Below are 52959 nucleotides of genomic sequence, written 5' to 3'. Positions count from 1 at the left end.
GATGTCATAGAAGCCAAGGTAGGAGAGAATTTAAAGGAGAAACAAGTAGTCACTGTGGCAAATGCCACAGAGAGATCAGATACATGGAGGGTTAACAAGATCCTATTGGATCTTGCAATTAGAAAGTTTGAGATGAACTTTGCCTGGGCAGTTTCATTAGCAAATTTGTAGTAGAAGTACTCATTGAAGTAGTCCAAAAAGCAAATGAGAAGTGGGGAAGTGTGGCATTAAAGAGGTGAGAGAAAGAAGGTGGAAATTAGAGCTTAGTCAAATAAATGAGCCTTGCCTGAGGAAAGAGGCTCCTGGATTTATGTCAGCAGCAGTATTGCAAGATCAGTGTTGTGAAGCCCAGCTACAAGGGTCAACAAAGAGGATGGAAATGAGGTCTGAGATGTGTTGAGATGTGTATGGTGTGGTAGGGGCAGGCGGGGGGGGGGGGGGGGGGGGGAGGGAGTAAGTAGAAAGGTGGGAAGAAAGGTCTACTAGAGGGTTTGGTTCTGTCCAGGGTACTGGGAGTGAGGAGCCTGCCAACAGGTCAGTGGTAAATAGGAATGGTTGGCGATGTGAGTGGTGCAGTAGGATCCCGACTCAGCCGTGGGCAGTTGCCCGGAGAGGGGCATGGTCCCCAGGCAAGCGGGCTGCAATCCTCGGTAGTCCATCTGGGTCTGGGAGGAACATAGGGGCAAGGGAGTCTTCTCTGAGGACTTAGGTAGAATTTCAAGGAGGCTGGGTTCCACTTCTTCATAGACATCTGAGACTGCAGCCTTGGGCTGGGAGAGATGAGAGGAAAAGTGGGCTGGATTAGCAGGTCCTCTGCGAGAAGACCCAGATTGTGTAGGAAGGAGGGTCTGGCTTGGGGTAGGCCCAGGACGATGGAATACTGGTAGGCAATGGTCTTAGAAAGGTTGTTGTGTGTTCAAGGACCCAGCTCCTTGTAGGACTAGTGGTGGGTGGTAGGGAGAGGAGTGCACTCACCGGACTCAGGGTTGCAGCATCCCTAAGGTACTGGCCTAGGACCCGGTGTAGGTCTGGCAGTGAGGGCCACAGGGCATGCCTCAGGCTCCTGGGGGAGAAGGAAAAAAGGAGACAGAGTCATGGGAGTGAGTTGGGAGGGAGGAGAACATTGAGGTGGGGCAGTGGGGGAGGCTCTGAGGTGGGCAAGTAAAGCTTGGAGAGGTAAGAGTGTAGTCAAGGCAATAAAGTGAGAGTATAGGTGCAAAGGAAACCTCTGGTGGGGGAGGGGCGCTAGCGGTGAGGAGATTAAACAAAGGAGTGGTGCAGGGCGTCCTGTCCTCACACATTCTGCTTCAGGGCCTTTGTGCTTCCTCTTTGCTCTGGAACGCTCAGTTTATTCCCTCGCTTCATTTGGGTCTCTGTTCGAATGCCATCCTGACAAAGGGGTCTTCCCTGACTACCCTGTCTAAAACAGTACTGCCTCCCTTCCCCATTACTTTATCTTCTGCTCTGCTTTATTTTTCTTTATGACACTTGACTTCTTATGTATTTATTATTATTGTATCTACTTGTTTTTGTCTCACCCCATTAGAAGAATGTAAGCTCCACGAGAGCCAAGAGTTTGTGTATTTGCTCACTTCTGTATTTCCAGTGTACAGAACAGTGTGAGGCCCATAACAGGTGCTCAAGTAATTAGCTGAATGAACGAATGAAGAGAGCCAGTGGGGGCTTATTATTAAGTTACTGGGGAAGGTGATCTATCTGGGAAGAGTATGGATTAAGGTATGTTGGGGAACTTCCAATCCTTTAGGCTCATATTTCCACATGGAGGGACTTTAGCGGAACAACATTTCAGGTCTCTTCTGTGAACCTCACTCATATCTCTCCAGGGGAGAAGGAGTGAGTTATCTGGTAAACTGGGGAAAAGGAGCTGAGTATGTCTGGTTCAGCAGCACCACCTCCTCCTTTTCCCCTTTTTACTTGGACCTGGCTACCTGCATAGAGGCTACATTCCCACCTGCATATTAAAAGTTCAAAGACATGCATGTTCAAAGAGAGATGATAGCCTAGGACCATCAAAAGAAGCTGCCTGGAGGAGTTGCTTTCTGAGCTGAGTCTTCAAGAATCAAAAGATGTTGCCAATTGAAAGACTGAGGTGGTATGCATTCTATCTTTTTTGTTTATAACTTCCAATGACATTTCTCCTTAACCTTAGTCTTCCCACATAAATAGGTCATTTATTAATAACATCTATTTAAGGGTGTGCTATCTGGCATACGCTGTACTGAGGATTTAAAGATTACCAAATAAGAAATAGGGAAGACATAATAAAATAAATGTAGTAAAATGCTACTGGTACTATTATAGAAGTCTGTATATGGGTACAAAGAGAGTAGCAAATAGGGGAGGGCTAGGAAAGGTTTCCCAGGAGTTGGTGAAGAAAGTTATTTAAAGACTAGAGGCCCGGTGCACAAAAATTTGTGCACTGGTGGGGGTGGGGGTATCCCTCAGCCCCACTTGTGCCCTCTCACAGTCTGGGACCCCTCGGGAGATAACGACCTGCTGGCTTAGGCCCACTCCCGGGTGGCAGAGGGCAGGCCCAATCCCTAGGTGCCTGCCCCGCAGCCCCTGGTTGGGCTCAGAGCAAGGCCGATTGGGGAGTTGGGGTGCCGCCCCGTCATGCACAGAGCAGGGCGGATCAGGAGGTTGCAATGCCACCCTCAGTCACGCTCAGGGTAGGGCCAATTGGGGGGTTGGGGCGCCGCCCCCTGTCACACTCAAGGCAGGGTCGATGGGGAGGTTGCGGCGCCACCCCCTGTCACACACAGAGCAGGGTGGATCAGGGGGTTGTGGCGCCACGCCTGTCACATACAGAGCCAGCCGATCAGGGGGTTGGGGCGCTGTCCCCTGTCACACACAGAGCAGGCCCATCAGTGGGGTTGGGGCTCCATACCCTGTCACACACAGAGCAGGGCTGATGGGGAGGTTGGGGAGCTCCCCCCTATCAGGCACAGAGCAGGACCGATCAGGGGGTTGGGGCACCTTCCCCTTTCATGAACAGAGCAGGGCGAATAGGGAGGTTGTGGCCCCTCCCCCTGTCACACACAGAGCCGCAGGGCGATCAGGGGGTTGGGCGCTGCCCCCTGTCACGCTGCTCCAGGGGCCAGGAGGCCTCGTGGCTCCGCTGATCCTAGTGCTAGGAGGCCTCGCTGCTCCTGGTGCTGGGAGGCCTCGTGGCTCCGCTTGACACAGGGGCAGTGAGGCCTCGCTGCTCCGCTGATCCTGATGCCGGGAGGCCTCCTGGCTCCGCTGATCCCAGGCCAGGAGGCCTCGCTGCTCCGCTGATCCTGGTGCCAGGAGGCCTCCTGGCTCTGCTGATCCCAAGCCAGGAGGCCTCGCTGCTCTGCTGATCCCAGGCCGGGAGGCCTCTCGGCTCTGCTGATCCCGGTGGTGGGAGGCCTCGATGCTCCGCTGATCCCGGTGCTGGGAGGCATATTACCCTTTTACTTATAGGATAGAGGTCTGGTGCACGGGTGGGGGCTGGCTGGTTTGCCCTGAAGGGTGTCCTGGATCAGGGTGGGGGTCCCGCTTGGGTACCTGGCCAGCCTGGGTGAGGGGATGATGGCTGTTTGCAGCTGGTCACACCCCCTTCAGGGTGGGGGTCCCCACTGGGGTGCCTGGCCAGCCTGGGTGAGGGGATGATGGCTGTTTGCAGCTGGTCACACCCCCTTCAGGGTGGGGGTCCCCACTGGGGTGCCTGGCCAGTCTGGGTGAGGGGCTGAGGGCCGTTTTCAGGCTGGCAGGTGACTGAAGCCCCTCCCAACCTCTCCTTTTTTCCTTTTTTTTTTTAATTCTGGAATTTATTTACCTTCTATGGCTGTCACTGGAGCTGAGAGCCGGCTTTAGCTCAGACCTCGGCTGCTGAAAGCAGGTTTCTGTGCTTTGTTTACCTTCTGTATTTGAAACTTTGTTGCGACTCCGGCTCTGAGATCCCAGCTGACTGAAAGCAGGTTTCTGGGGTTTTGTTTAGCTTCTATATTTGTAACAATGTTTCTTAGAGAGCAGCTCAGAGCCCAGCAGCGGCAGGCAGGGAATGTTGGCTTCCTCTGTGACTGGAGCAAGCAAGCCTCCTGTTCGGGTCAGTTGCTTGGCTGCCGGCCGCCATCTTGGCTGGCAGTTAATTTGCATATCACCCTGATTAGCCAATGGGAAGGGTAGCGAAGTTACGGCTAATTACCATGTTTCTCTTTTATTAGATAGAATAAATGGGTATTAGTCATCCATGGAGGATATTCCAGATAGAGGGTACATAATGTGCAAAGGCACTGAGAAATAAGACCACTTGACTTGTGGAGGAAATCATCAACAGTTTGGCAAGACTGATGAGCAGGGTGGAAGAAGATGGAAATGCTGGCAGGGGCCAGATCTGGCGGAGCTGTGTTTGTCGTTCTAGAATCTGAACTCTATCCTGGGGAGCGATACAGAGATTTAAAGAGGTACATGATAAATTCATGTGTGCATTTTAGAAAGAATGGTTGGGTCAGACAAATTGGAGGGAGAAGAGGCTCTGTTTCAGTGAGTCGGGTAGTGTGTGTAGGGCTAGAGAAAAGGAGCCTTTGTTTGAGCGAGGCTTAGGAGGCGGAATGACCAGACCAGATCAGACTGGATAAGGAGGAGGCGGAGGCACCTAAGTGTTTTGGCTCGGGTGGCAGGTGGACAGTAGTTTGCTCCTGAGATGAGGAGTCAGGAGGTGGGGCAGTGTGAGCGTCCAGTACAGTGCGCATGCTAAGAGTGACAGGAAGCAGTGCGACTCCCAGGGAAGGCGGGCAGGAAGCCTTTGGCTGAAGCCACAGGTGTGGACATGCAGTTGTCCAGAAAGTGGGTGTCCAAGAGCTTGGCATGCTTATTCCGAGGCCTCCGGCCCCGCCCTGACCACGGCCCGGTCTCCGGCCGGACCGGGGCGGTACCTGTAGTGCGCAGGAAACTGCCACCGCAGCAGCAGCAGGCCCAGGAGAGTGGTGAGGCCCAGCACCAGGAGCAGAGCGGTCACCAGAGAAATCCAGGCTACGGGGATGAAAAGAGTCAGACCTCCGCCACCCGGGCCGGAGCCCCGCCCCCAGGCCCGCCCCACGCCGCCCTGGCCCCGCCCCTCGTCGACCTAGGCGCGCGCGCCCCGCCAACTGCGCAGCCGCAGACCGCCTTTGCCCAGGCGGGGCCCTCACCCGTCTCCGAGGCGGTCTCTACCCGCACTGGGGCGGACCAGGCGCTCCAGGGGCCTTGGTAGGTGGGGCCGTGGAGCCTGGCGCGCAGCTGTAACCGGTAGCGGGAGCGCGGACGCAGCTCCAAGGTCTCTCCCTGGGCCCCCAGAGGCGGCTCCAGCACCTGCGCAGAGGAGAAGCGAGAAGGTGGTTATGCTTCAGGTGCGGATCCGGTCCTTAAGAGATCGGCATTTGTTGGACCAAAACCCTGCCACTTTGATACCCAGGGGATCCCCTCAGAATGCCTCACGGACAGGAAACACACATCCCTGCGGAAACCCGGAGACAGAACGTCTCCCCCTTCCTGCGGCCGCACTATGCCTGAGGCAAGCCCACCTCTAAAGAAGCGCCCTGACACCCTGACACACAGACCTCATCTGCACGGAGAACTACTCATCCCGACACAAATACACACGATACACCCTGACAGAGATCCTGGTGCAGCACAGTGACGGGGACACATGACCTCCTGTCAGAAGCAATGAAATCCCAGGCACTCAGATACTAAGGACCCTTTCCAAGTCACATGCATTCAGCAGAGGATGCCAGAATTATGCTAGTGTTATTATGCTAGTGTTGGGGTTGCAAGGACAGATTCCAAGCAGAGGGCACAAGTATCCTGTGTATAAGCAGGGAAGCTTCATTAACTTAATCATCTAGCAAGTTTTTATGAACTGCTTGTGAAATACCAAGTATTGGGCTAGCACTGGGGAAGAAGGTAAATGAAACATGGTCTCTTGCATGTCTACTAAGGAAGATATGCAAACAAGTAAATAATTATAAGTAATTAGTGCTATAATCCTATATAATAAAAGGCTAATATGCAAATTGTCCCCTGAACCGGAGTTTGACAGGTAGTTCAACCAGTGGGTGGAGCTGGCCCCTCCCCCCAGCCAGCCCCAACCCTGACCTGCCCCTCCCCCCCCCATGCCAATCAGGGCAGGCCAGCTGGACCTCACCTGTGCATGAATTCGTGCACCCGGCCTCTAGTCTATAATAATAAAAGTGTAATGTGCTAATTAGACTGGACAGCTGAACAACCTTCCAGACGTCTTTCCGGATGAAGCTGGGGCTGTGAGGGCCGACGCAGCTGCTGTGGCCGCTGCGGCTGTGAGGGCCAAGCCCCTTTCACAAATTTCATGCACTGGGCCTCTAGTAACGATATAAGTAAGGCACCAGGAGCACAAAGGAGCATTTAGTACAGTCTGAGTTGCTTGACTGGGGACTACAGAGTAGTTCAGTATGCAGGCTGGATAGGCAGGCTGGACAGTCAAAGAGGAGGCTAAGGCAGTGGGAGGAGGGATTGGAGAACTGTTAGTACAATAAATTCAACTTGTTAATAATTAGGGGGAAGAGACAAGGCAAAAGGAAGAAGAACTGAGGAGGATTCCAAGCTTGGGTAACTGGGTAAGTGGTGGTGCCATTGTCAGAGACAAAGTACAGAGGAGAAATAAGTTTGAGGAAGAAATACTGTATGGTTTCATTTTATCAAGTTCAACAACAGTCAAACTTAACAATAGTAATGCTGGAATAGTGGTTACCTTGGAAGGGAGGTCCTATGACTATAGGGGTATGAGGAGTTTCCAGGGTGCTAGAAATAACATATTGTGGTCTGGATAATGGTTACATGGGTGTATACCAGTGGTCGGCAAACTCATTAGTCAACAGAGCCAAATATCAACAGTACAATAATTGAAATTTCTTTTGAGAGCCAAATTTTTTAAACTTAAACTATATAGGTAGGTACATTGTTATTAACTTAATTAGGGTACTCCTAAAGCTGGCCTTTGCTAAAAACGTCCTCAATCTGGTTGAGGTACGTTCACTGAGGTCAATCCCTTCCAACTCTCCCATTCACACTCGTCTTGTATACTTGTTTTGTCTATCTCCTTTCGTTCATCCTCTCTATATGTCCAAACCATCTCAACATACCTTTCTCAATCCTCGATACTACATCTTCTTTCACTCCACAACGTTCCCTAAAATTAACTTAATAAACTTTACTTAAAGTTTTAAGTCAACTTTGCACTGTACGTGCGCGCCCGCATGTGGTATTTTGTGGAAGAGCCACACTCAAGGGGCCAAAGAGCTGCATGTGGCTTGCAAGCCACGATTTGCTGACCATTGGTGTATACACATGTATAAGTTAATCAACTGCTTAGTTAAATAACATTTGCGTGCTTTACTGTAGATGAGTTAAGTTTTGGATATATAGTAGTCCCTCCTTATTCATGATCTCACTCGGCATGGTTTCAGTTACCTAGTCAATCATGTTCTAAAAATATTAAATGAAAAAATTACAGAAATAAATAATTTGTAAGTTTTTATTTTATTTTTTAAAATGTACGTAACTGTAGTGGCTTCCCTACTACAGTTAATCCTCACCCGAGGATATTTTCCATTGATTTTTTAGGGAGAGTGGGAGAGAGAGGGAAAGACAGAGAAACATTGATGTGAGAGAAACACATTGATTGGTTGCCTCCTGCACGAACCCTGACCAGGGCCCGGGCCGGGGAGGAGCCTGCAACTAAGGTACGTGCCCTTGACTGTAATCGAACCTGGGACCCTTTGGTCCGAAGGTCGAAGCTCTATCTGCTGAGCCAAACTGGCTGGGGCTAATTTGTAAGTTTTTAAATGCCTGCCATTCTGAATAGCATGATGAGAGCTCACACCATCCTGCTCCATCTCACCCAAGATGCGAATCATCCCTGTGTCCTGCCTGATAGTCCCTATGTAGCTGTCAAGGTATTGCAATGCTTGAGTTCAAGTAACCCTTATTTTACTTAATAGCCCCAAAGTTCAAGAGTAGTGATGCTGGTAATTTGGATATGCCAAAGAGAAACCATAAAGTGTATGTATGTATTTATAGGAAAAAACATAGTATATATATATGCTTCAGTACTGTCCATGGTTTCAGTCCTCTACTAGGGGTCTTTGAATGTATCTCCCACAGATAAGGGGGAACTACTGTATGAGTCTGAACTGCCTCTGGGGGCTTTAGGTAGATCTATCTGGTAAGAAGTTGTATATACTGTGTAGGTGGTAAATAAGAATAAAAGTAGAGAAAGAAACTAAGATTTAACTAATGTATATGAGTATCTTCTATCTGTCAGACAGTGTGCTAGACATTTATATAATTAATCTTTACTGTAACTCTGGAAGGTAGATATATTTATTCTCATTTCACCAATAAGAAAAGTGGGACTTCAAATGTTTAAGTAATTTGCCTATGGTAGAAGTTTGTTCCCATATGGTAAGTCTGGGATGGTTAATATAAGGTTGTTAAAACCATGGAGTTGAAGCACTCTCCTAAGGAAAGCGTATACTATGTTTATCTAGAAAAGAATCTAGGATGGGCCTGTAGGAAGCACAACATATCAAGGAAGGGTGGAAAAGGAAGAGCCAGGAAAGGAAAATAAGGTTTGGTCCGAGAGAGCATGAGAATCAGGAGAGACAGGTATCGCAGCAGCAAAGGGAAGAGAACATATAAAATGGGAGTAGTCAGCAGTATCAGATGCCAAAGAGAAGTTAAGATACCAGTTGAATCATATAAACACAGATATGCAAGCCTAGACATGGACACACGGACGCCCTCACCCCTGATAACAGGCATGATGAAACTCAGGAGTACCCTGTGTGGTGAGGTCTTTGGGCATTTGTTCCTTGGTCTCACCTTCCAGTCCTGATGGCCTTCTCCTGTGTATCGGAGCTGATAGCAGGTCTCTTGGGCTGCCCAGGATGATGGGTGCTGCCATTTCAATTCCAGCTGCCCGCTGGAGACCTCCCTCCAGTGCAAGTTTGGAGTGGAGATGCGCACTACAGGGATGTCATCAGGGACTGGCCTAAGCCCTTCTGTGCATGAGACATCATGCCACCAGGGCCATGGGTCAGAAGTGTCAAGAGTTGGTGCTTCTGGGCACAGGGTCAGATGCAGTTGGGGGAGGGGCTGTGTGGGAGCAGAAAGGAAGAAAGTTCTTACCAGCATGATGGATCCAGAAAGGGGAGCCCAGGTAGCTGTGGAAAGCACCCTGGGCTGTGGTCACCTCCACAAGGACGTGAATAACACTGTCATTTCGTGACTTGAAGTGGCAGCGGGAGACCTGGGAGGGCTGTAATCCTGGATTTTTCTCTTCCTCTTCACACTTCTCCCAGATGGGGTCTCTAAGAATCAGCACACAGAATCATTGAATTAGGCCTGTCTCAGAGACTAATCCTGATATTCTCCCTCCCACAGGAGCTATGCCCTGCATGGATTACCATCTGACTCCTCTCTTAGATGGGCCTCCAGGGCGTGCTCTGTCTGCATGCCGTATGTTTTGTTTTCTGACATTTGCTTTGGTGCCCCCCCCCCCCCCCAGCCTCTTCCTCTTAAGAAAGGAGCTAGATGACACATGAAAATAGCATGGGCTATATAGAGCTCAGGTCTTGGCTTGTTGGTGTATAACTGGGAAAATTATTTGGTTTATCTTTGTCCCAATTTCCTCATTTGTAAAATGGGTTAATAATACCTATTTCACAGGACTGTTTCAAAGGTTAAAAAGCCATCATCATTCTGCAGAAAAACATCCTATGTTTTAAACCTGTTTTCAGCCCTGGATGGTGTGCTAAGTGGTTAGAGTGTCAGCCCGAGAACCGAAGGGTCGCAGGTTCAATTCCAGTTAAGGGCACATACCTGGGATGCAGGTTTCCCATCCCATTTGGGGTACCAGTGGGAGGCAACCAATTGATGTGGCTCTCTCAAATCAGTGTTTCTCTCTCTCTCTCTCTCTCTCTCTCTCTCTCTCTCTCTCTCTCTCTCTCTCTCTCTCCCCCTCCCTACCACTCTTTAAAATAATGGGAAAAATATCTTCCAGTGAGGATTAACAACAACAACAACAAAAATCTGTTCTCATACAGCAGTTCTCTTAGTCACCTCTATATGTTATTGTACTATTAGATTATTACAACAACCTCTTAACTGGCTTTTCCACCTCCATTTTTGCCACTCCCTTCAATTTGTCCCCCACACAGCTACCAGAATTTGCTTCCAAAATGTTGATCTGATAATGTCCAGAATATATCACAAATCTGCCCATTTGTTTTTTATCTTGACCACTGCCACATTAGATGCAACCACCATTATCTTTTGCCTGGATTAATGCATATGTCTAACTGGTGATCCTGCTTCTACTCTCACCTCTTTATAATTTCACAAAAAAGCAGATCTGCCCTAGCCAGTTTGGCTCAGTGGATAGAGTGTCGGTCTGTGGACTGAAGGGTCCCGGGTTCGATTCCAGTCAAGGGCACACGCCTAGGTTGCGGGCTCCATCCCCAATAGGGGGCATGCAGGAGGCAGCCGATCAATGATTCTCGCTCATCACTGATGTTTCTATCTCTCTCTCTCCCTCTCCCTTCCTCTCTAAAATCAATAAAAGCATATATTTTTTTAAAAAGCAGATCTTTTTGAAAAAATATATTTTTTTCAAAATTATAAAGAGGTGAGAGTAGTGTCTGCAGGCTGACACTCTATCCACTGAGTCAAAACCAGCTAGAGCAAGAAGCATATCTTTTTAAAATGTAAATCATATTATGTCACTCATTCGCTTAAAATCCTTTAATGGCTTCCCATCCCACTTGGAATAAAATCCAAACTCCATACATACCAGGGAGTACTCTATATGATTTAGCTCCTCCCAACCTCACCATTTTCTTGTTCTATAATTCTCATACCAGTTTACCACCCTTCATTCACAGGGGCCTTCTTTCTCTGCTACAGTTATGCCAAACGCACTGTCTTTGCATTTCACTTTGCCTTAGATTGCTCTGGCTCTAGATTTTCAGTGACTTATTCCTTCTTGCGTTTCGGTTTTAGCTCATTGGTCACCTTGGTGAGACTTGCTCTGACCACTCAGTCTAAATCAGCAGCCCCGCCCCACCCTCCCACGTAGTCTCTATCCTATAGCCGTGTTTGTCACTCCCTCCCCTCCTCCCACTAAAATATAAGTCCCCCCGATGTTGGAACCTTTTCTGTTTTATTTGTCATTCTATCCTCAGGGCTTGGCACAGTGCTTGATAATTGTTCATTAAACAAATGAATCATGTCATGTCGACTTCCTGTAGGTGGCTAACCTATAAGTGGCTAGTTATTACAAAAATTATTTATCATTTTATGTATTTTATGTTTACTCATGCATTCACCAAATTATTGAAACTGTGTGCCTGGCACTGTGCTAGGCCCTATGAATACATAGAGAAGTAATCTTCAAGGAGCTCTCATTTCAGTGGGAGAGGCAGACAAACAAACAGATGGTATTTTTCTGTGCTGTGCACAGGCTGGTTGGGAAGTATCAAGGCAGATGATCTTCCCCAAAATGGGAGGGTCAGAGAATACTTCCTGGACAAGGCAGTGCTTAAACTGAGTCTTGGACTATAAATAGGAGGCAAAGGGGACAAACAGGCATTTGAGGCACATGCTTGGGCACAGATAAGAGATACGATGCTTTGGGGGAAATTCGAAGTGGTGTAGAATGCTTTTAGCACCCTGGTGGTGAGTGGTAAATGTGAGAAGGCAGACCACAGTCATAAATGGCTTTGTAGCCTTTCTAAGGAGCTTGAACTCAATCATGTAGTAATTACAGAGACATTAAAAGATTTTAAATAGGGCCCAACTGGTTTGGCTCAGTGGATAGAGCGTCAGCCTGCGGACTGAAAGGTCCCAGGTTCAATTCCGGTCAAGGCCATGTACCTTGGTTGTGGGCACATCCCCAGTAGGAGGTGTGCAGGAGGCAGCTGATCGATGTTTCTAACTCTTTATCCCTCTCCCTTACTCTCTGTAAAAAAAAAAAAAGCAATAAAATGAATTTTTTTAAAAAAAGATTTTATTTTATTTTTTATTAAACATATTTTATTGATTTTTTACAGAGAGGAAGGGAGAGAGATAGTTAGAAACATCGATGAGAGAGAAACATTGATCAGCCGCCTCCTGCACATCTCCCACTGGGGATGTGCCCGCAACCCAGGTACATGCCCCTGACCGGAATCGAACCTGGGACCCTTGAGTCCGCAGGCCGACGCTCTATCCACTGAGCCAAACCGGTTTTGGCTTAAAAAAGATTTTAAACAGGGAATTGTCACAATTGGCTTTATACTTTAGGAAGATCATTCTAACTGCAGTTTGTAGGAGAGGATTTGTGAGGGTAGAATAGGAGAGAAATCCATTAGGACCTTGTACATGGTTTCCATGTGCAAAGTGATGAGGATATGAAAATAGGGTTGTGGGCAATGGGGGTTGAGGGAAATAGATGGATTCAAGAGATACTGAAGAGGTAGAAATAAGTATTTCTGATTGGATTTTAAGGGTATAGAAACAGCAGAAGTCCAGGGTACTTTTCATGTTTCAGGCCTGAAAAATTGAACTGATGGTAGGAGGGAGGACAATAAGAGGAGCAGCAGGTTTTGGTGGAGGAAAGGATAACTTCAGTTTTATCATCCTTGAATCCATTCTAGGCACCTGTATACATGGAAATCTATGCAGTTATTAAAAACAGTGAGTTGCATTTTTTAATGATCTCCAAGGCATATTTTTAAGTAAAAAAGTAAATATAATATATACATACAGATATGTGCAATTTATGCTGAAAATTATTATGTATAGACATATATAAATGTATAGAAAAACTGGAAAAATACATTAAAACTGTGAATAGTGTTGTTTCATTATTCATTCATTCAACAATTTTTTACTGAACACCTACTATATTCCAGGCACTGTGATAAGTGAAAATACATTGGTGAGTGTAAACAGACACTGACTTTGCCTTCATGGATCCTGTATAGTCAAGATCGGCCTTTTCCAACTGGAATTCTGTCAGAAAAAAAATGTTTTATCCTCACCTGAAGATATGTTTATTGATTTGAGAGAGAGAGGGAGAGAGAGAGAGAGAGAGAGAGAGAGAGAGAGAGAGAGAGAGAGAAACACTGCTGTGAGAGAGAAACATTGATCAGTTGCCTCCTACATGTGCCCCAATGGGGGAATCAAACCTGCAGCCTAGGTATGTGTCCTGACTGGGAATCAAACCCGCTACCTTTTTGGTGTGTGGGATGATGCTCCAACCAACTGAACTACCTAGCCAGGGCTGAGAGAACATTTTGTTATCAACCAAGTAACCAGATAAATTATAAATGTAAAATTGTAACTATGATAAGTACTTAAGAAGGAGAGCTACCTGGTACAACAAGGATGTAGAGTAGTGCTATTGGAAGATCAGGGGAAGGTTCCCTGAGGAGGTGACATTTGAGTTGAGGTCTATCTGAAGGATAAGTGGAAGTCAAGTAAAGGCAGGAGAGCTGGGTAAACAGCATGGGCAAAGACCCAGAGGCAGGAGGGAATATGGCAAATAAGAGGGAACCCAAGAAGACCAGTACTAGAGCATGGAGAGCAAAGGGCAGCACAGTATAACCAGAGGCTTAAGGCTGAGGTAAGGGCTGAGTCTTTAGAACTTTCTAAGGCCATGATAGAATTCTTTTCTTTTTAAAAAATATATTTTATTGATTTTTTTTATGGAGAGGAAGGAAGAGGGATAGAGAGTTAGAAACATCGGTGAGAGAGAAACATTGATCAGCTGCCTCCTGCACACCCGCCACTGGGGATGTGCCCGCAACCAAGGTACATGCCCTTGATCGGAATCGAACCTGGGACCCTTCAGTCCGCAGGCTGACTCTCTATCCACTGAGCCAAACCAGTTACAGCAATGATAGAATCCTTTATCCTAAGATCAATTGAAGGTTTTTAAGTAGGAAGTGTTATGTTCATGTTTTCACTTTTAAAAGATCACTGCAGCTCCTGTGTGGAGAATGATTTGAGGATTCAAGAGGTGATCAGTTAATGAATATTCTCAGGCACCCAAGTGAGAGTTGATGGTGGCCTGTATTAGGATATTTAATACACAAGATCAACAAGCCTTGCTTATAGGTTAGGTATGGTGGGGGTGACAATCAATGAGATGTTTGGTGGAATTTCTTGAAGACCAGGCAAAGTTTTGATTGGATTTGATAGTGAAGAGTTGCAGTACATAAGGGAAGGCCAGGCAAAATCTGAGATTAACAAAGGTCACTCTGTCAGCAGCATGGGGGATGAGTTGGAGGTGAATGAGAATATAGGCAGTTGCAGTGGTCCAGGTGACAGTGGGGATGGGGAGAGGTTGAGAAGATAAAAAACCCATTGGAGGATGAGAGCATGGAGGCCATTTGGTTTTGGGACAGGGAGGGGAGTGAAGAGGACCAAGAACAACCTCTCCCTTCTTTTGGCAAGATTGTGCCTCTCTCCCATGACATCAAGCTCAACCAGCAATTCAACTCTCACCTGTCTCTGGGACAGCACCACGGCCTGCTGTGGTAGAAGAAGCCTTGGGAGCCAGCATGGTCCTGTTGCTGCCACTGACAGGTGACATTCTTCAAGTCCAGGGTAAAGCATTGTAGTCCAATTTCCACTGAATCAGAGAAGGAAGTCACATTAGGGCCCACAGGCTTCTACTCTATATGGTATCCAGATCATCTTAACGTACATAACTTGGAACATTTACGCCGATTCTTTGTTTTCTCCCTGAACATGGTTCTCTCTGTTGCAAGTTTGAGGTCATCAGGAAGGACCAGGGTTATCAGAGCTTCCATGTCCAGCCCATGCCTCCCTAAAGACCTTTTTATTTCCTCTTCATCTCCCCATTCCTTTATGACTCACCTGCATCTCCAGGCAGGTCCACAGTCTCAGGGTGGGACCAGGGTCCCCAAGAGCCATGGAGGGAGACCCCATCAGGTTGGCTGCGCAGCTGGAGCCAGTAGGAATTCCCAGGCTGGAGCCCCGAGATGAGGCAGCTTCCACTCATCACTGTCAGAGACGGAGCCTTGAGAGAAGAATCCCAGTCTCAGAATCTAGGTCTGCCTCTCAGCCAAGACAGCCTCCATCTCTTATATTTGAAGCCCCACAGCATGCCTGTGGAGAGATGCTCAGTTCCTTACCGCATAGATATGCACACAGACTGGAGGCCAGGCCAGTGGGTTTCAGGTGGTGGTCAGGGGTTTTTAGGGAAGTCCCCATTAATTGGGAGGCCTCAAGCTCTCAATTTTATTGGTGTGAATGACCCAAAGTGGAAGATCCCTAAATAGACACAGTTCCTGAGGACCAATCAGAGTTTGTACTAACTCCCCAAGGACTAACCCAATCTAGTATCCCCAAAGTATGGCCTGTCCTTTCTTGGGGCAAAATAATTCGGGGTAGGAGATAGGAAGTGGAGTGAAAGAAGGCCAGAATACTTCTCTAGTTGGGGAGGTCTGCCCTAGTCCATCCTGTTGGGGCTGTGCACATGGAGTCTGGTCCAGAGCTGGGGCTGGGTTTGACCTCCACTGAGCTGGGCAGCAGGTTTCTGTGGACAGCAACTGCATGACTGTGGGACCAGTGGAGTTCCTGGGATCCTTGGGGCCATAGCGGAGTTCATGCCTTAGGAAATCACTGATTTCAGGAGCTGGGGCCTTCCAGCTGATCTGAAGTTCCCCTGGTTGGCTCCCGCCCATGGCCTTGATGATATTGGGGGGAGCTGGTAGGCCTGAGGGCAAGATAGAGCACATCAGAACTGTCTACAGTTTAACCCATGGATTTTAGAGAGGGGTGCTGGAGGCTGGTTTGGCTCTCTTGGAGGGCAGGCAGGGAGACTCCTTATCCTGTTTTCCTTTCCTCATGAGAACAGTGACCTCATTCCAAGTTAGTTAGACTCAGTGCTCCTCAAGAGTGGGGATCTCTTTTCATCAAGGGCAGGGATCTCTGTATACTTGTCACCTAGCACAGTGCCTGGCACTGTTGAATGAGTGTGTAAATGAATAGGTTAATGATGGGAAGGCCAGGGTATCTATGATGTGAAATGAAGTCTAGGTCTCGATGCCAAGGCTGGGAGGAATGATAGGGTGTCTTGAGGTGTCTCTGGGGGTCTAGTAATGAAGGCCATGCATGTTGTCCTGAAAGAGCACCAACTGGTCTGACTCTATGACCTAGCCTGGGGGCAGCAAATAGAGGGGCCAGGGTGACGGAGGATGGCCCTTACCCACATTGTCCACAAAGAGCACCCGCTGGGTCAGATTCTGGTTCAAGAACACATTTTTCACCCAGAGGTGCAGTGGGGAGAAGAGACGAACTTCATCCTGGGCTGGAAACTGGCACATATATCGAATTCCAAAGGGAGACACAGGGAACAGGCACGGGGGACTCAGGGGGCAGGCACGGGGCTCCTCCCTGTGGGCAGAGAAAAAGTCCATCCTACCTACCCAGCCACCCTCAGGACCCAGGCTGGCCCCAAGCCCTACTTCTATTTCCATTACTGTCTCTTTTTTCTCAGTACCTGGGATAGGTTGGATGAGGGGTTATGTAGAGGCTTGAGCTGGATCTATCCAAAGCACATGAATTCATTAAGTGGCTACTGAAGGCAGGTACTTGAAGTAATTCTCTTATGGGGCCAAAGGCAGGGAAGCTACTGGAGCAGGGCTCAGCTGAGGTAAGAACAGGACAGGTGCAGGGGAGTGGGGCACAGCCCAGCACATACCCTGGGTAGGCATACAGCAGCTGGTATGTTCCACTGGGTGCTGCCTCTTCCTCATCCCAGAAGCAAGTGAGGTCCTCAAATGTTTGAGAAAAACATTTCAGAGGCTCTGAGTCCAAGGCGAGCAAGGAGGCATCTGAGGGACAGCTGGTGAGTTGGGCTCTGGGTCCTTCCAGGCATGTTTGAGAAAGATAGGGGACCAGTGGGAGCCTCCTAATTTGCATCCCTCCCAGGGCTCCCTCTTCCTGCCTATAGGTGAGATCCACCCTCCATACACCTCACCTTGGCTGGTGACTTGTGCCAGGTTTGGGGGAGCCAGGAGGAGGCAGGAGGTGACCACCAAGAGGGCCCAGGAGGGCATCTTCTCCGGCACTGTGTGGCTGCCTTAGCCCATCCTCCCTTCAGGAAGCCGGGCCCCAATCCCCCCCCCCGGGCCAGCCCCTCAGGTTCCTGTCAGATACAGCCCCACGTCCTGTCCCTGTCCCTGCCCCTGCCCCTGTGGGGCCTATCCAGACCACACTGGGGCCAGGGGCCAGGGGAGGGGGAAGGGGACAAGCGGGTAGGAGGGATTTGAAAGAGGATACGGGCTTTTTGGTGGGAGTGAGATGGGGGTTATAATTTGACCATGTATGAAAAGGAGATTCAGCGTCCAAGTGTGTCTAAGTTGACTATTGCAGAAGGGCGTGTTATCGACAAAAACAGTAACATTTACTAACAGTGAGCACTTACTGTGCTGCCATGTTTTAAGTGCTTCATATCTATTGGCTTAGCTAATCCTCACAATAGTCTTATTATTCCCATTAGAGAAGTGAGCAAATTAAGATGAAGAGAAGTTGAAGGTTTGCCTCAGATCATATGCCTACTCAGAGGTAAAGCTCAGGAACCACGTGCTTAACAGCCACGTGATGCTCTTGGAAAGTGTAGTGCCAAGAAATGACCACCTGCCACACAACCACAACAAAATGGTGGCTATTTCCATTTCAATAGGTTCTGTGACTTTGTGCACAAGTGAACACATTCTCCCTGGAACTGGACATGCCCCTTTCATTGTGGGTAGCTCCACAGCTGCCTCCCATTCTTTGCTGTTCAAAGTGTGGTCAGTAGACCAGGAGCAAAAGCATTACCTGGGAACTTGTTAGAAATGCAGAATCTTGGGCCCTACCCGAAATGTACCAAAATAGAATCTGCATTTTACCAAAATTGCCAGATGATTCGAATACACATTAAAGTTAGAGAAGCACTAGTCTTCAGTATTTTTATCTAGTTGGCTTGAAATCAAAGGATGGTTGGTCTCAGCTCTTCAGCTCATGCTCATCTTCCTCACATTAGCAGCAGAATAGTGGGCATGACCCCTTGTCTGAAGCCCAGGCCTCCTCCTGGAGGGCTGTAACTATGGGTGGCTTTTATGTCAACTCTCAGGAGCTTTGACTCTTGCAGGTTGGGACATGGGGCTGGGGGCGGGGGGGGGGGGGCGTGTAATATGCCACATAAACTCCCACAGGGAGTTGGAGCTCCCATTGCTGGCTCTACAGATTTGAGTGTCCTTAATATCACCTTTCTCTCTTCCTCCCAAATTAATGCTTTTAAACATAGAACATTTGTAAAGTCCACAGGGAATGGAATGGCCCCTTAAGGGGAGGGGAGAAAGAGTAGGGAAATGGAAATCCTTCAGCCTTCCTGTGAGGTCTTAGTTTCTCTGGCATCATTTCTTTGCACAAAGTCTCTGAGCCAGGTTAGTCCTGATTCCTGTCCAGCTCTCAGGTTCAAAGACCAGCTGCCTTTGCCCAATGGGGATGATTTTGGATGCCTCTCCCAGCCCCCAACCAATGGCCATCCAACCTCTATCAGGTCAAGTGAGAGAGGAAAGACAGCTTTAATGTTCATATAGGCCCGTGGCTTTGATGCTATGTATATACTGATGATTTCAAAATTAATATGTCTAACTTTCTTTCAGATTTGGATTACGTCTCCACTTGTATGTCCAATGGGCATATTATTCTTAAGATGGCCAAAATAAAACTCTTGATTCTGGTTCCCATGCCTAAACCTGTTTTATTTTTTCCTAGTCTTATCCACGTCTATAAATGGCAATACTACTCAGTTGATCAAACCCAAAATCTCAGTACTCTTTGGTTTCTGTCTTTCTCTTATCTTGAGTTCACAGATATCTTTTATTTTTTCATTAGTACCCAGATATCTTTTAAAGATGTATCCTGAATCTGAACACTTTTTACCACCTCTTCTCCTACCATCTGAGTCCAAGTCTGAATGACTGCAATAGCTTCCTAACTGTCTCCACTCCACCCCTTTCATCTGTCTTCCACGTAATGTAGGGCTATGTTTAGACTGCAAATCGTATTTCTTTGCTCCCCTGCTAAATTCCTCTAATGATCCTACTGCACTTCGAATAAAATCCAGACACCTCCTACTGGCACACAAAATCCTGCCTGACCTGGTCCCTGCCTACTTAAATCTCATCTCCTACCACTGTCTTTACTCTGGCCCAGCCACAATAACCTCATTGTGTCTCTCATCTTAATCCTTATCATACTCAACCTTTCGGCAACATTTGATATTCTTCTCCTTCTTTGGGTTCTGCGATGTATCACATTCTCCTAGTTCCTCCTACTCCCCACCCCGTTTCTTTCTTTCTTTGCTCTTTCTCTTAAATGTTGCTGTTCCCCAGATAGCCTTGCTTTGCCCTTTATATTGCCCAAGTGATCTCATAGCTTCACGTGCATCTATATAGCAGTAATTCCCAAGTCTTTATCACTCTCTTGATCTTAAAATTCTCAAGTTACTTTTTAGACATCTCTGTTTGTTGTTCCACAGGCACTTCAACTCACTGAGTCCCGCCCCCCCCCCCCCCCCAAAAAAAAAAAACCAAACAAACAAACGATTACACCCTGTCAGATCTTTTCTTCTTCCTGTGCTCACATCTCACCATAGCCTACCTGGGCGTTTACGCCTGAAACCTGACAATGATCTTCAATTCTTCATTCTCCCTCCACTCTAGCATCCAGCTTTTACCAAGTCCGGTGACTTCTACAGGAAGCTGGTATAGTAGTGGTTAAGGGTGCAGAGCCCACAAGACAAGAGGCTTGTCTATGACTGTCAGAGTTGAGATGAGGGCTTCTGCTCCTGCATGGAAGGAGGTCCAGCTACCTGTCCTGTCATTTCCCCGTTTTTCTCTGCTCCCACACAGCTGGAAAGAGGTGCCTTCCCCAGTCCTCTACTTATTTAGAATATCAAGCAGGAACTGGACTAGGCCTAGGGAGACCACTTAGAGTCCAGTAGGCTTCTTAAGGTCCAGCCCAGAGCAGCAGGCCTGGGCTTTCTGTCGGCATGTAAGGTCAAAGTGCAGCCATTGCTGAAAGAACTCAAGGGGTTGCTGGATGAGGATGGGCTCGGGCAGTAAGTGGAATGCTGTTAAACTGCTCTCTGGGGGCAGGAAGAGATGAAGTCTTGTTTTGTAGCATTTGCTGCTTTTTGCAGTGTAAATACCCAACCATGGCTAATTTCAAGCTACTAACATAATGTCACTGAACAGTGACTGAGAAGAGAATTGGCTCTCTCGAGCCTGTACCTGTGCCATTGCCCTTGTCTCACCATTTCCCCAGATTTCCAACACCTGTGTTTTCATCCAGTCGGAAAGTCCGAGATAGGTTGCTCCAGGCACTTGGATTCTCCATCTCCTCATCGCTTTCCTAAAATTGCCCAACTTCTCTCCAAAATGCTTGTTCCATTTACTCCTCTAGCAGTGTGTTAAAGCATGCTACTTTCCCCACATCTTTTTCAGTGCTGTTTTAAGTCTGCCATTCTGATAGTTAACAAATGGCATCTCCTTACTCTATCCTTTTTCTGAAGCTCAAATTTGCTTTTATTCTTTCTCTGCTTAAATTCCTTCCATGAATCCACACGAGACTCATCTCGAGATGCTAGAACACAGCCCTTTGACCTTTCATCTCCCAGTTCTTGGAGTCTCTCCCTCATTCTGCCACAGAGGCTTGTTTCCTTGCTTCCCCAGGCACAACCCTCCAATCTCAGCCTGCTAGAACTTTCTTTCTGATTCAAGATCAGCCCCCAAGTCACTACTTCTTAGAAAGTCTTTTGGAGGAAAAGGCTAATTTAAAAAGACAACTGCAATTTCACATTCCTTTCAGAGGCATCAGTAGCTCTCTTGTGATCAGAAACAACCTGGTGAGCCTTTGGGCATGACCTCGATAGGAAGGTGTTATAGAACTACATTTGCTCGCCCTAACCAGTTTGGCTCGGTGGATAGAGCATCAGCCTGTGGACTCAGAGGTCCTGGGGTCGATTCCCATCAAGGGCATGTACCTTGGTTGTGGGCGGGCACATCCCCAGTGGGGAGTGTGCGGGAGGCAGCTGATCAATGTTTCTCTCTCATTGATGTTTCTAACTCTCTATCCCTCTCCCTCCCTCTCTGTAAAAAAATCAATAAAATGTATTAAAAAGTAAAAAGAACTACATTTGCTGAATATGAAGTTGGTGGGACTTTTGGCGTGTTCTGTGCTGACTCCTGAGAAAGAGGAGGGCTAGTAAATGACAGCAACCTGAGGAGGAGGAGAAGCTTCACCAGAGAGAAATTCCAGAAGGAGGACTGTCGGGGGGAAATTTTATACTAGTGATGCCTAATATTCAGTTTTAACTTTACACCCTCTTCTGTGAATGCTTAGCTTCCCCATGAACACCCCAGACATTCAGTAAAAGTGTCCTATACACAATACCTGATATTCATGGTGATTTGGGAACAGGGAGAAATACTTTTTCTGATACCTGTGGAGTTGAAAGAGGATGCAGCTATGGAAAGTGAGCAACCTAGTAATCAAGAATTTAGCAAGAGGCATGGATGCATGGAACAGACTGACAGATCTTAGAGGGGAACATATATGTACATACTAGAGGCCTAATGCCCAAAATTCGTGCAAGGGGCTCAGCAGCTTGCCTCGACCCTCGCAGCCCCGGCTTCATCCGGAAGGTCGTCTGGAAGGACGTCCGGAAGGTTGGTCGGCTATCCGGTCTAATTAGCATATTATGCTTTCATTATTATAGATGCATAGCACATGGACAGAAATAATAGTGTGGGGAAAGCCTGGGGTGAGGCTAGGACTGGGTGGAGGGGGGAAATAGGGGACATCTGTAGTACTGGCAACAATAATAAAATAAAATAAAAGAATTTAGCAAAAGCAGGGATTCAGGTTGAGAGATGATCATGAGGATGTAAACCCTTACAGAGTCCTAGTAAAAACAGGGCAGGGTGTGGACTTCCCTGAGAATGTGGAATAGGGACTGAGCTGTTCTAACTGAATATACGGCTGCCTTAAGGACATTTGGGTTGCATACTTACAGCCTGTCCTTCCTCTGTGTCCCCTCAACATTTTTGTGCCTCTGTTGAAGTGCTTTCGTACATAAACAGCCATGCTGTCTCTACCTTAGCTAAACAGGTGGGGATTGTCATTTTAATTCTCTCCTCCAAGTTAGGCTCTTCTTCCCTGATTTCCCATCCTACCATTATCCTGCCAGCTACCATTAATAAACATTTGCATGTCTCATTTCATCACACAATGACTCTATCAGGTGCCCCTTTCCTTACTTTATAGAAGAGAAAATAGAGGCTGTGATGAATTAAATGGGTTGTCTAGAGTCATTACTAAGGAGCAGAGCTGAGATTTGAATTAAGGTCTGTTTGACTCCAAAGTCTGTTCTTTAATTACTACATAGACACCCTGACTAGGACCTCTGATTCCTCATTTTATGCATTGTTTTAACATTATGTGCTTAGCACAGGGCCTGGCGTGAGTCTCTCCCACAGTATGAAGCTACGTTCAAAATAGGCCTCCAGAGAGACTTAATTTAAGTAAATGGAAAAAGGACCAGTAGATGCCTAGCAGTGACCCCAAGCGAGAGAGCTGCAGGGGACTCAATTTGGTCAGCCCTCCATCTTTCATTCTCCATGAGACTTCCTGGTTTCTGAGCTGCTTTTACTGAGCTGCCAGGCTCTCTCTGAACCCTGAGTCCATGTTTCCTGTTGAGGAAACATGAGGACCAGCCTACTCCAGCCAAACTCTGGTTGGTCTGCCCCACTAGGGAGGGGGCTGGGAGTGAGATAAGAGGATGCACAGCGCATAGGAGGAGCCTGAGCTGCCCAGAGGGCCATGCAGGAAATCACTTCTTCCTTGGGGGCTGAGAGAGAATGACTCAGGGCTGACTGGTGGGAGTTCCCTTTTTTGGGCCAGGACTGGATGCAGTGAGGCGCCTTGGACAGCATGCTCAGGTTCGCCTCCCCCAGCTGCCTGCCTAATGACCCTTTGAGAGATGTGTCTTGGCCCTTTCTCCTCTTTTCCATCATTTCTCTGGAAACAAGTTTGTGCTGCTGGACTGGTCTATTGCTCCAACCCCCCTGCCCAACCCAGAGCATTGCCTGTGAAAATATAGCTGTAGAGAGAAGCAGTGAGAACTGAAGCTAGGCAGGTGTGGGCGGGTGAGGCTGAGTATGTAGCTCATACTCAGTTTGCTGCCTTGTTTGTAGTGAGGCTGTGAGTGCGATGGGGCTACAGTGGAAATGTGGGGATCTTCTATTGGGAGAGGGTGCCCCTTGGGCCCTGCCCTTAGCCCAGGACCTGGCGTGCAGTATGAGATCAGTGTATTTGTGTTGAATTTGGGAGTTGTATTATACCCCAATCTGAACCCTTTTCACTGTACCAGAGAAGTAGCATAGCACTATGGCTAAGAGAGGGACTCTGAAGTCAGAATATCCAGGTTTGAATCCCAGCTCTGCCATTTACTAGTTGTCAGACTTTGGCTAAGTCACTTAGCCTCTCTCAGCTTATTTTCTCTTCTGTAAAATGGGAATGATAATAATAGTACCTGCCTAATAATAGTACCTACCTAATGCTGTTGAAGATTGAAGGAATTAATGCAGGCTAAGTGCTTGGAACAGTGCCTGGCAATTAAGTGCCATATAAGTATTAGTTGTTTTTGCTCTTTTAGTGACTGGCATCTCCATCAACCCAGTTTTCTAAACAGAAGCTTGGCAGTAAACCTAAATAGACTCTACCCTTTCCTTCCCTTCCCATATTCAACCCCCGTCCATTTTTTTACCCATGTATTTCTTCCAGTTTACCACCACCCCATCATTTCTCACCTGCACTGTTGAGAATTGGCTCAGACAGTAAGTGGGATTCAAACTCCTTGCCTTCACTCTGTCTTTCTTTAATAGCTTTATTGAGATACTAGAGGCCCAATGCATGAAATTTGTGCAAGGGTAGGCCTTCCTTCCCCTGGCTCCTGGCTTTGCGGCCCCACCCCCCACCTGCACCAGCCTTGGCCTGGCGCTGCCCATGTCCACTGCCACACACCCCTGGATCCCTGGTTCTGCAGAGACCCCAATTGTGGAGCCCCCCTCACCCCCCCCCGATTCATTGCCCTGCCGGCCAGTGGCCTGGGCCTCCCTCTGTGGGGAGGTGGTGGGGCGATGGTGGCCTGCCCCCCTCCACCAATCGCATCACACCCACCTTGGCTGGCCTGGTGCCAGTGCATGTCATAGCATGATTGTCCAGATGGTCGTTCTGCTGTTCGGCTGTTTGGTCAATTTGCATATTATGGTTTTTTATTATAGATAGTTCACTCATTTAAAGTGTACAATTCAGTAGTTTTTAATATATTCACATATATATGCAACCACAATTTTAGACTTTTTTATCACCTCAAAAAGAAATCCATAGTTTTTAGATCTTGCCCTCCTAGCGCCCATCTTTGTCCCAGCCCTAAAGTAGCAGATTCACCTATTCTGGACACTTCATATAAGTTATATACAAATATAATATGTGGTCTTTTGTTACTAGCTTCTTTCACTTAGCATGGTAATATATATATTAAAAAAAAGACAACCATTCAAATTGACCGTACTTTTGCTACACCTTAAGCCACGTCCATCAGCCAATCAGAGCAACTATATGCAAATTAACCCAACCAAGATGGTGGCCGGCAGCCACGAAGCTGGAGCAAGCAGGAGGCTTGGTTGCCTCAATGATGGAGGAAGCCAAGCTTCCCACTTGCTGCGGCGGGCTCTGAGCTCCACTTAAAGCAACAAAGTTTCAATTATGAAGATAAATAAACCCCAGATACCTGCTTTCAGCTGGCCGTGGCTATGGAGCTGGAGTGAGCAGGAGGCTTGGGTTGCCCCTGGCGATGGAGGAAGCCAAGCTTCCCTCTTGCCCACCCTGGCCGGCTCTGAGCTCTTCTCAAGGCTACAAAGTTTCAATTATAGAAGGTAAATAAATCCCAGAATAAAAAAGAAAAAAAGGAGAGGATGGGAGCTTCCGTCACTGGTGGGGCTTGACCAACCTGAAAACGGCCCTCAGCCCCTCACTCAGACTGGCCAGACAACCCAGTGGGGACCCCTCACCCTAAAGGGGGTATGGCCAGCCTGAAAACAGCCATCAGCTCCTCACCCAGGCTGGCCAAACCTCCATGGGGTGAGGGTCCCCACTGGGAGGGGGGCTTGACCAGCCTGCAAACAGCCATCAGACCTTCACCCAGGCTGGCCAGGCACCCCAGTGAGGACCCCCCACCCTGAAGGGGGTGTGACCAGCTGCAAACAGCCATCAGCCCCTTACTCAGGCTGGCCAGGAACCCCAGTGGGTACCCCCACCCTGAAGGGAGTGTGACCAGCCTGCAAACACTCATCAGCCCCTCACCCAGGCTGGCCAGGAACCCCAGTGGGACCCCCACCCTGATCCAGGACACCCTTCCGGGCAAACCAGCCGGCCCCCACCCATGCACCAGGCCTCTATCCTATTTAATAAAAGGGTAATATGCAAATTGACCCTAACAGCAGAACGACTGGGAATGACTGGTCACTATGACACACACTGACCACCAGGGGCCAGACACTCAATGCAGGAGGTGCCCCCTGGTGGTCAGTGTGCTCCCACAGGGGGAGCTCTGCTCAGCCACAAGCCAGGCTGATGGCTGCCAGTACAGTGGTGGTGGTGGGAGCCTCTCCCGCCTCCTCAGCAGTGCTAAGGATGTCCAACTGCAGCTTAGGCTTGCTCCCTGCTGGCAAGTGGCCATCCCCCGAGAGCTCCCGGGCTGACAGAGGGATGTCTGACTGCCAGCTTAGGCCCAATCCCCCGGGGAGTGGGCCTAAGCCAGCAGGTGGTCATCCCCCGAGGGGTCCCAGACTGCGAGAGGGCACAGGCCGGGCTGAGGGACCCCCCCCCCCCCTCCACGAGTGCACAAATTTTTGTGCACTGGGCCTCTAGTGTGTGTGTGTGTGTGTGTGTGTGTGTGTGTGTGTGTAATATATATGTATATATATTATTGATTTCAGAGATGAAGGAAGAGGGAGAGAAAGAAACATCAATGATGAGAGAGAATACTTGATTGGCTGCCTTCTGCATGCCCCCTACTGCATACCCTCTACTGGGGATCGAGCCAGCAACCTGGGCATGTGCCCTTGACTGGAAATGAACCTGGGACATTTCAGTCTGCAGGCTGATATTCTTTCCACTGAGCCAAACCGGCTAGGGCTTTTTTTTTTTTCTTTTTAAGATTTAACTGTTTTCATTTATTTTTAGAGAGAGAGGAAGGGAGAGGGAGAGGAGAGAGGGAAACATCGATGTGAGAGAAACATCAATCGGCTGCCTCCCGCACACCCTCTACCCAGTATCAGGCCTATAGAGTCCAGCACAGGCTGGCCCCTGACACCTTTCTGGATTCATTACCCTCACAGAGCTATGTTCTCCCCTTATTATAGCCACATGGAACTCTTTGCAGCTCCCGAACATGCACATGGCACAGGTGTTGTTTCCCCTGCCAGGATTTTTCCTCGGGTGAGCCCCTGCTGCTGCTTCATGGCCCATATTAAAATGTCACTTTCTCTGGAAAAGCTTTCCTGACTCCATCTCCATCCTGCATGTGCTACCCAGGTACCCTCCCTCTCTTATAGCAAACTCTTCTATTTTTTTGTTTGTTTACATATCTGTCTCCCCACAGGGGCATCTTTGTTTGTTTATTGTTCCCCATCAGGGACAACTTTGTAATCCCCACATCCGTGGCCTGGCAATATCCCTGCAGTGTATCTGAAATGAAATTTCACTTTAGCAAATCCCATCTCTCTCATCCTGCATAGCTTTCCATTTACTCCAGTAAATTTCTTCTTCTTAAATTCAATTCCACACGCCAGCCATTCAGGTCTTTTTGGAATAGAGATGCTGACAACCCCTACCCCACCCCATTTATCTTCCTGCACTTGTATGTATTATCTGCTGATATTGAGCACTATGTACGGGGCCCAGTGCTGTGGAAACTGTGCCTGTGTGATCTCATTTAGTGCTAACAACAGTCAGGTAGCTATTACTAACCCCATTTTTCAGAGAGGTTAAGTGACTTGACCAATGTCACACAGATAATGATATAGCAAGGACTTAGACATGGGTCTGTGTGATTCCAGAATCTGTGCTCTTAATTATAACACCATACCATGTTATGCATTCTTTGATTTCATCTGATTCACTGAAAAAAATGTGTGAAGCAAGAAAAGTGTTGTTTCCTAAGGATCAGTGAGAGGCCAGCAGCGAGAAACCAAAAGGATAGGCAAGCCTGAAGGCCACATGGCATGGAGCAGGACATGGGACTAGCTTTCAGGACAGGGAGCACCTCCCAACACACTTGGAGACCCCGAGGAAGGCATAGGAGTTCTACTATGGCTGGCTGAAAATGTCTTCCTCTTTTGGGGCCCATATGCTGGGCAGTAAGGTGGCTACCAAGCCAGGAAAGGCTGCCTAGAGACATAAAGAAAAATGGGAGCTCCAGACAGGCCAGAATCTGTCTGGTGCTGAGATGTCAGTTTGAGCTGAGGCTGGACTGCAGCTGACCCTGGCATGGACCCAGAGCAAAGAATGCTAGGTTGGCAACTACCTAGAGATACAGGGAGACATGTTGGTGATAGGGCAGGAGAGTAGCGAAGAGATCAGAAAACTGGACTTCTCATATGGCCAAGATGTAGGGGTGGTGTAGGTGTGAAATAGTTCTTCCAGAACACCTCCCATCATGGAGAAGCAATCCCAACAGGGGGACCAGGTCTACAAAAGTGTTTCTTTTCCTGGAAAGTCTAGTTTCTCTGTCTTTGGTTCAGCTTTTCCCTGGGATTGGCCAGCAGTAAAAGGAACACATTGGATGGAGCTTCTCAGAGCATTTATTTTTTTCTGATTACAAGGCCAGGAGTGGGGAGCAGCTGAATAGGGGATGTTAGCGATGCAAGGGCTGGCTTGGGTGGAGGAGTGGAAGCAGAGGGTTGAGTGTGGGGAGTAGGAGAGGAGCACATATGTGGAGCAGGTGAACTAGGAGGAAGGATGTGAAGGCAGCTGTAAGAGTAATGCAGGGGGCAGGGGAGCAACTTCAAAGGATGAGGACCCAATTCCCCTAAGCCCACCCCTTCCCTGGATCCCCTCTTGTCTTCCTTAAGTTAAAAAAAAAAAATCCTTGAGGCAGCTCAGGTCAGAGGCTACAAGGATCAGAAGTCACAGGTTGGAGAGCGGTTTGCTCTGACCAGCAGAGCCAGGTTCTGCCTGGACAGCAGCTCAGGCCTCCTCAGCTGTAGCGTCGATGCCCGCGTAAGTGAAGTTCTCGAACAGTGACATGTTCACATAAGCCTGGGGAGCAGAGCAAACTTTAGTGGGGGCCAGGGATGGGGGCCTGGAGGTCCCTGACTTCCATGTGGTTGGGGTATCTTAAAAGACACTGGCTTGTTCTGGAGACTCAAGAATCCTCCACCAGCCCAAAACAGCAGGGCAATCCACCACAGTTGGAGGCTCAGGTGAGAGGCCCTTGACACAGTTGTTCATTTTTTCATGCATTCATCCAATGAATTTTTTCTCATTTATTCATTCAATTCATTCATTCATTCATTCACTTATTAATTTATTTATAAAGCTATTTTTGACAATTGACCTATTTACATGGCTATTTTGACCATTCTTTAATTCTTAAGATACTTTACTAATTCCTATTGCTATTTAGTCATTAATTCATATGAGGAACTCTTTGCGTTTACAGAAGTATTACATTAATTGTGATATATTTCTTCATTTATATTTACTTGATAATTTATTTATTTACATGGTTATAAGATTCAGTTATTTAACTTTGTGTTTATTCATATGATTATATCATGTGAATATATCATCTATCCACTAATTCTATTCATTCATTTCCTGTACCATTCATCCATTCATCCATCCATATTCTCAGCTGACCACCCATGCATTGCACTCTGGCTCTGTGACAGGTGAGGAGAGGTGTCCTAGATGAGAAAGGGCTGATGGCGTCAGCAGAGGAGGACAGGCAAGCAGTCTGGGACCTGGGTCCTGGAGAGGGATTTGCTGCTGGGGCTAGTAGAGGCCTTGGAAAAGTTTAGAAGGACCTAATGTCCAACCTATTGAGAGTGGAAAGGGGGCCTGGTCTAGCTGTGGTGGCAACTAGTGGTGAGGATGGGCACCCAGAGGCTGATGCTGCTCCTATGCAAGGGCAGTCTTGTGAGCCTGGTGAGCACTAGCCTCATCACCCCGCCTCCTCACCTTCCTGGCTTCCAGCATTCGGCCCAGCTGCAGCGCAATCTGGGCAAAGGGGGGTCGCTCGTTTGGGCGGTCTCGCCAGCACTGACGCATCAGTTCGTACCTGCAGATGGGGCATTACTGAGATGAGGGGTTGGGCCAACTGGGGTGATGGGGTCACAAGGCTCAAGGCTGAGGCAACTCACACTTCATCATCACAGTTCCGAGGCTGCTCCATGCGGTAGCCCTGAGGCAGCTTCTCATAGAGCTCAGCACAGGTCATGCCGCAGTAGGGTGTGCCCCCTGCAGGAGGGGACAAAGCTCCCTCAGCCCAGAGCCCCAGAAGGGTAAGGTGGGGCACCCTGGGGGATGGGGGGATGGGACTCACCAAGGCTCACGATCTCCCAGAGGAGGACCCCAAAGGACCAGCTGAAATGAGGAGGATGCACTTAGTTAGTTACCTTTAGGCCCTGGGGCCAGCATTTTAGTGTCTACCGACCCCAGGTTTGTAGCCCATCCCAGCCTCTGCACATGTCTATTCTGTAAGTATTGGCCGTGGCCAGTTGTGGTCTCTGCTCCATTGAAATTCCTTCTTGGTTCCACCCAGGCTCAATGTAATCATAGCTAATATTTTTATCGCACATTTACTATGGGCTGGGCACTGATCATTTAATGTTTATGTTAATACATTTAACCCTCACACCAACCCTATGACATAGGTACTGTCCTTATCCCCATTTTATAGATGGCAACACTGAGGCAATGAGAGGCTAGCTGGCTTGCCCAAGGTCACACAAAGAGTAAGTGGCAGAACTGGGATTCAGACCCTGGTAATCTGACTCCAAAGCCCTTGCTCTTAACTGGCTCTTATAGTGTAACAACCCCCGTGCACGTGAGAGACAGTTTTAGTCGGGGGAGGGAATCTAGGGGGTTTGGAAGCAGAAGAAGGAAGTAGGCAAGTGATGGTCAGAGGGGTGATCATGTGGTGGACAGGGAGCCGGGCAGGCCAGGGCTTGGGGCAAATAGGCAGAGCCATGACTGGAGGGCTGGGCAGGCTACTTTTCCCAGAGAGAGGGGCAGGAGTGTGCCAAGGTGATTGTCTGGAGATAGGAGCACAGAGAAGGAGTCTTTGGGGTCATGATCTGGTTAGGCCCTCATATGGGGATGACCTGCCCTTTAGAGAGGAAGGTAAGAAAATTCCTGAGTGGTCTCTCCCCATTGACCTGGGCATTATCCACCAGCACCCCAAACCTCTCGAAGACATCTCTCAGTCTCTTACACAAACACTGCCCTAAACTACCCTACCCCAATCCTACCCCTAAAACACCTTCTAAGACAAAATTTCCTTCCAGCTAGGTCCCCTACCTTCCCACTAAGATGCTGGGCATCACCAAGATATACCCAAGATACTCCTGCATCACACCTGTGCCACACCTGGAACACAGCCTAGGGGCAGCCAAGTCATGCCTTGGACTACCTGAGACATGTATGAAATGTGTCCAGGTTATGCCTGTGTGCAACCTTGGGAGACCAAGCCCTCCTACCCCTTCCTGCCCCACACTCACACATCACTCTTGGTGGTATAGACGCTGTAGTTCAGGGACTCAATGGCCATCCAGCGCACAGGGAGCCGCCCCTGGGAGAGAGTGGGTTGGAGGGGTTGGGCGAGGAGGAAGGGCCTGTTTAGAGGGCTCTGGGGAGCAGGACCAGGCATGGAACCTGAGGGAGGACTGAGACTTACCATTGTCTTCTTCACATAGACCTCCTCTCCACGAGAAAGGCCGAAGTCGGCAATCTTGGAGGCCAGGTTCTCTCCGACCAGCACATTTCGGGCAGCCAGGTCCCTGTGGATGAACTGGAGGCACAGTGAGAAATCAGGGAAGACTAGGAAAGAGTGATCCTAGGACTCCTGGGCCAGTGAAGGGTCCTAACCCATAGCCAGTTTTCATGGCCACCCTCAGAGCCTTTAGCAGCCCTTACCCTTCTTCCCACCCACCCAGGTCTTCTCCTGGAACATCAACTCCTGCCTGAGAAAAATCACGGTGCTCCTTGCTGTCATCCCTTCCTTTCTGTGATATGTCTATGGCCAAGCTCAGGTGTATCCCTCTTCCTGGGGCCATGGTGGGTATTTCCCCCCTTTGCATGGTTCTACCTTTCTCTCCCTTAATTGATGAGGGTGGGGAAAGCCCTTCTCTTCCCAAATTGATCCTTTCTCTTGAGTTCCAAGTCTCCACTCAACTCTCCACCTTCCTCAGAGATCTCTTTTCATCAACTCCTCCCTCTGTGCTGTGTCCCTCTGCTTTCAAAGATACTCAAAACTTTCCTACGTTTAAAATGCCTTCTCTCGTCTCATGTTCCCTACTACTGCTGTTCCTCTCTCCTTCAATTCAAGTAGGGTATCCTTGGGTTTGTGTTACAGCCTCCACTCTCTGCTCCTCCTTTACCTTCTCCTGATGGGTCTCCATCCCTCCCCTACTATTAGCATCACCACCTAATGGTGACAGTTTCCAGATTGTTGTCTCCAGCCCAGGCCTCTCTCCTGAGGTCTAGGCTGGTATCTACAACTGCTAACTCAACACCTCCATCAAGATGTTCCTCAAATGCTTCAAAAGCAATACCTCCTCCAGACCTGCTTCTCGTCCTGTCCTCTCACCCATTCCCCAGGCCAGCACTTGGGGTCATTTCCTTTTCTCAATTCCTCAATCCCAGATCCAACCAGAGCCTGCTTATTTTATCTCCTGAGGTCGGCCCATTGGCCCCCCTCCTCCCTCTAACACACCTTCCCTCCCTGCACTCTCACTCACACACACACACACCTGCTTCTCACTCAGGTACTGCATGCCATTGGCAGCATCACTGGCAAAACGTAGCAGCTGCCGGGAGCTGAGGGTGGAGGCTGTTCCATGTTCTCGGGCAAAAACTGGGTCTGTTTCCAGGACCCGGCTTTTCCGCAGAAAATCTAGCAAGTTTCCATAGGGGGCATATTCGATAGCAATATACAGGTAACCTGGGGGGTGGGGAGATACATGGTAGGAATTTATATACAGTTTATACAATTTATATACAAGCTGGTGGCCGCAAGTACCAACCATAGTAGACAGGGAGCATAAGGCATGGAGGAGAATGAATAGTGATGGTTAGGTAACCTAAGCTTCCAGCAAGGTACTGATGTGGAGGAGGTGATGGCTGATCATGGGGGTTTCGAAAAAGGGGTAGGTGATAAGATGGGGGCTCACCTCGGTTCTCACAGGCTCCTAAGAGGTTGATGATATTGGGGTGATGCCCCAATTTGCACAGAACTTCCAGTTCTCCCGCAAAGTCACGATGGTCATTTTCAGAGGCGTATTCTGTGTAAAGAATCCAGTATCACTTTTGCCAGAAATAATTCTGGACAAAAGGACATGAGCTGGTAAGGGCTGAGGTCAGTTACTGGAGGGAGCAAGATGGGGCCTGGGGTCTGTAGGACAAAGGAGAGGGTCAGGAGTGGGGTGAAGGGGGGGGTCAAAGATCACTCCCAGCAGACCTTTCAGCATCTTGATCGCTGCGTTCATCTTGAGCCCGTCCTTCTTGATCATGGCCCGGATGACCTGGCCAAAGTTCCCCTCCCCGATGAGGTCCTCAAAGGTGATGTCCTCCCACTCCAGCACCGGGTAACTCAGCGGCTCAGGCTGTGGTTTTGGTCGCCGGGTCAGCGTCAACGTGCCTGAGCTGAACTGCAGGATGGTCTCCTCACCCTTCATAGGATGGGACAAGTGGGCAGACAGTCCATGCAAGAGACATGTGGTCAGCAAGAGGCACCAATAGACAAAGAGTGGCTAGATAATGGAGACCCAGACAGAGGGCATCTGGTGGCCAGCTAGGGACACACACACAGCAGAGAACATACTGAGGCAGAACCATAGGAGATGGAGCCATGGGTGGGCCGTTGGGTGGACAGATGTCCACTGAGAAAGACTGTAGCCTGGGGGTCAAGTGTGTGGGGCACTGAAAGAACAAGGAATAGGTAAAGTCACTAGAGGCCACAATCTAAGTCAATGGGAGGATGATATATCTAACATTTGAAATAGAAAGGAACTGGAATGAGTTGTGATGGGAAGCAGTGAGCTGATCCCACAACCAGGCCTTTTTGTCACCAAGGATGCTCTGGAGAGGACTTCAGCCTAGGGCAGTGGCTAGGGATCTTTCTTTCTTTCTTTCTTTCTTTCTTTCTTTCTTTCTTATTTAATTATTTTTTTACATTGATTCTTAGAGAGAGAGAGAAATATTAATGTGAGAGTGAAACATCGATCATCTGCCTCCTGCATGCCCTCTACTGGGGACAGAGCCCACAACCCCAGCATGTACCCTGACTGAGAATCAAACCAGCAAGCCTTTGGTGCCCCCCAACTAACTGAGCCACACTGGCCAGGGCTAGGTTTCATTTATTGAGCACATTCCTAGCTCTAAGCCAGTGGAGGAGCTTTCTTCTCCATAGCAGTAGAAGCCGAGTTATCACCATCCACCCACTTGGCATTCGCCCATAGCTCTAAAACTACCCTGGGGCCTAAAGATAGAAAGACCATAACAAAGAGGAATGTTTGTCATTGCCCCCAACTGAGTAGGAGCTGGACCACCTGGGCAAGGCTGACAGCAGAATAAGGAAACCGTAGAACAGGACAAGGTTAGCTGCCAATATGAGAACTGGAAGAGGTGCTAAGAGAGCCATGATGGGGGGCTCCCAGCTTGATGGGGAAGGGGAGGGGGGGACATGGGTCACACTGATTTGCATGAGACACGGACAGCTGAAGGCACACACCAGCACATGCACGTTCTAGCAGTGGTACTGTATGCAGGTGTATCCATGCAGAGGTCCACATGGACATGTGCACATGGAGGAGCACAAGCAGAGGGGCAGAGGCATACACACATGGGAATATACACGTGCATGCACACATGGCACCCACTCATGGCACCCACCCACACAGGCACAGGTAGCAGGGGTATATCTTGGTATATGTTAGCATAACACATGTTAAAAGCTGCTTTCCTACCTCCTTTCCCCAACATTTGTACCCATTACCCTCCCCACCATAGCAGTGGCAGCTTTTGGTACACACTGACCGAAGGGGAAGGGCCCAAGCAGCCTGAACAAAGAAGCCAATTGAATCTCTGAAAGGGGTTTTTAAAGCATGGCAGAGACAATAGCTCTGGACACTAGGCTTTCTATCACAAGGATTGGCCCTTGAGAGAGAAGAGGGTCTTTTTTTGAAATGCCAGAGCTTGGTTGTAAATATCAAGAGCCCAGGCGTGGAGGGAAAAGGGCAGAGTTCAGGCCATAAGTTGCAACAGTGGCAAAGATCTCAGAGGAGACAAGACCAAAGAGAGGGAGAGAGGTGGGAGGAGGTGAGAAATGGAGGTGACAAGAGGAGCGGACGCGGTCCTGGAAGATGAGCCAGCCCCCTGCCCTCACTCCTAAGGACTACAGGACAGAAAACTCAGGCAGGTGTGCAGGGAAGCCAGGAAGAGTGGAGGTTTGTGTTTCCTTTCTCAAGGAGCAATGGGTGAGGCTGCAGGCCCAGCACGAGGCTATGGTGGTAGAAACAGCTGTGTAAAGGGCAGTAACAATGGGTTTGAGGGTCGTAGGATATGCTGTCCTCTGCAGGGTACAGGGAAGCACCCAGAGTCCTTAAGTCTCCCCATGGAAGCCCTGGGATTGGAAGGATGGAGGATGGGATGAGTAGTTCGCAGAATGAGTAGTCTGTTGGCAGGAGGCCAGAGAAGGGCTGAGACCATCAGCCACAGCTGTATGCAGATGGAAGCCGGCTCCCAAGTTGGGGAGGGCTTGTCAGGACAGAGGCCAGCATGAAGTTCGGGTGCCCCTCCACAATATCACCATGCTACGTAGGCTTAGATCACCCCCATGGAGAAGGGGGCGACTCCTGAAATGATCATAGTGAAATATAGACATGACCAAGTTATTTTGAATGAGGAATATGAAATGTTTCACCACTAATAGCAATGGGCTCATAAGCTGAGTTCAGTTTTAGAGAAATAAATGGGTATTTTATGCCCTTAGGTGTCATTAGGTGTAGTTTTATACCTGCAACAAATTCTCTCCCTCTCTCTCTCTCTCTCTCTCTCTCTCTCTCTCTCTCTCTCTCTCACACACACACACACACACAAACACATGCTTGGGTGTACAAGTACTTGTCTGTACATAGGTAGAAACATATACACATAGGGTCTGCATGCATGTGCCCAAGGCTGGGACAGGTAAGTGACTGACCGATCCTGACTGGTAGGTGAAGGTGCGTCTGCGGTGCAGGCAGCTTCTGCGGATGCACACCAGGGTTAAGAGGGCAGCCAGGATGGTGAGGCATGTGGCAGACATGGAGCCCACCACAGCCAGGATCAGCTGTTGATCTAGGCCCTCTTGTGCTGCCCGGACCTCTTGGACTGGGCCCTCGCTCTGCAGCCCTGGACATAATAAGATGGGCAGATCATGGGGACCCCTGGGTCAGGAAACCCAGAGGCCACCATGGGGTCACACGGAGGGAGAGGTCAGAGATCCCAGTACCAGGGAGGGATCAGGGATGTCAGGCCTAGGGCCCATGGGTGACTGGGGTGACATGATTTTCCCAGCACTAGGACAGAAGGTCATAAGGAGGGAAGAGCCAGGGCTTGTGTCACTTGTTGGGAAGTTGCCTGGGATGCCCTAGCTCCAAGGCAGAGGATCATGTGGAGGGAGGGATTGCTGAGTCTGACCCCAGGGCCGGAAGTCCCCATGGACCCGGCTCTCTCACCGTTGCCCAGGGTAGACTCTTCTACCATCTTGCTCCAGTCACCAGGACCCTGGACACTGGCCCGCACACGAAAGAGGTAGCGTGTGCTGGCATTGAGGCCACGGACGATGGTGTTTGTCTCCTCGGGCCTGTCCACATCCATCCACAGTGGGTCTCCTGAGCCTCCAGCCACCTGCACCTCCACAATGTACTTGGATATAGGCCCAGCCGGAGCCTCTGGGCGCTGCCACGTGAGCTGGATCTCAGAGTCCGAAAGGGCCCGAGCATGGAGGTGTCGGGGCGCTGGGGGTCCTGAAGAGATGAGGATGGAAAGGCAGGTCTCAGACAGGACCAAGTTATGGAGCTGTGGGTCAGCTAGGTCATCCGCTCTAGTGGTGTCCCCTCTGAGGACCCCAGAATGGGAGCTACCCTGCCAACCTCCTCCTTCCATCTTGGGCTGACTTCCTCTCCCTATGGTCTCCTTCACCCTTGAGCTTCTGCTTCCCCTTATTCTCCTTAAATCCCAGGAGTTCTAGGTCCTCCTCATGTCCCCCTTGCCCTGTGTTGCCCCTGTCCCATGTCCTCCCCATGTCCATGTATGCTTGATGTTGTAGGTCCTCCTGTGCCCATGTTTTCCATGTGCCCTGGGTTTTCTCCACATCCATCCAGCGTCCTGTAACCTCCCATGTCCTTCTGGGTCTCATGTGTCCCTGTCCTCTCCTCACTCTGAGCCCTTCTCCCCTTCTCAAGCATACCGCTGAGGGGCAGAAGCACGCGTGCCGGGGGCGAGGCAGGGCCCAGGAGGGTGCAGTGGTAGAGCCGCACATCCAGCTGGTAGTGGGTGCCAGGCGTGAGTCCCGTCAGGAGAGTGGTGCGGGCCTGGGGGGACGAGACGTTCTCCCGCCGCTCCTGTCCCCGGGCCCCGTCCCACAGGCGCAGCAGGAAACCATCGCCCACCAGTGGCCCAGGCACCGAGGGTAAGGACCAGCTCACTCGCAACCGGTCAGGGCCCTCCACATGCCAGCCCTCCAGCCATGGCTGCAACGAGGGCTCTGGGGCCAGAGGTCAAGGGTCAGAACCGTCCAGTGAGTCCTTGGGGCTGGACAGTGCAGTGATCCTCAGGGGGCAAGGTGGGACCACCTCAAATGGGAAAGGCAGGGGCCCGGGGGGTGATAAGATTGACAACCCTGAGTGCACGGGATAGTAATCCCTATGGGACAGGAAAGAATGACTCTTGGCTTCTCACCAGGACAGTCTGTGGTCATGAGGGTGGGAGGCCCCCAGGCCCCCTCCCCGCCTTCCCCTGGTCGGCTCAGCTGCACACGGACATTGTATCCTGTCTTCGGCCTCAGGTTCATTAAGGTCACATTCTCACTGGGGTCCACTGAGGGTGGGGTGCAACAGCATACATCATTCGGTCTTTTCCAGAAGCCACCATTCTCCCTTCAGCCCTTTCTTCCCCTTACACCACTCTGCCTGCCCTCATTCTTACCCAATACCGCTGTCCCACCCCAGCTCTCTCCCCACTCACCCACAATGGAGGACCAGGCCCTGGTGCTGTCCTGGGGCCGGTAGTGCAGGCGGACAGAGGTAATGGGTCCGTCCCCAGAGTAGGAGACCAGCGGGGACACCACAAGCTGGCGGCTCTGCTTGGCCAGGAGCCCAGGAGCAGTCACAGGCACCGGGGGTACTGCCAGGAGACTCAGGGTAAGGCATGGCCCAGAAAGCCCACCCAGTCCTCAGAAACATGAGAGGACTCTGGCCTACAGAGACACCGTGGGTCTCGGTTTGGATCTGGACTGGGGAGGCCAACTTCAACAGATGACCAGAGTGGCCAGGGCCCAAGGACGACAGAGTTCTGCCCCCCTGGGCAGCATGGGCACAAGGATCTAGCACTATGATACATGTTTAAGTGCATCATCTAATTTACTCTTCATAGCAACCCTGTCAAGTGAGCGCTGATATCTTCACTTTACAGAGAGAAACAAGCTATGAGGGGCTAAGTAACCTGCTTAAGGCGATGAAGCTAGGAATTTGTAGAGTGAGGATTAGAACCTAAATTGTCTGAGTACAAAGCCTGGGGGAAGTGAGAAGAGAGAGGCTGGAGGTGGAGCCCTAGGGCCGTGCTAATATTTCCTGGTGGTGGGGAGCTGCAGAGTGGTGGAAGGGGCATGGTGAGCAAGTGGGAAGAGTGAGAGGGGGAACTGAGAAGTCTGGGGCTTACGTGGGGAGGAGGGAGTGCGGGGACCAGAGGGAAGGAAGAACCAAGAGGCGGCAGGGGGTGTGAGTGGCCAAGGCTTATGGTGCTGGAGAAGGTGAAGGGACACCTGGACCAGGTGGGCATGCTCTGTTCTGAGCAGTCCTGGGCACTGGCAGCTCCCTCCTCATTTCACCTCTGGGTCACCCTCTCCTGACACGAGTGCCCTATGGTGTGGGTCAGAGGGCGAAGTAGCATCCCAGAGGCAGAGAGGTAAAGGCCATGTGTCTGTGGGAGGTGGAGAGGACAAGCATGGCCAGGCAGGAAGCTGGGTGAGGCCAGGGGGTGTCCCATTTTGGGGGCACAGGATGTCTTTTCCAGATGGGACTGAGCAATACTCCCACTCTGGTACTGTCCAGCCTAGATCTCTGGTTGACCATATGCCCTCTTCTTTGCCTGGGCTGTGACCTGAGATGCCCTTGCCCTTTCTGCTACGATGCCCAGTCTGAGCAGCACCAGCTAGTGTCCACCCTCCATGGACATCACTGACCTTTGACATTGACCTTGAAGCGCCGGCTGTCTTGACCACCAGACGTGGACACGCGGCATTCCCAGAGTCCACTGTCCCCAAGAGCCAAACTCGGCACCTCAAACTCAGCTGTAGTCCTATCTGGCTCCACAATGGCCTTGGTAGACTGAGAGAGACAGGGGAAGGGGGCAAACCAAAGACAATGTATATCCATGTGGCAGGTACACATCTGTCTAGACCAGTGGTTCTCAACCTGTGGGTCGCGACCCCTTTGGCGGTCGAACGACCCTTTCACAGGGGTCGCCTAAATACATCCTGCATATCAGATATTTACATTACGATCCATAACAGTAGCAAAATTACAGTTATGAAGTAGCAACGAAAATAATTTTATGGTTGGGGGTCACCACAACATAAGGAACTGTATTGAAGGGTCGCGGCATTAGGAAGGTTGAGAACCACTGGTCTAGACTGATGAGGGGACAGAGGTCAGGAGGCAGCCCCTCAACAATCAGTTAGACCCCATTTAAACCTTCCTCAGGCCAGTGGGTAGAGCTGGCAGAAAGCCTTAAGGGGTCAGAGGTCTGAGGGACCAACTGTAAGGCTGGCGGTCAGGGGCCTTGGGTTGGGATGCGGGGGCTGACCAGGAGGACGGTGCCGTCTGGCTTGCGGAGCTCCATGTTGCCTGGTACTGGGAAGGGGTTTCCAGCAGCTGCACAGTTGATACGGGGCATCGTCCCAAAGTTGAACTCCAGTTCTGAGGCCACATCTAGGATCTGGGGGATCCGGTCTGGGGAGAGGAAGGACACTTATCCTGGAGCCATCACAGGGGCAGACACATGACCGCCAAAGTGCCCTTCATCTTGTGTCATGCATCTCAGTGGAGGCACTGCCGTCTGCCCAGTCACTCACTCAAGCCTGAAAGCCAGCAAAGTCCCGTGTGAGTCCTCTAAGGCTCTCTGATCAGCCGCAGAGTCTATCTCTTGCACCCCCACCTCCTAAGAGCCTTTCATACCGAAACCAGGGCGGCCTTCACAGCCTCAGCCTCATGACTAGAACACGAGCCCTGCACAATCATTTGGGGTCTCCCGGAAGCTGGGGTCCTTTCTTAAACACAAATCTGACTACCCTGTGCCTCTTCAACAATTCCTTCCTGTCCCCATCATATTAAGTGCAAACTATTGCCTGCCATTCAAAGTCCCCAAGATGTGACCTCTTCTGACCTCTCCCCAGCCTCCCCTTACTCCACTCTCCTGGTCCCCAAGCTTTTGTCCATGCTCTCTGCCCAGCCGTCTCTCTTTTGTCCTTCATATTCCATCTCAGATCTCACCTTTTCCAAGAAGCCCTCTCTGACCACCTCAGAGTGTTTAGCGCCTCTCTGGGCTACCACTCACTCTGGCTTCTGCTCATCTCTATACGGATGGTACAGATTGGGCGGTGAGAACTGCTCCCAGACCATGAGCTCCCTGAGGGCAGGACTTAGAGCATTAACAGGGAGATGTGTCTGGTGAAGGCTGGCTTATCTTGAAGGACCTGAGACCCATGTGTTCATACCTGACTTCTCACAGTGCACTCCATGCCATCCGGGGGGGCAGACACAGCCACTGAAGCGGTCACAAGTGCCGCCATTCTGACACTGGCACTGGAGGCTGCAATCCGCCCCGAAATGACCAGGGGCACAGGCTGGAAACAGAAAGGGTATGTTAGAGGGGCACGGGTCAGGGGGGCAACAAAGGCATGGCTGGGGCCTGAGTAATGACAGGCTGGGTGGAGAGGGCACTGGTCCGGTGAGCAGGGGACTGTGGAGGGCCTGGTGTGCAAGTCAAGGCCAGAGTAAAGGGTTTAGGCCAAGCTCATGCCAGTTCTCTGGGTCAGGGACTGCGGAGAGTGGGTTAGTGCATACCTTCCTGGCACTGGCTTCCTCTCCAGCCAGATCCACAAGAACAGCCGTAGGGGTCTGGGAGGCAGAAGGTGAGGCCCCGGCAGCCTGATGTACTTGGGCACTGCTCCTGGCAGCTCTGTCCAAAATGGCCCTCTCTGCAGGCTGGGAAGAGGCCATGTGGTGTAGAGGTTTCTGTAGGTCCCAGGGTCCGGGACCTACTTGGTACTCTCTCATCCTTCAAGCTCCATCCCCATGATTCAAGGGTCTTTCTTCCCCCAGCCAGGCATCCTCTCCTACCTAGGTCCTAGCTCCCGCTCCTCCTTACCCTTCTCGCAGCGGGTGCCAGTGAATCCAGGGGGGCATACACACTCGCCATCCTGGTCATGGCAAACACCTCCATGCAGACAGCCTGGGCATTCCTTGGTACAGCCTGGTCCCCAGCGCCCTGGCCCACAGCCTGGAGGAATGTGCTTTCAGCAGCTGACCCTCATGCACCTGACCACTGCTGCCGAAGGCTGGGGCAGCCCTGGGGATCCACAGGAAGTACCCACAGGGCTCCCAACCTCCCATGCCAGCCCCACCCCTGCTCCTAGCCCCTAACCTCGCACGATGAGCCGAAAGAAGGCACTGCCTAGGGGGCTGGCTTCCAGGTAGGTGGCACTGTAGATGCCGCTCATTGGTGGCTGTGCATTTGGGAGCTGCAGCAGGAACCGCCCATCCTGGGCCTCATGCCAGTCCAGGGTATAGAAGTAGGATCCTGAGGGGGCATAAGCGGGTCAGGGGCCTCAGTACCACGCGAGAGCTGGTGTCCCCTCCCTCTGCTCATCTCTGCTCAGGCCGAATCAATGTGCATCATGCACATCAAAGCACAGAAAGTGTTTGTACCCAAAAGCCAGAAAGCTGGGGAGCATCCTCTCATCATATCCACCAGCCAGTAAAGCACAGTCCTGCTCAGTCTGTCTCCTCTCACCTCCAAAAGCGTCCACTTCTCGCCAGGCCCACTGCCATCCGCCACCCTGGTCCCCACTTTCCACTGCCTCCTAAGTGGTCGGTCTCTCTGCTTCCTGTCTCCCCCTTTCCCATCTGCCCTCTACTCAGCAGCCAGTGTGTATTTTTCTGCAACAAAGCCCGCTGCAGCTCCCTGCTTAACCTCTTCAGTAGTTCTCCACTGCCCTCAGGGTAATGCCCTAGCACATCATTTTCTTCACCCTTTGGCTACTGCATAGCCCTCTGGCCCCATACCTCTCCACAGCCTGCCTGCCTCCTAACATTCCTGAATTCCTGAACATCTGGTTTCTCTTCCTGCCTTTGCTCTCCCTCCTTCTTTGTCTGGCCAATTCCCATTCCTCCTTTAGGGCACAGTTCAGGTGTTACCTACTCTGGGATTTCTCTCAGGAGCTCTCCCTCCAGGACCTGCAGACTCTAATATTAGACGATTGTGCCTGCCCCATGCCCTGCTTGGCTCTTTGCTTAGGACTGAATGGAGACTCTAGAGAGCCCGGGTCTACCTGACTATCCACATCACTTCAGAGGGCTTGGAGCTCAGGAGGCAAACCCCTTGACTTCAGGAGTCCAGGGACCCAAAAGGCAGTCCAAAGGCTGTGGGTCTGAGGGTCTCTGGGACCGCAGGGGAAAACAGCTTCCTCCATGGGATGGCTAGGTTCCCCAGGTGTGGCCAGGCCCCAGCACACATCTGGACAGATCTAGACTTTCCCTGTTCTAGGACTTGGTTACCAGTTCTCCCTCATGGGGCTGCTGCTCCCCGCCATCTGGGCTCTGTGCCTGCTAGCTCCTAGGGGAGAGCCATAGGGGAGGGCTTAACATAATGCTAATTTGGGGGTGACAGGGGAGTAGGCAGGTGACCATGATGCCACCCGTCCTCTGGGTGCTGGAGGACAGCTCGGACCTAGAGATGGATGCAGGTGCTTTCATGGACCCGGTCCAGGACATATGGGGGCCCTGGAGATTGGCCAGGGGGGTAACAGGTATATGGGAATGATGGGTAGGTAAGGGGTGGCCATGGAGGTGTTGGGGTGTCAGATCTATGGGTTTACCTGCCCGACCAGCTCAAATGCTCCCCTTACCGTTGCTCTTCCAGATCACATCTGTCTGCTTCTCCTTGAGCACACGCGCGGAAAGCACAGCCGTGTCCCCTTTGTTCACCGTGTGTGTGACTTTGTCGGGGAGCAGCTGGGCTGCGGGGTGGATGGAGGGTGCGGTCAGAGGTCAAGGGCAGCCCCGCCTCTCCCTCCTGACAGCGGGCCAGACTCACCCCCAGGGCTGTTGTGCACGTAAAGGACGCTGGTGCGTCGGGCCCCCGAGCCGCCCACGCAGGAGAAGACGCCCACCAGGTCGGAGGGCTTGGAGAAGCCGCGCAGCGTGATCCGCTGCGAGCCGTTGCGGGCCAGCTGCGGCGGGGGCCGCGGCCGCGGCGTGCGCACGATGCGGTCGTCCTTCTCCAGCAGCAAGGCCTGGCCCCAGGCATCCGAGCCCCTGCCAGCGCCGACCTCCCCAGACACACAGGTCAGGTAGAACCGGTGCGGCTCCAAGCGGCGCAGGTCGGCCAGCAGCGTCAGGTCCACCGCTGCACCTGGGAAGGGACAGCAGTCCTGGGATCTGACGGGGTCCCCAGCCTCCCTCCCTCCCCCTCTTCCCCACCTTCGGGCTCTGCACTTGAGCAGGCATTTCCGTCCCCAGCCCTTCCTGCCCCTTCCGGGTGCACTGACCCCTTTCCTTTCAGCCTCTTCATCCTAAAAGAGCAAAAACAAAAACAAAGCCCCCTCCTTTCTCCGGCCAGATGGCTTCCCTTTGCAGCCCAGCTTTGGCAAGAATGATCTAGGCCCTCTGTCCTTTTCCCTTGTATTCCCTGTCAGTCCCCCTTTCCTGACCTGCCTCTCAAACGGCTCTGCCAAGGGAGCCGCTCTCCCTGCCCCCACTGCACTCTCCCTGCCCCCCACTAGGAATGTGCAGGCTGGGAGAGCCAAGGAGGATCGAGTGCTGGCAGAAATCTAGACGTGTTTGCAGTGCTGGGATTTAAGGCCGGAAAGGCTGGGTTCTGCAGCCAGGTGGTTGTGGGGCAGAAAGGAAGAGAACTGTGGGCCCAGCAAAAAGCCAGAGACAGAGGCCAGGCCTGGGCAGGCGCCGGCCAACGTGCAGAGACACAGGTGGGCCCCGGGTCTTTGTCTTCCATAGAACTCCCGGCCTTGCTGGAGAACAGACATGGAGACACCTGTCAAATGCAGGGCGCCTTGCAGGGAAGCACAGACGATGGGTGCCTGACCCATTGCAGGGGACGAAGAGATGCCTTCTGGGAGATGGAGACCTCCCTGGAGGGTCTTAAAGCTGAGCAGGAGGACATAGAAGAGTGAGGAGAGTAGCGAGGGGAAAGGCCAGTGGTAGGAAAGGGTATTCTAGGCAGAGGGCACAGCCTGAGTAAAGACATGGAATGAAAAATATTATGGTACGGATAGGGCAATGTCCAAATTCAGTGCGGCTGGGGCATGCAATGTAAGGCAGAGAGTGGGAGAAACCAAGTAGAGCCAGAGTCCAGGCCTGACTATGTGGAGCCCAGACTCCTCAGCCCCATGACCCCATACCTTTCTGAGCCCCTCCTTCTCTGTCCCTGCCTGCTAACTGCCAAGTAATTAGTTTAAATGCCTCTTAGCTTATCCACTAATACTCTTCCTAAGTCTACCAGGGGTAAATGAAGCTAGCATTTGATGACCGCCTGCCATGTGCCAAGCATCTGATTTCCAAGGAATCCTCACACCCTTCAGTGAAGTTGCTGTCTTTCCATTTACAGAGGAGGGTGATCATTATTCTACAGGCTTCCTTGAGCAGCTCATTCTTTGTTATTATTGTTGTTGTTGTTTTTAATATATGTTTATTGATTTCAGAGAGGAAGGGAGAGGGAGAGAGAGATAGAAACATCAATGATGAGAGAGAATCACTGATAGGCTCCCTCCTGCACACCCCCCACTGGGGATTGAGCCCACAACCTGGGCATGTGTCCTTGACCAGAATCAAACCTGGGACCTTTCAGTCCGTAGGCTGACGCTCTATCCCCTGAGCCAAACTGGCTAGGGCAGTTCTCTCTTTTTTTGGCTTTAATGTCACCTCTGAGTCAATAACCCTGGGACAGCCCCTCAGCTTGGGCTTGCTTGTTCATCAGCCTTTCTCAAACCTGCGTCTTCTTCTTCATGTATATATATATATATATATATATATATATATATATATATATATATATTTAATCCTCACCTGAGGAGATTACATATATTATATATAATTGATTTGAGAAAGAGAGGAAGGGAGAGGAGAGAGAGAGAGAGAGAGAGAGAGAGAGAGAGAGAGAAACATCAATGTGAGAAACATTGATCGGTTAACTCCTGTATGTGCCCCAACTAGGGATATAACTTGAAACCTAGGTATGTGCCCTGACCAGGAATCAAACCCACAACCTTCTGGAGTCCGAGGTGACCCTCCAACTGAGCTACCCAGCCAGGGCAAACCTGCCTCTTTTCAGTGCTCCCTGACTCAGCGGAGGGCACCAGCCACCTGAGACACACACTTCGGAGTCATCTTATACTCCTACTGTCATAATAATTAATGTTTATTGGAGGTCAATTGTACGCCAGGCACTTTACTTATGTTCTCTCATTTTATCATACTAACTATCTGGGGAGGTAGGTGTTATTACCCCAATTTTATAGCCAAGGAAGGAAGACTTAGAGAAGTACTTGCCCAAGGTCATAATATTAGTAACTGGCAGAACCAGGTTGTCTGACTCTCAAGTCCACACCTTTAAGCATTATACTGTCTGCCCTAATCAGTCACAAATTCTGCAAATCCTGTCTCTTCAAAGCCTCTTGACTTTATCCCCATCTCCAAGCCCATTCTTGCTTAGCCCTCACCCTTACTCACCTTGATAGTCCCAACAGCTACACCCCTATTTTCTCAACACATCCTCCAAAAGTGATCCAGCTAAGAGCTTGTGTCTCTCTAGCCTACCGCCTTCCATGGCCCCTATTGCCCTCAGGACAAAGTGCAAGCTCTTAAGCCCCTTGCTGCTCACATGCTGCTCCTCCGGCTGTGTTCCCTTTAGGAACCTCCTCTCCCAGGTGCTTCCATGCCTCTAAGACTTGCATCTATTGCTGGCTGCCTGGAATGAAGACCGCTGGTCTCAGTTAAGTCTTTCATGATCCCCTTTTTACCTATTGCCCAAGGCAGAGAAAGCGCTATTCTGGAGCTCCTTATGCCTATGTGTTTAGCCCCCACTAGACTGTGAACCACTCAAAGACAGCCTGTGCGTTCTTTGGCCAGCACACTGAAGGAATCAGCTACCGCTTATTCAGAACCCCCTACCAAGTGCCACACATTGTGCCAATCGCTCTGTGTAAATTACTTCATTTAAACCCCATAACGGCCATAGGAGGTCAGCATCAGTTAATCACTGTGCAGCTCTGGAGGCTGCCCACCACTTAGCACAGCCCCTGGAATATTGTTGTTTCTTGATGAATTTTTGTCTAGTGAATAATCAAATGAATGCAACACAAGGCATATGATCACTCACGGAAAACTTTGTAGGCCCTGCTGTTCCCCACTGATCTCATGATCCAACACAGTTAATGGCCCTTCCTCCCCCGCCCCTCCCTTCTCATCCCCTAATTTAGCCCCAGGCTGCAGTGATTTCTAGTGCCTGATCCCATTGTCTAGGTTTTCCTGGCCTCAATCCCACTTTCTAACTGATTACAATATGGATGGACTTGTTGACAGTGATGATAGAGTTTACTGGGGTAGAATCAGGGCCTTGGGGGGCTGGGTGCATCATGGGGAAGACTTACCAACATGAGAAGCCAGGAAGACGACGGGGAGCAGCAAAGGGGGCCCCAGCCAGACCATACTCTGGAGGCTGACCGGGCCACCAGGACAAGCCGGGCCCACGGTCAGTGACTCTGGGTCTGGCTGCTAAGCCTGTGCTAGTCAGTGAGTGTTGGTGCTGAGAGGAAGAGGAAATGAGACGGCTTGGGTGGGAGGGGTGGCCCGGGGGAGGGGTGGGAAGGACTTATCCTTCTTCAGGGCCCCTCGGCCCCCCAGTGTGATCTCTATAGGCTGGGGATGGGTGTGGCCTAGAAGGCCCAGGATTGGGGTCTAGAGGTGGGGGGAGGGTGTGGTAAAGACAGACCTGGAGACTGTTCTTTGGGCCGATTTTTCCATCCCCTCTTCTCCTCTCAGTCCTTAGTCTTGCCAGCACACAGGAGGCAGGAAAGGGAGGAAGCCAGTGGCTTCCGCCTATTGAAGAGGGATGGGGGGGAGGATATTGTTCTGGGGTCTCCCCTCCCACTCAGCACACACACACACACACACACACACACACATACACACACTACAACCCAACGATTCCTCATGTGCCCCAGGACACAGTTACATGGATATCCTATAGCGCAGTTCACGTATGTAACACAAGGATCTTTGTGGGCCCATGAATGTATGTGCTCAGGGGAACCAAAGAACTCACACTAGGACAAAAAGGACCTTCGATTCTATCTTGTGTAACTCTCATTTTACAGATGGGAAACTGAGGCCTGCAGTGCTTGAGGTTATGGCAAAGCTGGGACTTGAACTTCTGACTTAGTCGCTCCTCCCTGGCATGCATTAAGCAGACCCTGAGAGTCTTGCATTTATAGTCCTCAGCTGAAGCCACTAACAGAGGCTTCAGCTCTTGGCCTGATGTCATTGGTTTTACAGCAAACCCTGCCTGTCCCTAAGTACTGGGGCCGCAGAAGTCTTCCCTGGGAGTACACTCACTCTTGAGGGCTGACAACAGCCTGGGGCAGTCCAGCCCCTTGGCAAATCCCCATGGATCTTGCCTTTGCTGTGCCCCCTCATCTCTCACTGCCCTGACACCACTGCTTCACCTGGCACCACCACTGGCAATTTCTAGGACAGACCATGACCTGCGGGTGTGGAATGCCTGCAGGGTGTGTGTGTGTGTGTGTGTGTGTGTGTGTGTGTGTGTGTGTGTGTGTTATCAGGTGTCTGGGGCTTGCTGGTGAGATTTTTGGCCCCTCTGGCCTGGAATGGATGGCTGGGGCAGGGGTGAGACCTAGTTCCAGCTTAGGTGTCTTGGGTTTGGAAGTCCAAACCCTTGCTCTGGTGCTGGAACATCTTCCCAGAGTCTGTTCCTGGGTGAAAACTGGACTTTCATTTGCACCTGTCAGGTTCCAAATCACTGTCCTGGAAAAGCTGAGTCCCTACAGGGGGTTGAGCTGGCTTAGTCCTGGGGCTCTTCTGAAAATCCCGAAAGGACCCAGGAGAAGCTTTGACTCCTGGTGTAGCAGGAAAAAGGACCAGAGAAGACCCCTACTCTGTAGGTCTACAGACACCCCATTCCTGGGTCTGTGGGGAATAGGGACGGGAAGTGTGGTTGATGCCTTAGACTTTAGCTCATCTTGGTGCCAAGATCTTTGAAGTTGGCATGAGAAGAGAGCAGGGAAATGCTGGGGCAGTTTTTCTGGCAGGGTTGTAGGTGGAGTACACTTTTGTGGAACTTTCCCCTTGGTTCTGGTGGGCCTGATGTTATTTTTTAAAAGTAAAGAGAGCACTTGGGCAACATCTCTTCTTGAAAATGACAGATCCTTCAGCCCTGGTGGGTAGCTCAGTTGACTAGAGCATCATCCCAATAACCAAGGTGGGTTGTTGTGTATACATCCACTATTGCAATGGGAATACTTAAACCATAATGCACTCAACAAAGGAGCACCTCAATATATAAGCAAATCTTTTTTTCTAATTATTTTTTTATTTTTTTTTGTATTAAACTTTTTAAATTTTTTTTAAATTTTTTTTATTGCTTAAAATATTACAAAGAGTATTACATATGTCTCCTCCCCCCCCCTCCCGCCCCCCCCCCCCCCGCCCTTGACAATCCCCTGGGCTCCCCTACCCCCCAGTGTCTTATGTCTATTGGTTATGCTTATATAAGCAAATCTTGATGGACATAAAGGGAGAAAGCAACAGTAATACCATCATAATAGGGGATTTTAACACCCCATTGACATCCATGGCTAGATCTTCTAGACAGAAAATCAACAAGGAAAGAGCGGCCTCCATGACACACTAGATCAGGTGGACTTAATTGATATCTTCAGAGCATTTCACCCCAAAGCATCAGAATATACATTCTTTCAGTGCACATGGAAAATTTTCTAGGCTAGACAACATGTTAGGACACAAAACAAGTCTCAGTAAATTTAAGAAGATTGAAATTATATCAAGCATCTTCTCTGACCATAATGGTATGAAACTAAAATCAATCACAAGAAAAAAACCTGAAAAACACACAAAGACATAGAAGCTAAATGACATGTTGCTAAACAATAAATAGAATAACAATGAGATTAAGGAAGAAATCAAAAGCTACCTTGAAACAAATGAAAATGAGAACACAACCACCCCCAAATCTCTGGGATACAGTGAAAGCCGTCCTATGAGGGAAATTTATAACATTACTGGCCTACCTCAAGAAACAAGAAAAATCTCAAATAAACAATCTAACTTTACACTTAAAGGAACTAGAAAAAGCACAACAAAGCCCCAAATTAGTAGGAGAAAGGAAATAATAAAAGATTAGAGTAGAAATAAATGAAATAGAGTCTAAAAAAAACCCACAGTACAAAACATCACTAAAACCAAGAGCTGGTTCTTTGAAAAGATAAACAAGATTGACAAACCTTTAATCACATTCATCAAGAAAAAAAGGAGGATGACCCAAATAAATAAAATCAGAAATGAAAAAGGAGAAGTAAAAACTGACTCCACAGATACACAAGAAATTGTAAGAAAATATTATGAACAACTACATGCCAACAAATTGGACATATCTCACCAATGTAGGTTTGTTGTTGTTTGTCTGTTTGTTCTTTAGCACTTCCTTACTTCCTGGCACTAACAAGATACTCCAGGCTCATCTTGTATCCTTCCTGTTCAATTCTAGAATCAGCTGTCTCTGTAAGAAGCTCTGGTTTCTTTTGAAAATGACATTAGAACCCAAAAGTAGAGTGCCAGGTCTGCTCATTGACACTGGAGTGTCATTGCTTATAGGCCTTCTTAGCTCACAGAGCAAGGAAATATATATGTTTATACCAATGTGTGAACATACACATATCTATAAATATTTTTTATTTAGCAATTTACATTAAGCTAAGCATGAGTTCATAAGGATGCCTCCAACTCTAATTCATTACCACATGGGTCAGGGGCAATGTTTTTTGTTGTTGTTGTTGCTGTTGTTAATCCTCACCCCCAAAATATATTTTTTTCCCATTTATTTTTAGAAAGAGTGGAAGGGAGGAGGAGAGACACAAAGAAAGAACATTGATATTGATTGGTTGCCTCCTGCACGTGTCCCTTGCTTCCCACACGTGTCCCTACCAAGTCTACAACCGAGGTACGAGCCCTTGATCAGAATCAAACCCAAGACCCCTCATTCCACAGGCCAATGCTCTATCCACTGAGCCAAAGCATCTAGGGCAGGGGCAGTGTTTTGTTTTATTTTATCTCAGAACCATCCTTTCCCCACCAAAAACAATATCCATTCCTATTGTTTGTTTGTTTTTAAAGCATATTTTCAGAAATGAATCACATCTAATCATGAGAACTTATTCATAATTAGACCAAATGTGCTTCTTGAAAATAAAAAAGGTTACTTTTTTAATGCCAAAAGTAAATGGAAAAAAGGTTAACACATGATTATCAGTGAATTCACCTCAAGGATCAGATTTATAAAAAGGCTACCTGAAAGAGAAGAGTTTTCTTCTGGTCAGAACAGCCAGGAAAACTCTGAAATAGATTAACGAAGCCCTATCAGAAAGCAAAATATGGCAGATTGTATTTTTCCAAATTGGCCACAACAGTCTGTTCTGTGCCACATGTTTTTCTTACAATGTGACCTTGACATTTGTCCCACTGAGAGGATTTGGATGGCACTGACTCGTCATCAGATGAATGCAGAGGATGTGATGCTGCGTGGGTCAGAAAGGTGAGGCGGCTTCTAGTTTGTTCTTGGAAGCACTTGCAATGGAACTCTGAGCTGCCATGTACACAGTCCAACTTCGCTGAAGCCACCGTGCTGAGAGGAAGTCCAAACTCGCTCATACAGAGAGACCACAGTGAGAAATATTGAAGCTACGTGAGGAAAAAGAGAATCTCCCCACCAAGGGTTTCCTGAATTCCTGACTTGTGGAGACTGTGAGATGTAATAAAACAATTGTCTTAAATGACTAAGCTTTGGGTGATTTATTTCACACCAATATTTGCTGGAACATAAAACATGTTATATGTAAAGTCTCAATAATTAAATAATGTGGTGCTGGCATTGAAATAGACCAATGGAAGAGAAAAACCAGAAATGGACCCAAATGCACATAGGAATTTAGCATACATAAAACGTTGCATTTCAAATCAGCAGGAAAAGTTGGTCTTTTTAATAAATGATGTTGTAATAACTGGTACCTGTCTGTAAAAAATAAAGTTGGATCTATATTTTACATCATGTATATTAAGATAAACTCCAAATGGGTCTAAGATTAAACCAAAAAATCAAACCCACAAAAAAACTAGAAGAAAACCCGTGAATTACCTTATAACTTCGGAGTGGGTACCCTGTCTAACTAAGCCTCAAAATCCACAGACCTTAGAAGAAAAGATTAATCCCACTTCTAGGAATATATCCCAAGAAACTAAAAACACCAATCGAAAGGATATATGCACCCCTATGTTCATAGTGGCACAATTCACCATAGCTAAGATTTGGAAACAGCCTAAGTGCCCATCAGCAGATGAGTGGATTAAAAAACTGTGAAATACTATTCTACACAATGGAATACTATGCTTCGGTAAAAAAGAAGAAATTATTACCATTTGCAACAGCATGGATGGAACTGGAGAGCATTATGCTAAGTGAAATAAGCCAGTCAGAGAAAGATAAATATCACATGATCTCACTCATTTATGGAATATAATGAACAACATAACACTGATGAACAAAAACAGATCCAGAGACAGAGAAGCATCGATCAGACAGTCTAACCTCAGAGGGAAGGTAGGGGAGGCTGGGGGTAATGGGGAGAGATCAACCAAAGGACTTGTATGCATGCATATAGGCCTAAACAGTGGACACAGACAACAGGGGGGTGAGGGGGCAATGGAGGGATAAGGGCACATATGTAATACCTTAATCAATAAAGAAATTAAAAAAAGAAAAGATTAATGAAATTTATGGCATATATAAAAAGCCCTAAAAGGCAAATAAGAGACAAATGTCAAAAATATTTATAACTCATATGATAGATTAGAGGCCTGGTGCATGAAAATTCATGCACTGGAGTGGGGGTCCCTCAGCCTGGCCTGCCCCCTCTCACAGTCCGGGAGCCCTCAGGGGCAGGAGGCAACCCAGCAATCAGGGGAAGGCGACGCCCCATCACACCTCTGCTGCTGCCACTACAGGTAGCGCAAGCCTTGGCCGGCCCTGGTTACCTGAGCCTTGGGCGGCCCTGGGCGGCTGGGCAGCCGACATCTGAGGCTTGCCTGTGCCTTGGGCCAGCCCTGGGCAAATGGGGGGAAGAGGGGACTGGGCGACTCCGGAGGCAGGCACACGGAGCGGCCAGGCCAGGCGAGCCCGGCCTTGCCACCCACCTGCCGCCCCGGCGGGGCTGAAGGGACTGGGTGCCACCATCTTGTGGCAGTAGGCGCCACCATCATTGAGGGTATGGCAGTCAACTAGCATATTCCCTCCTTATTGGCTGTGGGCGCTGCCATCATTGAGGGTGGGGTAGTCAATTAGCATATTCCCCCTTTATTAGATAGGATTAGGAATCAATAAAAACATAAAATCCAATGGGCAAAGATTATGGAAAAGATAACATGTTAGCACATAGTCTTGCAGAAATGGTGGTGGAATTGAGACCCAATTGGGTGAAATTGTTATGCAAATTATTCACACACACACACACACACACACACACACTCGCACACACACACACACTCGCACACACACACACACACACACTCGCACACTGGCGAAATTTAAGGCTGGGTTGACTTAGAGGAAGACAGTTAAGCTCTCCAAGTTGCCCCTCAAAATTGACATCAAGGCCACCTGAAAAGAAGTGTCAGATGGGTCTTCTTCTAAGTAGCAGAGACTCCTTCCATGGAAGCCTACCAGACAAGGGTAGACTAC

General features: G+C 49.5%; 2 protein-coding genes across 3 annotated transcripts; both read right to left on the bottom strand.

Moving 5' to 3' along the window:
• Positions 1-482: 482 nt before the first annotated feature.
• MPL (MPL proto-oncogene, thrombopoietin receptor) lies at positions 483-17135 on the bottom strand (the record flags this gene model as incomplete). Of its 2 annotated transcripts, XM_081088238.1 has the most annotated exons (12): positions 483-770; positions 976-1063; positions 4923-5019; positions 5178-5337; positions 8887-9029; positions 9193-9374; positions 14554-14680; positions 14929-15091; positions 15501-15790; positions 16283-16470; positions 16778-16910; positions 17057-17135. In XM_081088238.1, the coding sequence occupies 12 exons, from the start codon at positions 17133-17135 to the stop codon at positions 483-485; spliced, it is 1938 nt and encodes a 645-aa protein (XP_080944364.1). The 2 variants fall into 2 exon arrangements, with proteins under 2 accessions (XP_080944364.1, XP_080944365.1); XM_081088239.1 differs by lacking the exons at positions 483-770; positions 4923-5019; positions 5178-5337 and having other exon boundaries at positions 998-1063.
• Positions 17136-27974: 10839 nt separating this feature from the next.
• On the bottom strand, positions 27975-52506 carry TIE1 (tyrosine kinase with immunoglobulin like and EGF like domains 1; the record flags this gene model as incomplete). Its single annotated transcript, XM_081086074.1, has 23 exons — positions 27975-28452; positions 29377-29476; positions 29559-29655; positions 29741-29781; positions 30918-30988; positions 31094-31207; positions 32169-32359; positions 32589-32699; positions 32876-33086; positions 35618-35808; positions 36135-36425; positions 36869-37165; positions 37360-37497; positions 37645-37803; positions 38861-39005; positions 39484-39629; positions 40394-40522; positions 40743-40883; positions 41047-41178; positions 41323-41478; positions 42806-42916; positions 42994-43311; positions 52416-52506. The coding sequence occupies 23 exons, from the start codon at positions 52504-52506 to the stop codon at positions 28381-28383; spliced, it is 3453 nt and encodes a 1150-aa protein (XP_080942200.1). The 3' UTR covers positions 27975-28380.
• Positions 52507-52959: the final 453 nt, after the last annotated feature.

Source organism: Myotis nattereri, assembly GCF_964212035.1.
Source record: "Myotis nattereri genome assembly, chromosome: 3".
Classification (NCBI taxonomy): domain Eukaryota; kingdom Metazoa; phylum Chordata; class Mammalia; order Chiroptera; family Vespertilionidae; genus Myotis; species Myotis nattereri.
Note: the sequence above shows the minus strand (reverse complement) of the source record. Positions and strands in the feature narration are given on the sequence as shown.